A 60,948-nucleotide genomic window follows, 5' to 3' on the forward strand; every position below is an offset into this window, starting at 1 on the left:
TTTAAGAGATCCTGTTTCAAAAAGGAAACATGACTAAAAAGATGACGTCGAAATGTAGAATGCTAATTTGAAAAGATAGGACAAATTTATTTCGCAATCGTGGTATGAAGTGTAAATAAACCAAATGCGCTGGAAGGTCAGCCGGAGATCCGAAGAAAGATTAGAAGAAGATTAAGTAGATGTTTTCTCACGATAAAAAGTTTCGATAGAGAAATTGCGTGATTTGTTTTGAGGTGCGTTGCTGTAATCTGGGAGGTGTGTCTTTCGCCAACAGTATAGCTGAAAAGAGTCATAGCCGGATATTGTTTATTGAAATGTGGGTTTTTTTTCCTACGTGCTCAACAAATTTCAGCTGTTTATGGTATGGCCGATGCTAATCGAAAGGAAAACCCCATACGGTTATGACAGGTTTTCCATTCAATTAGCTCTACACGTTTTTTTTTATAAGAACAAACTATATAAGAACATAAGTCTTCGAGGCCCAAAAATCTAAGAAAATTCTAAGAACATACTAAGGCTTTGGAGACTTAAAAACATGCAATTTCTTAAGAAATTACATCAAAATGCTCAAAAAATGCTGAAAATAAGAACATTTTAAGAACATTTTTAGGCATCAAATCCAAAAAACTAAGAACATCCGAAGGCTTCGAAAATTTTTGACGTTCTTATAAAAAAAAAACGTGTAGCCTATATCAAACCTTTGAAAATGATCGTACCATATTTGCTATACATCTCCTATGTATCTATTAGATTACCATCTTATTAATTTTTGGAATTATTAATACAGCAAATATAAATCAAATTAGTTAGATTTGGTGATATGGTATGTACATGCTGTATCAAGACAGTAATAAAAAATAACCGCAATATTTGCTCCGGCCTAGGAGCCTTAAATTCTCTCTCGTCCGAAGACGACGACGGTCAAGACATTTTTTGTTTGTTTATTTAATCCGATGATCTATTCCGAATTAATAAAAACGGATTATCTGATTCCAATAATACTGTGATTTGATTGGCCGAAAGGGAATTCCGGCCAAAAGTATTTAAGAAAAAGATGGCTGCCGAAAGTGGACTAGCTGACTGTGACTGTGTCGTAAATCTCAGTGAAAAATTGATCATTTTCATATCATTATTCATGATGTTTTGGACTAGATTTATGAGAAATTTGATGCATACTGGCTCTCTAACATGTTGAAAGACTTTGGAGAAATTTTGGCCATGAATCGTCAGCTGATCGAGTGTTTAAATCTTGCATATGGTTAACAAAACCATAAAATTCTGTAGGTGTAACTTGACAATGAAACTTTCAAACACACATCCATTGGAATTTAAAAGAGAATACTAAAATTACAACATTACAGTGAAAATTTGAAAACGATCTGAGTAGTTTTTGTGGTGTTATGTTTATGGCTGAAAATGATCCTTTGTATTCATCATTGTTGACTCTGCCTGGCGACCGCTCCTTTTGATTCTTCAAACCCGACACATATTTTTTACAAACATATGACTATGAGAATTCAATAAAGGATACTAAAACACAATTCCAGTGTAAATTTGAACAAGAATTGAGAAATCTTCACAGTTTTATGGCTGAAAATGATCGTTTTTGGACTTTGCCGTATAATTTTTTCATCGCGGCTTGCGACCGTTCCTTTTGATTTTTCAAACCCGACACAGATTTTTTACAAACATATCACTATGAGAATTCAGTAAAGGATACTAAAACACAATTCCTGTGAAAATTTGAACAAGATTGGAGAAATTTTCACAGTGTTATTGCTTGCTGAAAATGATCGTTTTTGGACTTTGTCGTAATTTCATTGCGGCTGGCGACCGTTCCTTTTGATTTTTCAAACTCGACACAGATTTTTTACAAACATATCGTTATGAGAATTCAGTAAAGGATACTAAAACACAATTCCTGTGAAAATTTGAACAAGATTGGAGAAATTTTCACAGTGTTATGGCTGAAAATTATTGTTTTTGGACTTTCTCGTAATTTCATTGCGGCTGGCGACCGTTCCTTTTGATTTTTCAAACTCGACACAGATTTTTTACAAACATATCACTATGAGAATTCAGTAAAGGATACTAAAACACAATTCCTGTGAAAATTTGAACAAGATTGGAGAAATTTTCACAGTTTTATAACTGAAAATTATATTTTTTGGACTTTGTCGTAATTTCATTGGCTGGGGCGACCATCCCTTTTGAAGATTTTTCAAACCCGAAACAGGTTTTTTCCAAATATACCACTATTTATTACATACACACTATTGTACCATTTTATTTGGTTTATCCCTACTCTTTTCCAAGTATTATCCCAACAAAAAAAATAATGCTTAACTCAAAGCTGTGGCCTCTAATTTAGGCTATTTTTCTCCCCAAAATTTTATCCGGACAATCAAATCAACGGCGCATCATGGCTTCGCTATTGGCAAGTTTAGAAAAAAATTAATTTATAAGAACTTGGAAATATTCACTTCTAAATATTTATCTCCTTTAGCTCCAATTTGGAACTTTTTAGTCGAGGATGAGTCGGCGGGGGTGGGATTGGTTCTTTAGGCAAGAAAGTGCATGTGTAAGCACTTAGAAGAGCTAAACTTCCAGCTGGTTTATTTATTTGTTATGATTATTTCTCATACTCGCTCTGCAATAGAATTATTACTTTGCTTTCTGATCTGTTCTGATTAGTAGTTAGTGGGTAACATTCTAACAAAACTAACTCAACAAGCTCATCTTTCACATCTTTGAATCTCTTAAGCCGGAGCTTCCAGCGCAGCTGGTTTATTTATTTTCAAATGAGTATGAGTAATCATAAAGGTCATTTTTGTTGAATTTTATAACATGAACATTAAGCTTACGACTTTAAACTTACTTAAACTTCAGCGATCCTCAACCACTGATTGTCCTTAGGTTGTTCTTAATAGTTCCATTTATTCTGAGACGGAAAAATCGTCTGAGGCGAGTAGTTTGTAAAATGTGATCTTTGGAGGAGATTCTATTTATTGAAACATGAATGGAAAGTACACTCCTCCATAATGCTCATTTTCTAAATTGCTCATCTCAGACAAATTAATCGTCTCAGTATAAATAGAGCTAATCTTAAATTGTTCTCAACTTTGGGCATTTTGGAGACACGACTTGAATTTGTTTAACTGAAAAATCAAAGAACATCCCTTTCCCACCGAATAAAATTAAATATGAAATTTATACATTTTCACTAGCATTCTTATACGATTTAAAGTAAGCAATGCACCTATCAACTCTGAGCGGCCCGGTCGGCTATCCCGGGAAAGAATAACGGAAATTATTCCGGAGTCAGTCGAATCTTAGTCCGGGAAGTGACATCTTACCCCAATTTTTTTCTTTTACTGTATAAGAACATTTTCATAAAAGCATTGAGGCACAAAATCGCCAAAAAATAAGAACAATTTTAGAGCAAAGCTGAGCCTCAAATTACTCATTTTTAAGCAATTTAGGGGCCAAAGTAGTAAAAATTGGGTATAACGCCTAAAATACCTCAATTTCACCCTATAAATAAGAACAGGGTAGGAACAATTTGAGGCTCAAAATGCCCAAAATAACTATAAGCCTCAACAAAATTTTACTGTACCAAGTGTATTTTATCATAGGTATCGTGTTCAGACCAAGGTTTTAAAAGTAATTAAGTCTACATGTTTATTGGACCTACCCCGGTGGAGGTCCTATAAATTAACCGTTGTCCGCTCGTCTGTTCGTCTGTTCGTCCATACGTTCGTTATTAGCTTTCCTCATGATTGGCTCGTTAGTTTTTTCTGATTTTTTGCACAAAGATGCATAACTATAAACCCTCGAATGTGACGGAGCCCGATTTTCAAAAAAAAAATTGGGGGCAAATTTTTTGGACTTTGTGAAAAATTAGGTCGTTAATTTTTTCTGATTTTTTACGGGAAAGTAGGGTACCATCATAGGTAAAAGATGGCTCAAGCAGGTTTTTGCAAAAAAAATTTGTTGGCTCAAAAAACGCATGTTTATCTATAAGAATCACTATTAATAAGCATACATCAATGTTCTTAGTCAAGTTACTCAATTTTTTTATGAGATAGATGTTTTTTTTACTCATGAGGGCTTACTTTTAAAGAAGATGTGTGTTTAGACATGAAATTTTGGTTGCTTGGCTTGTTTTTATAGAAAAACTGGCCAAATTCGATATTTTTTTATAAAAGCACACTATCAATTACTTAGGTATTAGCTTTTTTCGAGATTGGCTCTTTGATTCTTTATGATTTTTTGCACAAAGATGCATAACTATAAACCCTCGAATGTGACGGAGCTCGATTTTTGGAGAAAAAAACTTTGGGGTAAATTTCAGCTTTTTTTCTGACTTTTTGCGTGAAAGTAGGTAAAAGATGGCTCAAGCAGATTTTTGTAAAAAAAGAATTTTTCAGCTCAAAAAACGCATATTTATCTTTAAGAATAACTATTAATAAGCATACATCAATGTTCTTAAAATTACTGAATTTTTTGATGAGATATGTTTTTTTGCTCTCGAAGTCTTGAATATAATATGAAAGAATATTTCAAGAGCATGAAATTTTGGTTTCTAAACGTGTTTTTTTATAAGAAACAAACGACTAATTTAAATAGATCGTCACTATTTGTGTTCTGAATGATTGTTTAATGGTAATGCTTATGTAGATATCAATTATAAATGTGTTAAATGCATAACCAGGTAGCTCCATAAAAGTATCCCTTTTATATTCCTTTTGTATTTAGCTGCACGCTCCTCATAAGTTAAACCAAAGTTTAAAATGGAATCACCCTCTGGTTTAAAAAAAGTTTTTACGATATTATCACAGTTTTCTGAATAGACGAAATCAGAATTCGCAAGTGAAAAGCATGCTCCTTTTGTAAATTATGAAAGGAGAACGTGAAATTTATGACTTAGCGACGCTCGGAGCGTCTCTAGCAATTTAGGCGGTTAATGGGCTTTTAATGAGAATATCATGGATCGAAGTATGGAGATTCCCACACTCCGCAAGAAAAAAATCGATTTATTAAATTCATTTTTTATGAATAGTGATAGAGAGAGAAGAAAGTTGTTTTAAGTGGAAGTTGAAAAAAGGAGTATCATGTCTAATGCAGAGTGGAGGCAGATGTATAAAGATACGGTGGATACCTATAAAAGTATGTATCGAATCGCCTTTCAACCACCGACATTCGAAGAGTGGTTGGTTAGTTTTAACCAGCCGCATATCAGACATCAAAGTCCAGCACAATTCTTCACTACATCACAAGATCAAATTCAATTGCCATCCTCCAGCTGAAATCTCTCATTTCAAAGCCAGGATTATCAATCTGATCAGCTGAACCAACATTTATCAACATCTATCAACCACGCTCTACGTCCATTGATCAAGCGCAAGATTTTTGTCGGCAAGGCCAAGAACTTGAAACTCTGAAATGTACACAAAAACAGCAAACGTCCGATCAGTCTCTAGAAGCAATGCTAATGTTTCAATTCTAGCAACCATTCTGCAGTTTGAAGATGTTGTGTATATACTATCAACTGTTTGCGATCTTCTCTATCAAAAACGAAGCCTCACTCAAACATTCAAAAGGGGATTTCCTCTCTTATGTAATCTATCTAAAAGATGAAATAGCAATTAAGTCGTTGCATTTTTTGATTCCCATTTTAACTTAGTACTACTTAAGCCTTAAAACTTTCATGTCTGAACACGACCATAGTTACCACTAATGACGTAATGATTATTCTCAGAAGTGAAATTAATGCTTGTATTGTTTTTGAAAAAAACATTACATAATGTTTGAATTTTTTTTTTGTTATTTCATTGTGTCATTGTTATCAAAGAACGAGTAGTTAATTCGTTTAAAACAGGCACTTCAATCAAACATATTTTTAAAGTCTTGCATGTACTTGAACAGTGAGGACCTCTGGGCTTATCAACTCAACTTTGCAGTAACATTAGATTTGATTTGATTCTTGTTTTGCCTTTCCTGTTCAATGAATAATAGAGGTTATGAATTGGATGAAGATTGGTCTTTGTGTTTTTTGTAAATTTTGGTTGTGGAACCGAGATTGAGATCTTTTGCAATTTGGAGTAAGTTTACAGACGCTATTTTGTTTTGGTTAAAATGTTATTCTCCGTTAACTTTTTTTTCCCTAAGATTTTAAAGAGGCTGATCGATGTTTTTGAGTCACCCGGGTGATTTGAATTTCAATCATATTAAAACAATTTAGAATATTGTCTGAGGTCATTGAGACTTTTTTTCTATGAGAGCCAGTTAAATTTTTCTGAGCCTCGGCTGTTGTTATTTTTTTGTCACTTTGCGCCTCGAATTGTTCTTACCCGTTTCTTAGTGAGTTCCACTTTGATTATTTTTGAAAAATAGAAAGCTTTCAAGTGCTTTGACGCAAATTTTATATTTTCGCTACAAGCGAAGAGCTTCAAAAATCAGGCCTGGCCATGAAGAAAAGCCTGCGTGTGCCATTATAGCACTTGCAAGCCTTAAATTTGGACTTTCAATACCTGTTGTTGCTTGATTTAGGCGTGCTATTTTAGCACTCGCAAATAATTTTACGTGTGTGCTAGCGTGTGCGCGTGCTATAGCACGCCATTCAAGGCCAGGCCTGAAAATCGAATGTTTAGAGCCCGCAAACCTGGACTCATAACATCCGAAAAAGTCGCAAAGTGGAATAGACGTTACTACGTGAAAAATCCGTGGCTAATTCATATTGTTTTCGGAATGTTTCGGAGCAAAATGACGGAGAAGTTTCTGTTCCGATGAAAATAGTAGAACGAAACCGTTTCCATCTGTTTTGCTTTGTAACGTCTTCTTTTTTTTACGTTTCAAATTTTGACGTTCACAACGGTTTAAATAGAGCCATTCTATTGGTTAAAAGTGACGTAAAAATTGAACTTAACCAATGAAACGGTTTCATTTCGTTTTCGATAGTCGACTATCTCTAATTCGATGGTCAAGGGACTTTTATTCGAATTACAGAGAGTGATTTATATGACTTGGCAACTGAGGGAACAACACTTGAGTTCGAATTATAGAAATATTCGAATAATAGAGGTTCCAATTAAAGAGTTCAATGTATCTTTCTTTTTTCAGGTCAAAATGTACGATAAACCGTTTGACCATCAAACGCTCAGACAATTGAGTAACGAATTTGCACAATGTGTTCAAGATGTAGAAGAAGCGCAGCCGACGGCCGAATGGACAGTTCATCCCGCTAATGTAAGTTATTAATTCATGAATTTTATTGCGTAATGTTTTCTACGGTTTTTGACAGTACAGTATGTGGCCCCCAAAACGGCGATCAAATTTGAAACTTCTCTCAAATCTAGAGGAAAAGAGATTTTACAAAAATTTTTGCTGTATGAAAACCTTTAACATCTCTACTTTATTTCCTGGAAGTTCTTTTTCAAAATTTTCAATTTTAACAATATTTTTCAATCGCTTAAAGATAGGTAGCTTTTTTCTAATGGCCCCCAAAACGGAGGTTTGAAATTTTAGCGATTTCTCGAGATATCTTTAAGATATGAATACAAAATTTTGACCATAGTTTTGAAATATGATTTAGAGGGTCTTGGCATGAATTTATTTGATAAAATTTTTTACAGCATACCCCTGGTTGTCAAAATGCAGGTTTGGGGCCCCCAAAACGGAGGTGTAGCTAAAATCAAATTATTAAGCCCGGTGGTAAAAGGGGGAAAAATTATGAACATATTTGTGTTTTCCCTTAAATTTACGACACGATGGATGTAAAATTTATGATTTTTATAAAATATTTCAAGATTTTCAATATTGCAAAGTCCAAACTGAAAATTTAGAAATTTTCAAAATGACAATTTTGATTTAACAACGTCTTAATCAAGTTTTTGAAAACAAATCTCTTTTGAAAATAGTTCCATTCATGTATGGAATAAGCTGTGAAAATTTTAGAAAAAAAATGAAACTGAAAATATTAAGCTTTAAAGATATTTTTCTCCTATATTTTGCAAAAAAATTACAGAATTTGCCGTTTTTGCTCATTCAGCGAAAATTTTTATATATAATGTTAATTTTTTGTTATAAATTATTAACTCAAGGTGATAGGAATAGAATTCCAAGATTTTTTGCTTTTTCTCATATTTAGAATTTTCGGTTTTGTCAATGCTGATTCTAGGGCTCCAAAATACTGATTGACCTTCAAGATGCTATATCTTTTACCCAGCCTCTAAAGGCACAGATGTATTTGCATTTTCTGAACGGCATTAGATGTAGAAATTTTCCTATACCCCGTTTTCATAACTTATTTTCAATATCCAAGGAGCTAGAGTGAGTTATATGCAATTTTTATCTAATTTTGGTGTTAAAATATTTCCTCTAGAGGCAAATATGTTATTTTGCATCCGTCTCAAACCAGCAAAAACAACCAAGTACAACCATCATTCTTTCAAAATAAACAAAAATCGTTTAATTCTGATAAATCTACAAGTCAGAGGTCGTGTTCAGACCTGAAAGTTTAAGTTTAAGGTTTAAGTAGTATTTTGTTGATATGGGAATTCAATTATAATCACTTTTCTTTTGTTATCATCGATTGGCGATCTCGAGGAATCTCCTTTCCTAGCTTGAAATCATGTCATCTTCTCTCTTGAGATAATTTGAAACAAAAAAGATTTCAGGGAATCCCTCTGCGAAACACTAATTCGTGTTCGTTGAAGCCATTACTGCTAGAGATGCTCCGAGCGTCTCTAAGTCATAAATTTCACGTTCTTTATTCTTCATTTACAAAAGGAGCATGCTTTTCACTTGCGAATTCTGATTTCGTCTATTCAGAAAACTGTAACGAAATCGTAAAAACTTTTTTTTAAACCAGAGGGTGATTCCTTTTTAAACTTTGGTTTAACTAATGAGAAGCGTGCCGTTAAATACAAAAGGAATATAAAAGAAACATGTAGACCTAATTGCTTTAAACCTTGGTCTGAACACGACCAGAATCTTCATTTTAATGAAAACCTCCGTTTTGGGGGCCGTCTCCGTTTTGGGGGCCATATACTGTAGTGACAAATTTTAAATCCTTTTGTGGTGACTAATAGACCTTTACATAAATTACGTCACGAACGCATCACTTTCCTCGTTTTAAAATTATTGCCATGGTCCCAGCGGGTTTTATTAAAACTACTTTCTATTTATAAAAAAATAATTTAATGTCTCAAGGGTCATAATCACCATGGAATTGTTTGAATAAGAGGAAAGTAATGTTCGTGACGTAATTTCTGAAAAGGTCTATTGAATCCCACACAGGAGATTATGGTCTAGCCCACAAGGCTTGTTTACTCCATCGACGTGGGCTATCAACCTCGATAGTAATTTTCTTCTCATAATCTTCTCAAAATTAATCCGATTAATATATATATAAAATTTTACTATTTCCTATTCCTAGAAAATAAGGACAGAGAGCCCTTTAAGAAGACTCTCTGTCTATCTTGCATTTTTCTTTGCAATAGCCAGTCCACAAAACTTTTCAATCGAACAATTCTCATTTTTAATTACTTGATCGAGTAAAGTCAAAGAAATTCTACCACGTTTGCAATTTTTATCATCATTAAACATTAACAATTTACTCAAGCGACCAGAAGGCATTCTCACAACATGAGCTGCGTAGTTTCGTTGTTGTTGTTTGATAAAAACATTAACATCTGAGGTACCACATATAGTGTGAAGCTGGTTGTTGCTAATGACGTATCGAAAACCATTATTGACCTCATCTACATAACGAAATCCACCTCTGACCATTCTCCTCAAAAACATTCTATAGGTGACATCGAGGCGGTCGTACTGGAGAGACGTTAAGTTCCAGTTCTAACATGAATACGTTAACCGGCTCCTGACGAAACTGTTGAGGAAGAAGATACGAACACGTAGGTTGATTTGGAAGTTTTGTAGCAGGTTAGACATTTGGGCGAATTTTACAATTGCAAGTGAATTCGTTGATTGAGTCTGCTTCCCCTGTGTTTGTGAAGTTGCTAAGGACAGCACCAAGCTATTTGAATTCTTGACATTTTGAGAGTTGCTTCACGAAAAGATACGATAGAATCGAGATATTGTTCTTGATTGATGGTCATTGTTTCGGTTTTCGAGACATTGATTGTCAAACCAAAGGCAGTGAAAGTTAAATCCAAAAGCTCTGTTGCAGCACTGATACCCTCGAGTGAAAGTAAAAAGAGGACGATGTCATCAGCATATCCACACCAATTGAGAGTCGCTTCTCCCCAAGTTCTTATACCACTGCTTCATCTCGAATCTTTCTGCACGAGAGTGTGCTTGTGGGTTAACTCGATATTTGTGTTTGAAGAACTTGATTCGGTTATCATCTTTACATTTTTCGATAAATACTCTCATAACGAAGTCTAGATATAAATTGAACAAAAAGGGACTTTCGGGTCCCCCTTGACGCACACCGGAAGTCGTTTTGAAGGATATCATAGCATCGTCGTAGGTGAGGGTGGTATTTTCGTACAAGGTTTGAAGAATTTCGAAAGTTCGAGGGATGGATCTATCAGGGAAGCGCAGTTTTATACTTTCAAAGAGCCAGCTTCGTGGTATGTGGTCGAAAGCTGCACTTAGATCAACAAATAGAAGAAATGTAGTATCATGAATTCAGGCATTTTAGAAGCACTCAACTCTCTAATACCCCCTAAATAAACACTTAAATAACAATTAACAATAACAAGGGGATAATCATTTTTACAGACACGTACAGTTATCGTCAAACGTTTAAGTTTTTAACCAATCAAAGAGATTTATTTAAATTGGATTGACGTAAAAAGGCACTTAGGAAGAAAATAATCCCTTCTAAGTGGATTTAGATCGAAACTCGATCTTAACGAGCTCCTCAAAAGCGGAAGAAAAATAAATACTCGAAAGTAAACGCTCCTCCAATTCGATAATTGTCAGCCTATTATATCAGATGGGACCTCAGTTTCGATTGTAACTTTCATAAAAATCTTATCAGAATATTGCCATGGGAAGATTGATGTCACTTGGAACCATTGTATTAAATTTTTCGAGGTTTTGACGTCATTCAATTATAAATCAAAAATGGTAAGGTGGTCTGATACAGGCTACTTTATCATTCCTTCTCTAACTTGACCTTTTTTATAAGAATACATTTCCTAAGAATCTTTTTGAGACGATAACACGTTTTTTTTTAATATTAAACTATATAAGAACATAAGGCTTCGATGCCCAAAATGTTAAGAACAAGTTAAGAACATGTTAAGGCTTCGCGGACTCTAAAACACACAATTTCTTAGGAAAATGGACATAAATACTCAAAAAACGGTGAAAATAAGAACATATTAAGAATATCTTTAGGCTTACAACTCAAAAAGTTAAGAACTCTGACCATAGTGAATTTTTCATAATTGTCGTGTATAAATTGTGTTTTTCTGACTGATGTAACCAACACCCGGGGGGGCACTCGATCTGAAAACGACCATACGTTCGGCCCAAAATTTGGCTTCTAAAATCGGACCCTTAGAGTGCAGTGAATTTCCATGAAAAATCATACCCTTACAGTGCACTTTTTCAAAATTTCTCGCCCGTAAGGACGAAAATTTTTGCAATTTTCCAAGAAAATGTGGAATTTTTCCTCCAAAATTGACCAATTTTATGCCAATTTTACCAAAAAATTGGCCTTTTATCACAATTTTCTACCCTTAAGGGCCGAACGTCTGGTAGGTCATTTACCTTGAGTGCTTGCAATTAAATTCTTAATTACTCTTACTTGAAGGCAATTCTTTGTTGAAAGTGTTAAAAAACCTAAAAGAACTGAAAAGAAAATTTTTATGTTCTAATACTAAAATCAATTTTTCGACTATGCTCAGAGCCCTTAAGAACATCTAAAGGCTTCAAAATTTATGTTCTTATAAAAAAACGTGTTTTGCCTTATATTGGGCTTTTCTAGAAAAAAAATTGTACCCCCTATGTTGAGGACCGCCCTGGATTTTTTCCCCAATTTTTCAGGACCTCCTTGGATTTTTTGTTCTTATTTTTTTTAAACACCCTGGGTTTTTGACCTCGTTTTACTGACCGCCCTGGAATTTTCATTTTCCAGACCAGCATGTGCGTCACTCCTCCTCAACACTGGGGGGTACTGACTATTCCTGGAATAGCCCATTAAAGCATACTTTTTTTTTGCTGTTTTACAGATGAAATTCCGGACAAAGGATGAAGGTCTAAATCACGGACATTTGAAAGGAGAGGGCAATGCTCAATACCCTCAATTTGCGGTACGTATTCCATTACAGTTTATTCTCTCTCTCTAATTCGATCTTTAAATAACCTAAAATTTTCTTCGAATTAGAGAGAGAGTTGACTGTAGTAAGATTTTGTACTGAATCCTTGTGACGAGATAGAACTTAGAATTTTTCAATCTTTAGGCTGATGTTGCTATTCATGACGTCTCCTGTATGTGTGCAAGTCTCATAACATTTATTAGTACATATTTTTTAGACTGTTGTAGTTTAGTTTGACAACCATCCCTATATTCAACTCATCAACGTTCATCTCGTTACTCACAAATTCTTAATAGAGAATTTTTTATCTGTCCATTGTAGTTCCTATGCCCGGGGGGGGGGGCACTCGATTTCTAAACGACGGCATGTGCCGCCAAAAAAATGACTTTCAAAATCGGACACTTTATACAGTGCAGCACTTGAGGAGTGAAAAGATACCCTTACAGTGCATTTTATCGAACGTTTCTGGCCCTTACAGTGTAGTTTGATATAATGTCCTATTTTGGTGAAAATGAACAAAATGCAAAACAATGGGCAAACCTACCCTTAAAGGCGGTACATACCGTGGGTCGGACCATATGAGTGCCCCCTCCCTGGGTGCCTATGTGGTTTCACTGTCTGCAATTTTAACCCCTACTTTCTGCTACTCAGTGTACTTGATCATCCATTTTATAGACATAAGGCTTCTTCAGGTAAAGGACTTTGTGGCTATTATCATACAAGATTCACCTTATTTGATAGCTACCGTATTAATTATATTAAACGCCCCTCTTCTTTTTTAAACGCCTCAGAGATTCCACTCGGCATGTTTTTCATGATTTTCATGATTATTGCAAATTTGGCAGGGGGTCACGCAGTTGGTACCAGACATCGTGACGGTTAGTACCGTGGTGGGTCATATTTCATTTTTGAAATTTGCAGTTAGTACTTTGTGGGTACTAACTGCTGTATAGGGTGGTGTAAAATAAATTTCAACTCAATCAAAGGGTACTTTTAGGGTACTAACTGCTATGAGGGGTGGTGTGCCATAAATTTCTAATCAATCAAATAGTACTTCTAGGGTACTAAATGCACAAAAAACTGGTCTTATCCATATTAATAGCCTTTTTCAATGTAGGAGCTTTAATTGTTTCACTTTCGAGACTTGAGAGACCAAAGCTTGAATCTAAATCCCATAAGGAATAGTTTTGAAATTGTGCGCCGCTACTAAATTACGTCATTATGATTTACGTTTTGTTAGCTGTGCTTGTCAGCCAGCTTTTTGTTTTTATTAATTTGCACAGCACTGAAATGTCTTCTTTAGCTTTGCTTCAAGTTGTGTGTCAAACAATGCAAAAGTGATGTTTTATTTCTGGGACTTTAAACCTAATATGTTGGGCAGACTTTACTTTATGTTGAGATTTGTAGCTTTGTACCATATAATGTTGGGCTTTGTATTTATTATAAATCAAATAGAGAAAAATCACCAAGGTTAGTCAGGGCCGGCGAAACCGGGGGGGGGGGGGCTAGGGGGGGCTGTAGCCCCCCCCCCACTTTTTTGCAAAAAAAAAAAGAGTGAGAGAGAGAAAGAGAGGGTGAGAAAAAAGACTTGGCTACGTTCAACAATGAAGCCAAAACGGTTTAACAATCTTTCTTTGCTCCATATCCATATAAAAATCTAAGGGTTAAACTTGATTTAGATGAGGTTGGTAGAGATTTGTGTGGACTCGAGAGCGTCATTTTAATTAATTTGGAAAATTTTAATTTTTATTACTTTATACTTACTGTTAAAGCTCTCAATCTACTTTTACTTATGAATTTTGAACATGTTAACGTCCGCTTTATTTACTTAAAGGGTTTCATTTTGTTATTATATAGTAGTATATTCTTTGGTGATTATCAGTATAAAAAAACGCCTAACTTTTTTGATTTTTTCATTCCAATAACTTCACAAAAATTAAATTTAGACCACTTCTAGGCCAATGTAGAGTACTATAATTTCAAAAATTTTCCGGCCCGTCGGCCCCAACCATGGTTGGGCCTCCTTAGTCACTATATCATTTAGCCCCCTCACTTTTAAAACCGATTCGCCGGCCCTGTTAGTGTCAACTCTAGGGCTGCCTAGGGTACTGACAGGTTTCAAATAGTGATTACCCCGAGTGCCGGTCAAAGAAGACCATTAAACCGGGCAGAATAGGGGGTGGTACCAACCTGTCAATAGTCAAATGCGCTTAGTACTTCAGGGTGCTAAATGCAAATAGGGGTGGTGTCAACCTGTCAATGGTCAAATACACTTAGTACTTTTGGGTACTAACTGCTAAGGAGTGGTGGGTATACTCTCAAATTTTCAATTTTGTAGTTAGTCATCATGATGTCGGGTACCAACTGCACGACCCCCCCCCCCCCCTTGAATTTTGCATTTTTCATAATTTTTGGCATGTTTTGGATCATTTCGGCATGTTTTTCAGAGAATATCAGGGAATTTAGTTTATTTTGTCTCTTCTCTATCCTGATATTCACATTATTCATTAAAGATAGCTCAAGATAGCACTTTCAGCACCCCAAAGTTCTAAAATTTTCCCCCTGCCCAACCATGGTGGGCAACGTTAAATATTATCCTAAGTTTTCAATAAATACCATTGACAGAAATGTTAAAGCAAGGATGTGTCAGGCATAATCATTTTACTCCGTTCAAACTCTACTTAAAAAAAACAAGTAGCCAATGGCAGTTTTATCAAGACCACATGTCACTGAACCACCTCATTATTTTTCCTGGGTTTAGACAGGTCCATGACCTCGTCAAAAGCGAGGTTAAGTATACCGGGATAATCGCGACGACCGACGAAAAATGTAACAGGCTAGTGAAAATACGAAAATTGATTGGTTGAAACTCACTAGCCTGTTACATTTTCGTCCGTTGTCGTGATTATACCGATTTACTTAACCTCACTAAAACACAGGGTTTTTTTAAAGCACTATTTTTAAAAATATCTCTTGCATAATAGCTTGTATTCTAGTGTCTGGATATAACTACATGATTTTTAAATATTTCTCCTTTGGGGCCAACCTTGGTATTTTCAGGAACAGGGCTCCCTAAAGCTAAAATTTGCCTTATGTACATTTTTCTGATTCTTAGTTATATTGCTCCTACATTTCAATCAGTTATTTTCTATATAGTTTTCCACCCTTGAAAAGACACTTTTTGTATCTTGAAAATCATAAACTTTCCCTATTGTCCAACCATGGTGGGCTACATTTTTAATTTCAGCCTTTAATTGATTAATAAATTCTAAGTAAAATGATTTCTACTTATGTTTGTGATATTGAGGTAATTGTTGACACTGTTGTATTAGTGTTGTATATTGTTGTATCGTACAAGCTGTACGAGCTATACAGTATATACCTAAATTAGTCAGAAAATTCAGGGAAACTAAGGTAAAATTGTGGATCGATTTTTCATCATGTCTACATCACTGTTTTTAGGTACGGGAAACACGGGGATTTCGTTGATTAATATCTCTACTTTTCAGTATCTTTTTCATGTTTTTCCATTTGAAATTGGCATTATTTAGCATTTTTATCTGCTATTTTTGGCATTTTTTCATGCATGTTTTTTCAAAAATGCCAGTGGAATATCTGCCTCTCCTCGCATAAACTTTTCCTGCTTTTTCCAACAGGTTACAAATCCGACACCAAACACGTTGTTTATGGCGTTCGTATGCATGTTAGTCACTGACAAAGACGGTCATTATATTCATCCGCATGCTGTGGTTGACAAGAAAACTAAAATGGAAGTAGGCGCCCGATGCTTTTGTGTTCCGCCTCATTCTACCACCACCGTAGAGTAAGTTTGAAAAACTGTTTTCTCCCAAGGTACATTTGGCTGTTTCATTTAATATCAAAGCAGGGGGTGTACGAATCTTTCCTAGCTAAAAAAATCTTGAAATTTTGTGGATAATCCTGGAAAATAGCAAAATTTTCGAAAAGCTCTCTGTTGTCCATCGAAAAATTGAAATCTAAACGAGCTAACCATAATGCTTAGTCATTCCTTGGAAGCAATTAGCAAAAAAAAACTATAATCAAGCTGCCTTGTAAAATGCAAAATAATCCCCCCTAGAATTTCTTCTTTTTGGACCACCTGGAAATGTTTACACACCCATGTACGAATAGAAAATGGAATGACCCATCGTCAACGCTTCGTTTCAATCTATCTTTTCTTCCGTACCTAATTCAGATGGTTTGAGCGATTCATTTTGTCTGTACATTTGTGAGTCTGCTACTCAAAGGGACCACAGAAGGAGTCTACAAGCTAAATATTTCAAACCATCTGATTATCTCTTTCAGGTAATCAAAAAAGTTTAGGGTTTTGATGGCTAAGCTGTGTAGAGATTAGTAAATATTTAGTAACATTCGCTTTTCATTATGACTAGAATATGAGATTTTGAGTTACTCTCCAGTCAAAATTCATATTTCAAAACTTCTAAAATAAGCTAAAGCATGTTGCTTTTCATGTGAACAGAAAATAACTTTTTTTTCCATCTTATTTTTCAGTATTAAAGATCTTGCAATTCGTCGAATTTTACAAAAATACTTTCGCTACTTTATCAAGAAACTCACGGACGAGAATGGCAACCTTTACACTGCAGAAGATATTCATCAAGTTTATGATTTCAAAAAATCGATCGAAAGTCAACTCGATTTAGACAATTTACCAAAGGAAGCTCACAAGGGATATAAACAAGGCAAAGAGAACAAAGGTGAGTGTCACCGCCGATTTGTGTAATTGAAATATCTGGGTGTTCCTAACAATTCTCTGGTATATATATGATTATCGTCCACCTCTAAGCAAAACGCACTGTCGATTATTTTTAGATATCCGATAGCAAGATATCTCTTCTGTAGCAGCGAGCATAAAGAAAATGTTTATTGATCAAATAATTATTTAAATGTCACAGATAAAAAAACAGATAAACAGAAAGAAATTCGAACGTTTTGTAATTAATTTTGATTTTTCTTGTCGAATATCTGCTTAATATTCCCCAAATAGTTCACTTCTTCATACCAGTATATGATTATTCGTCTATCTGCCCTTGTTTGGTAATGAGATGTTCCATTTAATATCCATTCACAGCTAGTGATTCTTTTAACCACATTGAGCTGGGGCCGTTTTTGTAAACTTAGATTGAATTTCTAATATGCCTGAAAGGGAACTTGCTCAGCAAAGCTGTACATTTGTGAATGTTGGGGGCATTGTGGTTGTTCAGAGGGCGAACTCTCGAAGACTCTTGTATATTTAGATGATAATTAGTTATTGTTGCTCATAAACAACAAAAAATATTAAGTTCTCATTTATTTTGGATTGAGTTTCAAAGACTCAATCTTGAGTATTTTGGCCGGTATACGGACACAAAAGTGCTTAGAAAACCCCTAACAATTTTTTTGGTTATCCCCTGGAAATATGGTAATCTTGCGAAAGGCCCCTCGAAAAGGGATAATTGTCCTTGGAAAAATTGTTTTATACCGTAAAGTGAGGATAGAACTATAATCTTTTGCCCCTTTGAAATTTGAAAATCGACTTTTATTCAGGGGTATTCCTTAGAAATTTAAATCAGGTCCCTTCTCAAAAACCTTTATGGAACCCTTTGATATAAAGGAACATATCATTTCACAGTTTAAAAAACTTTTGTTCTTCCTTTATAGCTATCCGAGAATTATGCGAACTTATCAGTTTAAAGGAAGTGTATTTGAAAATCGACATCTTTATTCTTCCTTCGTCACAAGAAGAAAAGAACCTTCTATCCTTCCCAAGACAAGATCAGTTGAAAATGCTGCACGAGAATTATAGAAAATTAGCAACGCTCGCTCCCAAGTGTATTCAGGAACCAGGAAATGGGAAACCAGCCGACGAAGAAACGCCCATAAACAGTGTGCCAAATCATATCACGTCCAATGACAGGAGCAATAACGCCCAGCCAAACTTGTTTCGACAAACTGGAGACGCAGACCAAAGCATTTCGTTAATCACTCCAGAAGTATCCCAAATGGTCGCGGTGGAAAATTCTGAAGCACCGAGAAATCCTCTCGGAGGCAACGGTGTTCAGGGGTTTGGCCAAAAGAATAACTATCCTAGTGCAAATGCTCTTTTCTCCCAAACATCTAACTTGATGGAAAAGCAAAGGAATGATCATACTTCACAATTCATGGTCAACTCTCACTGGAATACACCAATTGATGGTTATGCTTTCACACCATCTCAAACACAAATCCCAAACAATCCAACATATTTTCAGACATACCAGAAAACGGAACTCAACCGACAAAGCATAGCTTTACGAAACACTGAGTTTATGACTCAGACTCCAGCTATAACTGGATATGACCCAGACTCTGTCCACCCTATAACTAGTCCCATGACCGATTCGCTACAACCAGACCACAGACAAGTTGCGCATGCTCTATTGAATCAAGGCAACGATCAACTCTCAGGTCAAGTTTTATCCCAATGTAATGATACCAGCCATTACCAAGATAAAACTTTCACCTTTCCATCGCTGGTATACAACCAAAATAATGGTACTGCAAACTATAACCAATCAGCTCAACAAATGACAGCTTTCCTCCAGAACCAGGGGAATCAGAATGTAAATATTGGAAGCTTCTTTAACACTGGGAACAAGCCAGTTCAACAGAGCATTCATCTATGGAGCAGCAACAATCAACAAGCAAACCTTCAACACCAGAATACAGTCGCTGTAGATTGCCAACAAGATCAACACACTTACTGTCCATCCTCAGAGCTGAACACCTTTCCACGCTATGCTTTCCAAGAGTCTCCCAGCAATGGCCCCTGGATTTCACCTTGCATGGAAATCACGGCAACTGGGGACAGCGAATACATCAATAAACCAATTAATGAGCTTTCACAACAAACTGTACAAATGAACGGTGAGTGGATTTTACTAAATGAAGCGCGGATCCCTCCTATTTTCTTTATCAGTGTGAATAATAAGTCAACTTATTTTTCTTTTTGGTTTGACTCAAAATTTTAGAATTTGACACTTTTTTTCTTCACCCGACCGCTGTAGAAAACTCTGCTCAGTTGCGTTAGTTAAATCTAAATCTTCTCTCAAGCTCGAACCAAAGCTCTGCGGATTGTTACTAAGCTTAAATATTATACACGACTCCAGATTTACCAAATCCATTTTTCTATTCTTAGAACCATCAAAAGCTGTCGAAAATTCATCAAATTGTAAAAGCTTTGGACAAAGAACGTACAAAAATGCCTCAATAACCGCTGAGCACGAAGCTATATTCGAAGCGTTAGAGATACCTGTTACGAACTACTCAAAACCGCCCACCACACGCCAACGTCAACGCCATATTAGAAATCCTTACAGTCAAGCACTTAAGATAAAACGGAAAACTCCAACAAGCAACACTGAGGCTATCTATCATCTACAAGTCGAATTTCCCACACCATCTTATTCATCTACCTTGACCACGACACAGGTAGAAGGTCACACTTCCTGTCAACAAAATTTCGAAAATTTCCCTATAAACATACCCGGTGAAGCTGTTTCCACAGAGTTAGAAATACCGCCGGGTTTTGATTATCAAGACTATTTAAAAGATTGCGACAACTTTGAGTTACAATTACAATCACAATCGCCTACACCAATTGAATTATGATTTATGATGAATAATTTTTTACAATTTGATTTTTTTGATTTTCACTTTATTTAACGTTGGAAAATTATAAAAAATAGTAACTTAATACTAATACAATTTGACAAATAAGGACCGAAGTTTGCGACAACTTTGAGTTACAGTTACAATCGCCTACACCAATTGAATTATGATTAAATTATAACGAATTTCTATTTAAATTTTGATAAATATGGACCGTTTTATTTTAACATGATAAATGACATACACACCCCACTGAGCTTCATCAAAGATATCATTCATCTGCATTGTGTTGCCACGATGCAAACACAACGCCACACTTCCTACCAACATACTTCTGAAAATATTCCAAATAGCCATACAGTCGAAACAGTGTACGGAAAGATAGAAAGGTTCCTGGACTAATGTATTGAAGATTTGTCATAAAAATGCATATGTTATGAGTCATAATTGCACGCTGGAATTTTTTCATAAACAGTTTAGTGCACGGGTAAACACGAGCATTTATAAATGATGTAACGCTTGGTGTTTCAGCAAATCTACTTTACCACTTCAATGATTTTTATTTTACATTTAGATTTGTATTATTTTTAACACAGAAAAATAATGGATGGGGACACAGGCTTTGAAAAGTTGTTTATATTCCTATGCCCCCTCCCCCATCTTTCCTTCCGACCATTTGCGTTAGATTTTTCTTATCTATATTCTTAGGTTCCAAATAAATGGGGGGTTCGAATAAACGGGGGGGGTGGAAAGTTTTCGAGATTTTAATAAACGGGGGATGGAGGACCTAATTGCCGGGGGGATTGGAAATTGTACTTCTGATAAATATAGGCTAAAATCAGGCTATTTAGAGCAAAATAAGGGGCCTTCTCTTCGACAGCTGAAAATATTCTTAAAAATCAATAAACGGGGGGGGGGGTCCTAATAAGTTTCGGGAGGGTTGGAAGATTAATTTAATCGAAAAATTAACAAGCGGGGGGGCGTTTATTTGGAACCCCAAGAGTAACTATTCCTTCATACGTCTGACGACTTTTTCTGATACAGTCTTATTTACATAATTCGAACTTTCTACCTAGTGTTTCAAAAATATGTCAAAGTTTTGAGATTCTCGAAAAACAAGAAATGTTACCTTATCATAGTAGACCTTTCATAGATGACGTCACAAGCAACGCTTAGCTCGTTTTCGAAATATTGCTATGGTGATTAATTCCCCTACGAAGGCTACCCTTTACAAAAGTAACAATTGGATAATGTTTAAGAAAAAGCCTTTTGGTTGAAATAATGAAAATCGCCATAAAAAAGCGCCAAGGGCGTTTCGAAAAAAAACAGAATTAATAAGTTAGTTTCCTCCCGAACCCCAAATTTTAAATAAATTAGAATATATATAAACTGAAAAGTTAGAATAAAATAATATTTTTTTACGTTTAATATCATTGTGGAAATAGATTTTCTGTTTACTTTTTTTGTAGAATTCTTAAAAAGAAAAATTGTCTTGAAATCTTCTTGAAGAAATTACCTAGGATTATTTTTCGGAAAATATTACCTGGATTTCCTTTTGGAATAAAAAGTTCCTGAAAAATTTTGGATTTTGAATTTCTTTTTCTTGGGAAAATCTCTTGGAAAATTCATCGTGGACTTAATTAGGAAAAAATTTAAAATTTTTTTTGAAAATTTACCTGGAATTATTTTTGGAATTTTTTTGGAACTATTACTTGGAATTCTTTTTGGAATTAAAAAATCCTGAAAATTTTTGGATTTAGAAATTTATTTTTTCTTGGCAGTTTTTTTGCCTGCAATTAAGGTCATAATATATTGAGAATTTTGGTTATTTTAACGTTTTTCAAGATTTAAAGTTCTGGCGAGAAAGTCGATTTTTGGCTATCTTTTTCATTTAATCGAGTATTTCAATTTGGGAGGGGTTGGCAGACTTCCAGGCTATATTCTGAGTCTTATTGGACTATTTTTGAACTTTTGGATCCTCAAATCCTAAAGTCTTAAGTCTCATGTTAAAACTCAGAGTTAAAACTCTACCCTTCTAACCTACTTTAGAGCACTTACAAATCGATTGTGGTTCAAAGATTTCCCGGTGGATTTCCCTTTTTTCTCAAATATTATAACCTTGATTGTGGCATTTTCTGAAATTTTCATTTTTTGGAATTTTTTTAGAAAATTTACCTGGAATTCTTTTTTGGAATGTTTTTGGAACTATTATTTGGAATTCTTTTTGGAATTAAAAATTACTGAAAATTTTTGGATTTCGAAATTTATTTTTTCTTGGCAGTTTTTTTGCCTTGCATTTTCTGAAATTTTCATTTTTTGAATTTTTTTTAGAAAATTTACCTGGAATTCTTTTTGGATTTTTTTGGAACTATTACTTGGAATTCTTTTTGGAATAAAAAATTCCTAAAAAATTTTGGATATTGGAATTTATTTTGCCTGGCACTTTCTGAAATTTTAATTGTTTGGAAAACTTTCTGGAATTCTTTTAGGAATTCTTTTTGGAATTAAAAATCCCTGAAAAATTTTGGATTTCGGAATTTATTGTTTCTTGGCAGTTTTATTGCCTGGCATTTTCTAGTGAATAATCATTAGTAAATCATAGTTTTTTAGAAAAAGGGAAAATTTTTGACATTCGAATTGCAATGCAACTTATGTACACAAAGCGAATTTTTGAAGTATGAGGACTAAATTCATAAAAAAGCATAATCCTTCTTATATTTTTTTTTTGTATTCGAACTTATAATTAAAGAAAAAAGCGAAAAATAAAAGGGGGGACAAACGTGTCCCCCCGCCGAAGAGTGCAAAAAGTGGTAACAGTGAAATTAACGATTAATCGCACTCCTCTAAACCAATCAGATTCGAGTAATTTTGCACGGCTGACGATTAACCTCTTAAATAAATAAGAATTCGAAATTACTATTTGGCAATCGTTTTAATTTTTTTATTATTTTCAATTTTTTCTTGTATTGCAAAGAAGTAGCTGTCCCGCAGCACTAATCGGAATATTTGCAATTTTGGTGTTTATTTTGATTGTGTTAAATTGTTATAAGTAAGAACGATATATCTTCAATGAAAATATCGCCAAAGTCTTAGAGATGAATCTTTTACGAAGTAAACGAAGCATGAACTGCGCGTGGTACATTGAAAGAATTTACATTAGTAGTGCAAATTTTTTAATACTTAGAAGGATTGTATTTCATTTTGGCTAATTTCATTGTTAGAGTCTAGTAAAGTTATCTTAAAAACGCCCTACTCTTAGAAAAAACAGATATGACTGAAAATGTGGCACAAAAAGCCAACTATTCCACAATCAATTCGGTAAGATTCGGATCTTGTTTGAGGCATGTTTGAGGCATTTACGATAATACGTTAATTTCTCGTACTATTTTTTCAAAGTGTAGAAACATTTTAATTTTTCTCATGCTTTTAATTAAGGTGAGTTGCCGGAATGGTTGCGAATTTTAATATTTCCGGATATCATGATAAACCAACATCGAAAAAAAATTTCGGACATTAGAATCTTTCTTACTTATTAATAAATATTTCAATTGGTGCAATCAAGTATGGGATTGGGGACACTTTCAAAAACTGAGTTCGCTATCCATGAGACTAGCAAATCTATAGATTTCGTCTACAAAATTACTTTACGTACCAATCCCCTTTTAAATGATTTTAAATGAAAGTATCCAGAGACATTTTCAAATGAAAGTATCCAGAGACATTTTCCAGTTTAAATCTGAAACACTATATAAACTAATACTTCTGCATCAAAGGCAAGAGCACATGGTAGGGTTCTTTAAATACCAAAACATTGCAATTTGGCATTATGAAAAACAAAGAAGAAAACAAAGGAAATAATAATTTTTGTAAAGAAACGAAAATTACAAAAATTAAAAAAATTACAAAAGATCAATTCAAATTTAGTAGTTTTAAAATTGGGATAAATTGAGCATTCAAATCCTTTTTTTACTTGGGTCCTTTTTAGTGTAACTTTTTTTCGTCGCCGGTGAGAAGGATCGGAATTAAATACGATGTCTTAGACCTTTGGATGTTAATTTCTTGGGATGTAATCGCAGCTGACAGTCTTTCCAATACTTTTCATGATAGCTATGCCGGAATTGAATTTCACGATTTTATGCCGGAAACACAACAGACTTAAATAAGAGAAAACCAAACAAAAAGACTCTATGAACGTTCAACAGATTAACTTTACCCCCAGCTCAGGTAGATTCGGGGTAAGAATACACGCTTTTTTAACATGTTAAGAACATTTCTAGGCTTAAAAAGAAAACAGTTAAGAACATCCGAATAATTCAAAAAATTTGGATGTTTTTATAAAAAAGAATAACAATAAAAATTGATAAATATTTGACAATAAAATTTCAAAAGATTACATCAGCCCAGTGTAGGGTCCATTTTGCGAACTTTCCCAACGGAGAAAGTTCTAAGCTTCAGCTTCAGGAGTATTATTTTCCAAGCTTACATTTCTCATTTTGGCCAAAATATTTTCCCAATCTCTTTTATTGACTGCCTCGTATCGATGGTTGGAAAGATAAATTTTTTTGACATATTCAGCATAGTTGATTGACCCATCTCCATCTATATCTGACTGTTGAATGACTTTATTAATCTCACTGTCGGTCAGTTCATCTCCAAGTTGTGTCATTATGCGTCGTAACTCTTGTGACGGGATGAAGCCAGTTTCATCAGGATCAAAAACACGAAAGCATTCCATTATTTCATCCTAAAGTGATTTAAAAATAAAGCTTCAAATATCTTTTCAACGAGCACACGTGTTTCTTTCTTTCATAAGAACAAATCATATAAGAACATAAGGCTTCGATGGTCAAAATGTTAAGAACAAGTTAAGAACACTTTAAGGCTTTGAGGACAGCCAATTTCTTAGGAAAATGGACAAAAATACATAAAAAATGGGGAAAATAAGAACATGTTAAGAACATTTTTAGGCTTAAAACTCAAAAAGAATGTTCTTTAAAAAAACGTGTACAACAATTAAATTCAGACTCATTTCTGAGAATTAACTTGAAAAGGACCATGACTGGTTTGGGAGGGCAATTAATTCTCACTTGATTGTTAAATCTAGGTTGGTGATACTTTGGTGAGCATTTATCAAGATTTTTAGATACCGGAAATCCCTAACTCTGTGCTACAGTGTGTCAGAATAAAACATTTGGAGAAATAGTACCAAGTCCCAAAAATAGATCAAAGAAAAGTTTAGAAATGCCAAATATAACAACAAGAAAGTGCTGTTATAATGAAAGGAGTTTAGAAAAAAAACTATCTACCCTTAGTGTGAGGAGAGTCGATCAAGACCATTCTCTTGAGGTTTGTTTTGATTGAAACAATTACCGGCACTGAACTGCTATTTATTCGTGTCAACATTTCGGAAAGATGGCATATTATTATCATTACAACCGGGGCTTGGGAAAGACAGATTAGCTATATCTAATGTTTTATATAGATAACTGTGGTTGATAGGTGAGTAAAACTTTTACCTCAGTATCTTCCACATTGAGCACTCCATACAAAACGAAGTTGACAAATTCTTTCAAATCCAAAGCTCCATCGCCATCTTGGTCAGCAGTTTCGATCAAATTCTCACAATGATCGTCTGACATCGGAAAACCCATCTGCTCGAAAATCTAAGTAGAGTGAGAATTTTTTGTATACAGTCGACGCTTTCTAATTCGATCTTCAAGGGGAATTGGATTTTCATCGAATAAGGGGGCGTCCTTTATGAGAGTTTCTTGCTGACAGGAACTTTAAATCTCATCGAAAAAGGAGCCTAACGAATAGTAGAACGTCGAATTAGAGAGCACCAACTGTAGTTTGGATTGTAAGATCTTTTAGTACAAAAATATAGATAGGTAGTCTGATACAAACAGTTTTTTTAATAGCTCTGAGGATGCCCCCAAGCGGTTTTCGTGATTACGTGATTTGGAAATTTTTTTCTTCGTGATTACGTGATGAGAGATTAAAACTTTTTGAAAGATTTTTGAGCCGTTATACGTGATTTGGACTTTTTCAAAGGAATGCATGATTGTCCATTCTTTGTCCTGATTTGCGTAATCCTGATTAAAGACACAAAAGTGTGTGATATCGTGATCACTACCGCTGGGGGGCCTCTCAGAGTAATTAGGTATGATTCTTTTAATAGCTCTCTTTGATGAACTTTTAAAGCACCTTGCACAAGCAGAAAAACCTAACCCCCCTCCTCCAAAGACCTAAAGGCCATCGACTGTCAAAGGAAAGTTATACTGTTAGTATCTCAAATAATTATATCTAAGCCAAAATTTGGTGAAAGAACACTGGCTTTTTTGAAATTCAACTTATTTAGCATATAGATGATGATATTTTATACTCCAGGTTTTCATGACTTGATTCCAATCTTCAATGAAAAAAAAAATAAACGTGTAAATACAAAACACTTAAGCTTACCACTCTCAGTTGAGAAGCTTGGACTGAATTTCCTCTCCCTTCACCGTAGAGTTGAAAAATATCTCGTATTCCGCTCTCCGTCATCTGATTGCGCTCGCTCACCACTTTGGCGGGCCGCTTGATCAACACTGGAAAATAAAAAGTACGGAAATGCGTTTAACAGCAACCATTCCATTCGCTTCAAATGCACACTTTTTTTACTACCACGAGGAAACCGTGTCGGCGTATTTAGAATAGTTTCGTAGAGAGTGGTTTCCAAATGCCAGCAAAGAAGAGTTAATAAAGTTGACGCTCTCTGATTCGATTTACAAGAAAAATCGGATTTTCACCGAGAAATGTTAGAGTATCGTTTATGGGAGTTTCTTGTTGACGGTGACTTTCAATATTATCGAATAATGAAGTATGCCGAATAGTAAAACGTCGAATCAAAGAAAGAGCGTCGACTGTAACAATTTCTAACGTGGAAAATGAGCTATTCCATTAAATTTCCATACAGGGGGGGGGGTGAACGAACCTTTTTACGTCAAAAAATATTTCTTTTAAATGTGTGGATAAAATAACTCTTTCAAATAACCCCGTGGAAAATTTCTTTTCACACCTTAAAGTGACGGTGGGCGAACTAAAATCAATCTTTTAGACCCCCTGGAAATATTCTACCATCCCCTGTATGTATATAAAATGGATTTGCCCAATGCAGTTGAACCTGTTACTAGAGATGAATGAAATAATCTTTTGTTCGTAAAAATTGATTTTGTAGAGCAGAGAGCGATTGGATTTGATCAAGTACCTACCTTATATTGGAATGAGAAAGCATAATGTTATGAAACTCTTCAGTGAAAGTGATTGCTTTTCCATTATTAAAACTTAAATATTTGGATCTCTACTCTATGGTAGAGCGTCTAGATCAGAAGATACTCTACCGTAGAGTAGAGAGAAAATTTATCAATAAATAAAGTTTTGTTGTTTCTTGCCTGTGACCCATGCAAATATTTAAGTTTTAATACTTAAAGTCCTTCAGAAAAAGATATAACCCGATTTTTCTTTAAAAATAAAATTCGAAATGAAAAAAATCAAAAATCAAAAATTAAATTCTTATCTTACCATCTCGTTCCGCCATTTTCTTTACACTCTCTTTCAAATAATACTCGACATTTTCAACTTTGTGTCGTCGCGTAAAAAATCCGTCCGAAAGAAATTCCATAGCAATCAAAAAGAATGAAAAAATGACAAAAATTATGTCAAAATGATATAAATAATGTCAAAAATATAATCAAACTATTTCTGAAAAAAATGAATCCTTTAAATCATGAATCAGACAATTTGAAAAAATATTCGGAAAAAAAATCCCAAATTATTTTCGATTCCTTCACAGTATCATTTTTTGAAAACATGCCAAACAAATTTTTGAAATTAAGATAAAATCTTTGATTAAAATTTCATAAGGTTCAATCAATATAAATTTGTGATATTTAAAAAAAATATTTTTCTCGCAAAAAAAGTTTTGGAGCAGTTTGGAGTAAACAATTTTCAGATTAAAGTTTGAAACTTTGAAGGTAGCACTATTATTAATTAAGAAAATCTATAATATTTTTTACCGTATAAAAATTCTAATAACAAATTTATATTTACATTCATTCTTATAATTCTAAAGACTTACTTAAAAATTGACGTAAATAATATACTTTTTGACAGAAAATTTCAAAATGTAGCTTTTTGGGCATCATTTATTCATTTATTGGTCAAACTGGTTTTAAAATCTTTCAAGGGCGGCCTGCAACACATCCTCACACTTATTTCTAGTATATGAACGCCAAAAAACTATTAAAAAGCGACAAAAAGCGACAAAAAGAACGACAAACCCAAACTATCAAAGAACGAAACGAAATATCTCGCCGTCCCAAACCCCGACCTTGGTGACTACCAGCAGTGGCATTGTGGGAAAACTTTTCTGGAGGGGCCAAAGTCAATTTTTTTTAAATTTCCTGGTAAATTCAAACCCAGCCTCCTCACTCTTTAATTTTGAGGGTTGTCAAGTGTATACACGTTTTTTATAAGAACAAATTACATAAGAACATAAGTCTTCACTGGACAAAATGTTAAGAACAAAATTAAAAACACTTTAAGGCTTTGTGGACTCAAAACACCCTATTTCTTAGGAAAATGGTAAAAAATATTCACTAAATGGTCAAAATAAGAACATGTTTAGAACGTTTTAGTCTTCAAACTCAAAAAGCTACGAACATCCGAAAGCTTAAAAAACTTAGATGTTCTTATAAAAAAATGTAACACTCTAACATCCTAGGATTCTTAAAGTGTCAGCATCAATAGGATTGGAAATGCTCTAGACTTCTAATAGACGATATCGGCTTTCCGAATTCTCCCCGAATGATTACCCATGATGCATTGCGCTAAAAAATTCACGGACAATATTGACTTACTGAATTTTTTTGCGCAATGCATCATGGTTAATCATTCGGGGAGAATTTCGTTAAGCCGATATCGTCTATTGGCATGCAAGTTATTTCTTGTGTAACCCGTCAGGTACAAAATACTCACCAAGTAAGTGAGGTAGGGTTGTTTTAAGACCTTCAAAACATTGATGACACATGAATAATTGACCAACATATAATGTCCATTTCTGGTTGCTTCACAAAAAAAACTCACTCACACATAGAATGGGGACAAGCTGGAGTTTTTACAAGCTCTTATTTGATTTGGTTGGTCATTAAGATGTAATAAAAGAATCTTATTACTTTTTCTAAAGAAAGCGTCATCTCTATCACTTTAAATGACCAATTAGTGAATTATCTTGTAAAAACTCCAAGGCATCTCATAGAATGGAGCCAAATAATTAATTTCAAGTGAATGATTTGAGAAATTTCAATGTAGCTCGAGTCCTTCAAAGCAACGATTTTATAACCAATCTGCTGACCAGGGGGGGTTTCAGGGGGTACCCGATTCCGTAATTCCACCAATTTTTTCTCCAATTTCCGTCACACCGTCTTAAATTGAACCAAAATTCCGTCACCGAAAATTCCTTTGAAATTCAATATTTTTGTCGAAAATTCCGCAAATTTTGAAAATCTTTTACCAATTCCGAAATTCCGCAAATTTTTTTGCTAAATTCCGTTTTTCCGCACTAAAATTGTCTAATTTTCCGTCTCCGTCAGAGAACCCAATTTCCGTAATTCCGTCTAAATTTTCGCCAAATTCCGCCACTCCGTCCGAAAAAAGGGCCGATTCCGCTCCTCCGCCACCCCTGACCAGACACGAAGCAAGTATTTTTGCTGCGAAATTTGCCTTCATCATCATTGGCCTGAAATCATCTTTGTCACCATATTCTGCATTTGAATTCGGTTTTTCAGTGGATCTATAAGTCATCCCGACGTGTCAAATGTTTATGAAAGCCTTTCATCCATAGACCTTTTACTAGGAGCTAGTTCATCTAATGTTTCCAGCCCACCCAAATAGAGACTTATACGCATGCGTAATTTATCGTTCGTTTAAACCACATGCAGTTAATTCCCGTAACAAAGAGGAACGGCAAAACATGTCGTTCTTTGATAGTTAGGGTTAGGGTTTGTCGTTCTTTTTAGATGGTCTTGACAGGCTCGGATACAGAGGGAGGCTATAACCAATGGAGGAGAGTGCACTTTATCATCGTATTACCTTATATGGAAACTCATTACTCTCCATTACTAAGATAGCCTACCTCCTGTATCCAACTTTAGATAAACAGACTCCTAAGAACGATGTGATGTTGAATAATGAAAAATTCCAGCGTCATAACAATGATAAAAGAAAGTATAATTAGTCAACGCGTGTACTAATAAATGTTTTCTTATACCTATCGTTGTTTTAATGAGTAGAGTTTTTATTAAAATGATGCGTCCTGCAAAAGGTCTATCGATTTATACTCACATACATTTGGTACCATCCACCATCCACCATCCACCATCCACCATTGGTAAAATCGAGTTCAGCCCTCTTTGCCCAGCTGGCACACAACGTTGTTTCAACGTTAATCTAACGTTAAATGGACGTTGTGAACGTTAGATAAACGTTGAAACAACGTTGTGTGCCAGCTGGGTGGCGATAAAGTGATAAGTGCATTATACACTAATTTAATTTATAGCACTCCAAGCAAATCTACAAATACGTCACTAAGTCACTTGAACTAGTATTGTTGATATTTTGACGTCTTTGTCGGTAAAAGTAGACGGCAGCGATGATACTGACGACGGCAATAAGAGTGACGGCGATAAGAACAGCTAAGATGGAAAGAAATTCTGTACTTGAAGTGAATGAGTTGTGTTGTTGTTGTGTATTGTATTTTGTGTTGTGATGTGTACCTGAAAAGAGACGTGTTTTAGAGGTGTTTGGTATTTGGTATGTGTTCTTGATATTCAAGACGTAATCTTTTATACGAAAACACCCGAAAAAGACCGGGCGTTTGCCACCCATTTTGAATTTTAAACAATGAAACTGGTGGCAAATGCCCGGTGATTTTCCTGTGTTTCCGTAAAAAACATTACGTCATGAGTGTCAAGAATTGCATTGTAGTGGCTTTAGTTTCAGGTTATTTCAATTGCATTCTTACGCTAGGGGAAGAGGGTCCTAGAACAGCATGCATTAGATTCTTTACATTGAGTCTTTCCAGCAGAGAATTTTACCCATTGAGCACCAAGCAGAAGGCTAGAGGTGAATCTTCAACCTTTCTGATGAAGTAAGAAAAAGTGAGGCCTAAAAAGTTTGCGCCGCAGCTCAGATGACTGACTGAGTTTAGCACTTTCTTTGTTTGCGCGTTTTACATTTTTTAAATTCTCACGGTAAATTTTGCTTTCCATACAGTCTTTGTATGAAGACCATGCTAGCCATGCAAATTATGTAAGAAGTGGCTTTAAATCCTACAGAGGAGGTTCGACTCTAGCCTGAGGCTTACCTTATTGATTTTACATCGTGTTTAGAATGCTGCCCGGGGAGAGGAATTCATGAAAAATCCACAGAAATCTCTTAAAAAGTCAAATAAAGATAGAAAGATGAGTTTCTAAGAAATAAGGGGTAAGGTCTTACAATTCATGGGGTTCGACTTTTAAGAATAGTCTCCTAGAGAAGATTTTGCGTGGACTCTTAAAATCTATTTAAAGTTCTATTAAATCGAGGAATTTGAAATTAATAGAATCAAGATATCAAGGAGAACAAGAAAGTCGCATTACCTGCTAATTCGACGCTATTGAGAAAATTATCATCTCCATGGTTGAATTCAATAAACCCACTGGTGACTGTATAAATTTCATTCGGTGCTTTTTCCTTGTGGTCCAATCTACGTCGATTCTTTCGATCTGTTTGCGCAGGTTCACAACCAAATTCACAGACAGGATGTTTTGAATCAGCCTTACAAATTGTACTAGTGCAATGCATGTAAATACCTGATAATAGAACAGCAAAAATTATCTCCAGGGGAATGAGACGGGTTCCTGGAGGTCAAAACTCTTGCAACGTTACAAATCATTTTGGGCTCAAGCAATGCGTATAACTAAAGTAAGATAAGATTCAGCCTAGGCAGATGTTTTTTGATTTATGAATTTTGCGTATTTCGCAAAAATCCTCAAATTTGCGCTATTTTGATGACGTCATGAAAATTGAAATTTCAATAACTTTTGATAGAATCACCAAAAAGATATGGAAAAAAGATTTTTTAAATCATGACGTCAGCATTTTTTAAGGATTTCAGTTTTTCGGCCGAAAAGTGACGTCCGTAAATTTGATAAAAAAATTTAAAAGTTCTGGAGATCCTGACAAATTTGACAGTTTTAAAGATCCGCGAATGCAGAACTTTCATTTTTTATGAAAATGAGGAAATGTGCGAGAAAGTTTTCGTTGTAATTCACAAAAGTAAACCCACTAAATGTTTTTTTAAAGAATATACTTCACGAGAATAATTCATAATAAAATTAATCAAAAAGATAAGAATATGCTGAGAATATCTCCATCATTGAATTTGGCAACAGAAACTAGAGCAATCTTAACTGTAAATTACCAACTGTTCCCGTTATGCTTCAGGTAGGTATTGCATTCAAAATCACAAAATCACACTTACATAAGAATACTGGAAAAATACTTCACTGTATAGGATGATTTTCCCCAGAAATTTAAGAATATCCATAATGAAATGGAAAAACATAAAATCGTGTTAAGTTAAATTTTGATCAACCTAATATAAAATACATATAAAATGTAACAGAAGATTGGAAAAATAAAATTGCAAAAAGACAAAATTTATTGATCGAAATCGCAAAAAATGACAAAAAATGCATCACACATACACACACACAAAGACAATCTTCGCGTATCTTCAACCATTTGATAAACATTTAATAATTTCCCTTGAGGAATTACGGATGACATTAAAACGTAATTTGAAAATACAATAAAATCGTGAACGTGTGAACACGGATGCTTAGCTTGAGATAACTAATACAAAGAACTTCAAGGGAGTTAAACAAAGGATGTAACAAGGTAATTAAATGACACAAAATCCTATTGAAGTGATGAATAATTAAATTCAGGCTAAACCAAACACCTCGAGATCTTCTTAGTACAAAGTTCAAACTTTAAGGCATTTGAAATGCAGCAGCACACTCTCTGAAATGGTCCAAAAATCACAAAAATCACAAAAAAACTCCTATAAGGATCACAATTTCCAAATATTTTGACACAAATACTCTATATTTCTTTTGAAAGAATCCCTCGAAGAATCTAAAAAACACAAAATTTATCTCGATTCTTAGCCTCCCCCCCAAAAAAACTTTTCAAGGGTAAGCTTTTCCTTATTTTGTCATTTAAAGACTCTTTTATGTGCTGTTTTTTAGAGTCAAGTCTTTTTTTGTGTGTGTATTTTTTAGGCATTCTAGATATACCAAAAATTCCTCCAGGCCCCTTTATATAAAAATGCTTTCTACGACACTGCTTAAATCCACAATGTGCAAGAGATGAATTTCAGAGGTACTCTTAGGTGCCAAATAAACGGGCCCCCCCCGCTTGTTAATTTTTTCCAAACCCCCCCCCCCCCCGGACGTTATTAGGACCCCCCCGTTTATTAATTTTTGAAAAAATTCCCAGCTCCCAAAAGGAAAGTTTCTTGTTTTACTCTAAAAAACCTAAATTTAGTCCATTTTGACCCATTTTAGGGTCCATTTTCCAACCCCCCCCCCGGTAATTAGGTCACCCCCGTTTATTTGATTTGAAAATTTTTTCCAACCCCCCGTTTATTCGAACCCCCCCCCGTTTATTTGGCACCTAAGAATACTCTATTGAAACTGTTTACTGATTACCTTTGTTTTTCTTGAGGAAGTCAAAAACCTTTGTTTGAAATTGCATCGTGTGTGATGTTTTCCGGACAACGTTGAAAGTATCATCTGTCGGACACCTAAGGAGAAAGAAATTATAAACGAAATTCCGGGTAAAACTACAACTCTGGCTCGCGTTAACTAGGGAGTACTTTTTAAACAATTGCACAATAGATTATGATTATGTTATGTCTCTGTTTTAGCTTACAATTTTATAATTCTACGCCATTTTGGGTGTTTCCAATGAAGGCAGAATATTATATCAGAGTAATAACTCAACACGGTGTATTCCGCCTTAAAAAAACGCCCTTTGGAAGGTCTGATTCGGACGCTAGATTCAGACAGTATTTGCGAGTTTATATGTTTTGATTTGTCTACATCCTGATTGACTGAGTAGAACGGTAAGATGCACTCGATCTTAAGGGCTACATACACTACACAATATATTGCCAGGCAATATATTGATCAGGTATCCGCAAATTACTGGAAAGCGATAAAATAATTATCTCCGTGCAAGAAACTCTGTAACAAATGTCAAAAAAGTGAAAAGTAATAATTATGACGTAATGCGTTGCGGAGCGCTAATAGCCTGTAGAAAAGAGCAGTGGCGCGAAGAAGGCTAAAGTAAATTCGTTTGTCGTCGTGATTTATCTATATCGATACATCACCTCACTCCTCACTAATGACACCCCTTAGATAAAAACCTAACTTTCAGATCTTTCTTTTTATTCACATCCGATGATCTTCTATAAGGCGCAAATCAGACTGTAATGTTATAGTCTGGAGATCCATACTCTCTATTCAAACTTACACAAGCAAAATTCCCATCAGAAGCTACTCAGTGAGAGTATGGTATTTATGACCCAGTTTAAATTTGTTTACATTTGGTTTGAATTTCGTACCAAAAAATTCGTTGATAAGGTTAGCCAATCAGATTCGCCACTTCCATTCAAAACAATAATATCACGTAATTTCAACAATCGTCTAACAGCCAATAGAATTCTGCGACCAGATTTGGCACCTACAAAAATACCCGGCAACTCTATTTCTATATTATTATTAGTTTGAGCTAAATGCTGTACTTCGAAACCACACGAACAGAGTAGACGGGTCTCCCAGCTAGTAATGTTATTGATTTTTTAAAGAAATATAATTTTAAATTGATACCTGGGCCTACATCTATGAATGGAACACTCTGTCACCACAATTTACTGATATTCAGGAAGGAAAAAAATTACCACTTTTCCAATCTTTCACACTTTTACAACTTTCCTAACCAAAACTTTGTAAATGTTTATAAAAATGGGTTGCAACATGGTAGCACGAAATAGAAAATAATTAAATGTGACCTTGGAAAATCGTAATTTATGCCCGCTATAATTTATTCTTTCGTGCAATCGAAAGTGAAAGTTCTTTATTCGATTGCTATTGGAGGATGATATGCATAATTTTCAGTCGAGTCTGGAATAATTATGACACCATAGATCCCATTTTCCCACCAAAATACCAAAACTTTGCAAATCCAAATGATTGCTGTTCTTTGCTGAGAAAGTTTGGAAAAGTCCTATTTTTCACATCTTCGCAACTTTCAAGGATGCTTTTTTGAGATGGAAAAAATGGGAAGGTATTTTACAATTTTTACAAACTCTCCAACTTTTTCTGGCCAAAACTTTGAGTTCCCAGCGGGAGAACTGGGAGAATTAGGAGAATTATGTACCAAAACTTTCTCCTGCTCATTGACTTACCGATCTTTGAAGATGGAATATCTAAAATCATCCTCAGGATCTTCAGTAATTGTTGCGTAACATTGTTGTGGAGATAACGCTAACTCTTTACTTGTGGTGTTCATTGAAAGTTCCACGTATAACAGGTCCTGCATGTTGACGACAATGGGGAATTCCCTTGTGATGTATTTGTTGTTGAACAGTGACGTTTTGAATAAAGACATCGATAGTTCCATTTTTCCATACTCAGCTAAGGGATAAAATTATAAAATTATATAGCCAAGATATTAGACCTGGCATCGTGTGGGTAAAAAGGTTTTAGTCAAAACGCCTCCATTTTTACACCCCTTTAAGGGCTCTGACCATAGTCCAAAAATTGATTTTGGTATTTGAACATAAAAGTTATATTTCAGGTTCCTTAACACTTTTAACAAAGAATTGCCTTTATAAATTGCTTTTTAATCGAATCCCTTAAGAGTAATTAAGAATTTAATTGCAAAAATGACGTTATGAACTTTAAAAAGATGTTAATAATATGTTGCATCACCCTCTTTTACAAAAAGTGCTTAGTTTTAATGGGTAATTAACTTTTTTGTTTCAAAATTTCTTTACACTGTCCGCAAAGAATTGAACTATTTTAAATTTTGCGGAAAATTTTTCTAAAACGATGTGTCAAAAGTTATGACTGTTCTTTTAAGCAAAATCCAGATGAAAAATTGATGAAAAACCACTATTTTGAAGATTTCGAGACAAAGAAGCATTTACAAAACTTTTCCGCAAAAATTTTTATTGTTCGGTAAAAGATACACCATCTACTGCGAAAATTTTTTCAAAATGTTTTTTCTTCACCGAAACTAAGCTCTTTAAAGTTGAAATACTCTTCCTCGCAAAAAGTCTTCATTTTCTTCTTCGTCAAATTTTTTCAATGCAATTTTTGAATTTTCAGATTCAGGAATAGTTTGTCTAACAGAAAATGTATAACATGCCATAGTTTTGTTGGTTACACCAGTCAGAAAACACATTTTAAACACGGCAATTATGAAAAATTCACTATGGTCAGAGCCCTTAAGTAGACTGGTGATGATATTTTAGTCAGTTGGGATAACGTGAAAAAAAATAACATCCCCGTCTCATAGCCCCGGTGTTACTTCTTTCCTCAGTGGGGATAAAAATTTCCATCGAAATCCCAATGGGGTTAGAAATTCTATTGTTCCAAGGATAAAAAATCCAGTGGGGATGGTTTTGGAGAGCAATTTTTAAACATGTAATTTCGAGTGGGGATGAAATCAAAGTCAATTTCTCAGTGGGACTGAAATTCAAGGGTATTTTTCCACCGGGGACGAAATTTTTCGTGCTAAATTTTCCAGTAGGGCTGGTGTCCCAGCGGGTCTGTGACATAGGGATGTATTATACATTATACAGATTCGGATAGAAAACATCTTGCTTTTACTAATAGGCGAGTATTTAAAATTCTATCAATTCTAGCAATTTCTTAGTGTAGTGATGAGTGTAAGTGTATTTTCAACGAGGGCAAGTTGCAAATTATTTTGTCGGGTCTGTGGGACGGGGATGGGCTTTCTTCGTTTGGGCCCTTCGGGAAAAAAACTTGGTTGATTACATCAGATTATTAAAATTGAATGCCAAGAGCTTTTAAAAAACGAATATTTGGTAAAAACCGACCCCCAGCACCAGAATTGATTCCACCCCCAGCACATGTATTTTCAAAGAATTATACAGCTATCTTACTTTTAGTAATCTGGACTACTGACGAATGTTTAGGTTTGAATTTCCCATCCAGTGAACTTTGATATTGACGTTCAACTTTACATTTGACGAAGATTTCTTGACTTGGTTCGCCGTCACCGTTTGAGCGAATGACGTTATCGACAATTTCCATATCATCCCAATGAAATATCTGATTCTTATAGATAATATGTTTGCCTGGAAATGAAAATGGAATGAATGGCAATAGGGCTTTTTATAAATTACTCATCGACCTCTAACGGTTAGAAGTTGATGATTGTATCTAAACATTGCATTAAAAACCTCATTCAATGTCCATCCTAAATCGGGATGAAAAAGACGGCGCGCCAACTTGGGCAGATTTTATTAAGGAGCAATAGCCTTCGGAGTGAATGTGTGCCATGCACAGAGTGTCTTGCACGAAGATAATTATTTTTGTGCTTGCTTGGTCACGGGTAAAGAAAACAATTAAAGGGCTACTTAGACTACACAATATATTGACGAACAAAATTTGACAATATAGTCTTCAGACCGTAATGTACGGAGTAAATAACAGGTGCTCTATCATAAAAAGGAATTTTCTTTCTTTAAAAATCCCCCTATATTGTTGGAATATTGCAAATCGAGCTGACAATATATTGCGGATACCTTATCAATATATTGCTGGCACTTAGTAATATATCGTCAATATATTGGCAATATACTGCCTGGCAATATATTGTGTAGTGTATGTAGCCCTAAAGATTGATGTGTAGAAGTTTAATTTACTGACCTGTTTGATGGACTATTGCACCACATCTTCCATACTCCGTTTCCAAGATCATCTCTTGCTGGTTAAGCACTGAAAATTGGCAACTCGTGTCGCTTAAGGTGATATTCTTAGTATGCTGTCTCAAACTGTTCTCATCATTTTGTGTTCTTAATATTATTCTCATCATTCCATTATCGCAGCTTAATGTTTTGAGTTCTAAGCGTTCGTTTTTAATGGCGGTTTCTTCAGTACTGCTTACTGTGTTTTGGGCTTTAGTGAAATTTTCAGATTTAGGCTGTATTGTTGGTAGGTTTGGAGGTGTGAAGTATTTTTCTTCTTTTTCGCCTCGTGTGATATTTTTGAATAGAGGTGTCTCAGGTCTTTCAGACTTGGGCCCGCCGGTTGTTGCTAGGTTGAAGATTGTCAATACATTGCCTTCCGTTGTAGCTTTAGTAACGTTCAGAAAGACTTTGGTACTTGACTTCTGAGTTTTTGTGGCAACTGTGGTGTTGGGATTCAATGTAATGGTTTTATTGTCGAACACGAGGGAATGGTTGGTAGGGGAATATATGGATTGTACGGGTGTGACACTCACTGTTGAATTAATTTTATCATTTGGATGAATATCATTGTCAGATGAGGTTTTATTAACATTGATGATCACTGTAGGTCTTGGAGTAATTGGTCCTTTAGTATCTCTCGCTGCATTCGAGCTTTCCGAGTCATTGTTTTTAAGAATAATGTTGAAATTATTTCTAGCCTCTGACGTCGGTTTAAAAGTGTCATTCTGCATCTTATTCATACTCGAGGTGAAGTTTCCGGCGTATTTAGAGGTTGACAAAGTCTCAGTGGTGCGCAACCCGACAGATGTATCACTTGTGGAGGCTGGTAATGAAGTATTTTCAACGTTCACCACTGGACTTGATAATGGCGACGTAGTGCGTTCTGATAGTGGTTCTTGGGTAGCTGAAACCTTTTGTGAGCTGGTTGTTTCAGTTGCAGGTCTCGTCTCAGTTGTTTCGTATTCAGGCTCAGTGATGTAGAAGCTTTTTGAGGATGGTTTGGATGTTGTAGTAATCGGATCTGGTGATTCTAATGTTGCATTGTTGAGCAAGTCAGTTTCATTACTTAATCCAACAGACGGTGTCGAAGTTGGACGCTTGGTCGTTGACTCCTCTTGGCGTTTTGTCTCGAATGTTGCAGGTTCCAACGTGGAAGTTGTAGGCTTTTCAGTGTCTTTTTGTTCGAATTCATCCGATGGTGTAGTGACTATGTTAGTTGGTTTGGTTGAGGTGTTTAATGTTACCAATGTTGAGTTTTTCGTGTCTATGTCTTGAGATTGCGTTGTTGTACTGACTTCATCTGAGGTAATTAGAATTTGAGTTGGATTGTTTCGAGTATTAGAAGTTGACAATGGTTCAGAAGTTGAGGTAGATTCGTTTCTTTTATTAGTTGGTAATTCGGTGGCTTTATCAGCTTCTTCAGTCGGAACACCTTCATTGTCTTCAGTTGTTGAGTATTGAGGTGGCGGAGATGGTTCTGTCTCCGTGTCGTGGGTTGTGCAGTCGTCGAGGTTTGATGCTGTGCTTGTTGTGTCTTTAGTAGATGTCGCAGGAGGTGTTATTTCTCTTGTGATCGTTGACTTTGTTGACGTTGAAGATGTAGCCAAAATTGTAGTGGTCGTCGTAGAGTCTTCTATAGATGTGGAGAGGATTGAGTTTCCTCCTACGATTGGTAATTCAGTTGTAGATGACAAGGTGGCAGTAGATTTGTCTTCCGGAGATATGATTTCCGACGGCTTAGTTGGTAAAACGGTCGTTGATTCTGTGGTAGAAGACAGAGCAGATTTCGCGATATCAGTAGTTGTCGTAGGATCTGTTATAGGTGTGGGGGATTCTTCTTCGGTTATTGACGATATTGTTGTATCAACTACTCCTTTCGGAGATGTGGTATTTGGAGATTCAGTTACCATTGCTGTCCGCGTAGTCAATGCAGAATCGCCATTGGATTCAACTTCTATCGCTGTTGTTTTAGTAGATGTGATTGTAGTTGATTTCTGTGTAGTTGATTCATCTTTCTTACTCGTGGATGAGATCGTATCAGTTGGAAGTTCCGTTGGAATAAAAGTCGTAGTTTCTACCAAGGCTTCTGTTTTTTCATCTACAGGTGTAGTTGTTGATTGTACAGAGAAGACATTGTTGCCAGTTTTCGAAGAGGTTGTATAATCTTCTTTTGTCAAAACATTTGACAATAAATCTACTGTTGATATTGTCGGTAAATTCAAAGAAGATTTCGCAGACGTTGCATCTTTTACTCGAAGTGTGGGTGTGGTATTGTCTGTCTTAGGTGAAATAGTAGAAGAAGCTACTAAAGCCTGCGATGAATTCTCCATTGTTGTTTTTCTTACGGACTTTGACGGTGATTTATTTTTCACGAGTAATTTGGTAACTAAAGGTTTCGTCGTAACTTTGTTAGTATTTGGTGTTGTTTCTGGTGACCCTTCTGTTGAGGTTTGTCGAGGTATTTCTGCAGATGTCTTTCTGGTTGTTCTACCTTGTTTCGTAGATGGCTTTGTAGATTGGCTTGGTGATCTGCTAGTCATTATTGATCGGTAAAGGTCCGTAGAGGTTTCTACTGATACCATCGCAGTTGGAAATTTGGCATCTTGTGTAGTTTCTCTTTTGAGAATAGCAGGTAAGTTGGTGGTCATTGTTACTATGGTTGCTTTAGTCTTTTGAACTGTAGCAGGTGTTGGTGTCGTTTCTGTTGTCAGTGTGTTGCCTGCTTCTCTTGAAGTAATCTTGACAACAACTGGAGATGGTGTTGTAACTGTTGTGGATGTTGAAGGTGAAGGTGATGTTGTGGCTGATTGTGAGGCTGTTGTTGTTGTTGCTGCTAGAGTTTCTTTTGTCGACTTTGATGTTGTTGATGTCAAAGCAGATGTCGTGAATACAGGCTTTAGAGTTGAAATTATATTGCTTGGCATGGTAGTTTTTGTAGTAGCTATAGTGACTGTTGTCGATGCTTTCGAAGATGTCGTTACTTCAGGTGCCATCGTATTAATCAATGCTCGTGTCTTTTCTATCAGAGTCGTCGATGGTGAAGGCAACGCCATTGTTGGTGTACGTGATGTTGTTGTCGGCCTGGTAGATGTTGTCAATAAAGGTGTTGTCTTCGTTAATGTCGTTGTGGTTGTTGTCGTCGTCGCTGTTGATGTTGTTGTTGGATTCGTTGATGTAGAGGTTGAAGTAGTAGTTGTAGTAGTCTTTGGCGAGGTTATTGTCGATTTTACTAGAGTTTTGAACGGGGTTGATGTCGTTGTTTTCTTCTTCTTCTTTTTGTTTTTCTTATTCTTATTTTTACGTTTCTTGTTCTTTCGTTTGCCGCCTTTGTTCTTTCGATTCTTTTTCTTGCGGTCTTTCTTCTTCTTTTTTTTCTCTTTGGAACCTGAGAAGATATAAATACAAAGACTCAATTGACAGAAATCCCATGAAATTCGGGTGCTCTTGGTGCTCAAATTATAGCGACCGATGGCCAAGTAATCAGAGCGTTAGCATCTGAAACCGGAGTTTCCCAGCTCGAATCCTCGCTCCTTTCAATGTTTCGTTTAGTTCATAGAAAGCCAAACCAGCTGGCTGTAGACCCAATAAAAACAATCAAAAGACTGTCTAAGAGTACTATAAATTACTGGGCTATCCAAGTTTTTAGGTGCCCAGCATTCAATTTAGGGGAAAGCGGGTTTTAACCTCAACATTTTCGGACGAGTAAGGACAGTTAAACCGAACTAAAGATGTCGGTATTTCAAAGGGAAACTAATGTTCCTCTCTAAAGTCTACTAAGGCTAAAGCAAAAAATATTTTTAAATTCAGTGGGGTCTATCTAACAAATCCTGCATTACTAAAAATAGACAAAAAGAACGACAAATTTCGTAAAGAACGACAAAAAAAACTTGTATTTAATTTTTAAAAATCAATATTTTGCCGTCCGCAACCCCGACCGAAAGTGACTGTACCACCACGCAAAGAGGTTGAACTATCTACAATTGATGTAAAACGTAATGTTACCTGAAACTTTTGATATCGGTTTGTAAGCAGTCACAGCTGACGTTGTAGGTGCAGCTGCTTCAAATAAACAACTTTTCCAAGTTAAACTACGTTCTCGGCCCCTCATTTGCGACTTGCAGATACAGCGACGCGTACGTTCCTCGTACGAGGCCCCATTGACGTTGGGGTTGGTAGCGATACTCATTTGATGACAATTGTCAGCGCAATGTGCTTGGCTTTGTTTTTGTCCAATGTAATATTGTGAACCACCGTAACCAAAGCCAGCTTCATAGTTACATTGGTAATCTAAAGGAATAGGTAGACGGTGTTATCGTCCGTTTCAGTGATAGTAAAGGCGGGAAAATATGGCGGTATGGTGGCGTTCTGGCGGTATACGGGAAAAAATCGGCGGGAGAGTTTCAAAGTCTCTTTTCGGCAAAAAGCCAGTTTGCAAATTTTCTTCGGCTTTGTGCTTTTTTCTTGATAGTGATTCGTCTGAGACTATAACATAGTCTAAAGAATAGGATGAAATATTCAGAATAGAATAAGAAAAAGCACATTCAAGGGCTTTGGTTTGCATTTTTTATAGGCTGACGAGTAGAAAATTCTGTATTCTAGACTTAGCGATTTCTTAGCGAGCCCAGTGTATTGATTAAAGTGAAGATGTACTTGAGACGGCGATCCGAAATTTTAGACCGGCGAATTGGAATTTCTTTTCGTCCTTTGTATGGAGGGAAGATTAATTAATACGAAATACGATGGATTTTCGTGGCTCAGAAAGACCTAACCATAGCCTAAAACAGGAACTCAAAGTTGTCAGAGATATCGACCAGAATAAAGGTATCGCAGGGCCGGCAAATCAATTTTGAAAGTGGAGGGGCCAAATAGTAAGTGTCTAAGGAGGCGCCACCATGGTTGGCGCCGACAGGCCTTTCTTAGCAAAAAAGTGGGGGGGGGGCCATGGGCCCCCCGGCCCCCCCAGTTTCGCCGGCCCTGTATCGGATTTATCGAAATTAGTTATACTCACTTCTAAACATTTCAGTACCAGGAGAGGTTTGTGTAGTTTGTGAATTCTTATTGACCAGAAAGCAACTTTTCCAGGTTGGATTTCGGCGACGACCTTGCATTGTTCCTATGCAATAACATACCCGATACCTGTATAATAAAATTAAAAGCTTATAATTATTTGATATCAATCAATTGTTGTAATACGGTGACTAATAAACATTACTGTTTTAAATCTTTTCTAGTCTACCATGCGAGACGACTGATTCAGACAAAGTAAGCAAGAAGTGATGGAAGGGATAAATTGCAGACAAACTCATATTATGCCGTAACAATTATCATATAAAACCTATATTACTGTATTACACCAACGACTTACAAATGAAAATATATTCGTAAGTCGTTGATTACACGGATTATAAACGACTCCAGTTTAACTCTTTTCAAACCCAAAAACCTGTAAGAAAGAGCCTTTTCACTAAGACAATCTAACTTTAGCCTACATTGTAGGGCTTTAGGAAGCATTCTTCATCCCCTCCGGCAACCTAGGCTAGGTTACTATTCTCCCATGGAAAAGTATTCCCTAATCTAATGAACCAACCTAGCAGAATGGATAACGCCATTGATATCCGATCTCCTTTTCTTCATCTCAATACAACGTGTCGAGCATTCCAGCGGTGAATGAATCTTCCCCACCCGATATTCCCGTTTACCGATCCCGTTGCCCGGTTTGTACTGGCACACCAAGTCTAGAGAGAAAAAAAAAGGTCCTTCTTCAGTAATACGGAAAACTGAAATTTAGGGACTTTTTCAAAGCAACAGTGCATCATCTTCAAATGCTAAAGCAAAATAGGTCATCTTTGAGTTCGTTGGGAAGCTCTTCTCACTTTTTTGCTTTAGATCCTCAATTGGGATTACCGTGAGCCAAAAATCGTTTATAAATGAAGGAAATTTAGCTTGGCAGTATTGAAAGAGTTGATAGGAATCAAGGAAATAAGATATGATAGATCCTCCTACTTTTTCAAAGGAGTTAGAGCCTTCGTTTTCGATTTAGGTGAAACCGTTAGCTAAACTATTTCCTCAGAAATTGGGTGTTTTAGAGCCCATAAAACCAACTTGCTCTTAATATTTAGGCCAACGAAAACTTATGATCTTGCAAAGGTTACTCTTATAAAAAATGTATACTATGAAATTTCCCATAGAAAAAGTAAACTGTAATTCACTAGTAGGGTCAATTTTTCACCCAAATTTACTCAAAAATTTGCCTGAATTTTCTTCCCCTGGACTGTAAGGCTCCAATTATGAAACCCTAACGTTTATCTGTGTATGCGGTAGTTTCCAGATCGAGCCCCCCCCCCCGCGAGTCACTGAGACAGTGTTTGACTCAAGAGAATGGAACTTGCTGTCCCAGCTGGCACACAACGTTGTTTCAATGTTGTTCTAACGTTATATGAACGTTGTGAACGTTAGAAAAACGTCGAAACAACGCTGTGTGCCAGCTGGGGTAGTTACCTTCTGCGTGAGCTGTGGATAAGAAGAAAATAATCACCAATAACCAGCCAAACATATTGCACAACGTAATATAGATCCGTATTGTTGGAATGAGAATTTCAAGTAGTGTGTAGTGTGCTACCTTCTTTCAGATGTCATTATGCAATTACTTTCCAATAACTACTGAAACTGAATTTTTCTTTAAAATCGTAGAAGAACTTTTTAACTTTATTCGAGAAAGTTCGAGAAGGGTCAAATAAAAGTTCGTTCGGAAAGTTCGACTAAGAGTCTGGTTTGATAAAAGGCATAGAAAATCGATAATGACTCTCTCCCGCGTCTGGTTGTAGTAACCTGACATTATTTGAAGTATTAACTAACTCAAAACTCATAAAATGAAATCACTGAAAGTGTCATTCCTTTAGGGTGAGCAAACAAAGTCAAATGAGTACAATGAATCATGAAAATCATAAGTGAGAGATATGACCCCGTCAAAAAAGCCTATTCGCCGACCCCGAGCCCCTATTACTATAATGTGCTCATAAAACTCGGACCATTATAACTTGGCCATACGGTTTGTCTCTAGTCTGAATCGCAGACCTCTATAGATTTAATTCAGGCAAGAAACTCTTTTTGCTAGAGAAGCCTATCTAGTCCACTGACCTTTATATATCCCTGGACCAAGTTACTCAATGCCAGCAAAGCAAAATATTATGATCAGAGTTTTTTTGAAATTGGTACTCGCGGAGTCGCGGAGAGAGCGCTAGATCTAGATTTGCTTGTACACTAATGATGTAGCGCCGTTTGTCGTTAGGCAAAGTTTCAAACACTAAAACTTCGATCAAAGATGGCGGATATAGCTTGGTCCATGGATATATAAAGGTCAGTGATCTAGTCCCTATCAGCTAACATTATCTTCTACCGATAGTCAACCCTCAACAACTACTATTATGTTTTATGTTTTATGACAAGAAAGTCTCTACTCAACTCCCATTGACAAAATTTACGGAATTCTCACAGAAGTTGTCACTTTATCCATTTTTGTAAGTTCTTTGTTAAGACTCATTTAGGGAAACCTCTAACACTCCATTAAGCACGAAGAAAATTTCTCACCAGGGTGGCTTAAGAGGGTTTGGTTGGTAGAGTGAAATGTAACCTTATATTGTGTAGACTTAGCGAAATATATGCATCCGTTGATGGCTAATTTAGATGTAGCCTGCACCAGACAAACACGGACTTTTCAAAAGTGGCCTTGTCGTATAATCATCGTCTAAGCTCAAGACTAGACCATATAATAGTGAATAAAACTTTAATACAATAATGACCGGTTAGTGAGGGCTGTACTGAGAAATATTGCCCGAGGTCAAGTAACGACCGAGCTTGTGAGGTTGTTGCGTCGACCGAGGGCAATATTTTCAGTACAGTCCGAAAAAACCGGTCATTATTGTATTTGTTAACAGTTTCCTTCAGTTTCGATTGATTTTTAGCACCTTAACCAGGAACCTTGGGCCGTGTAGCCCGCTTTGAAAAAGTAACCGGTTAACAATACATAGTAATGACGTCACAGCGAATATCAACAAAATATTAATGATGGACACCAAATAAAGCTCCCAGCGTATTATGGCAGGGTATTATCTGGTGCTATAAGTACGTATTAAAAAGCCAAAAATATGCAGGAAACGAGGAAACAAATTCTTAAATGTTTATTACACTTTCGACTAATCCTACTGTAGTCCGGTTCTGACAGAGTTTTAGCTCCTAATCTATCTTCAATAAAACAGTGATGTAACAAAAACATTCTAAACACATGTCACAAGAAATATGAAGCCAAAATAATCTATCCATCAAAGAAAAAGGGATATAAAACTTTATAATATAACTTCTAATTTAGCCGATTCACGGATAAAAATATTTTTTTAACTACCGGATCAAATTTTGAAAGAAATATCATCTTTTGATAACCATGGTACGGATCATTGAAAAATATCAAACCGACTAATCGAAAGAACCCTCTTAAGAATAATGGTTAAACTATGTGGCTTGTGAAAGCTCCTCGAAACTTTAAAAGGAAACTATCAGGTCTCCTTTGGACCATCGGATTTAATTTGGACATGCCTTTTGTATTAAAATTGAATGTGCCATTTTCGATCCAGACTAGTTATTCAAGTTTAATAAAGTATAAGTTTTTCCATCCAAGTATTCTCTTACTCCGTATTACGGTCAACTCTTCTTGCTAATTCGAACTCAAACGGAGAGGATTTGCTCGAATTATAGAAAGATTCGAATAGTAAAAAGTATTTTACGAGAGTTTCCCCTTGAAGGGACTTGCGAGTTAGTTCGACAATTTATATAGAAAGATATGACTAGAATAGAATACGATACTATACTCCAGTTAAAATGTTGTCATACACCAAAGATTTCAGCATCGAGACTGTTCTAGCTCCCCAGGATCCCCTTTAACACTTTAAATATAAAGATTTTTGAGCATAGAATAATTTTCAGAACAATTGTCGAATTACTGGGCGATCCTCTTCTTTTATATGGTGAAATATTTCGATGGATTCAACTTCTTAAAAGCTCAGTTTCTGTAATAAACCACGTGACAAACATCATTATATTCACCATAAAAACTCCATGAAGCTATGAATCTACATCTACTCATAAAGAAAGTCGTGGAGTAAAAAGATTTCTAAAGCAAATGACCAGACTACATCGAGACGTGAGAACATTAAAAATCACCTAACAATACGGTGTAAAATCATGATTGATAGAAAGGTTAATATCGACTTATTGGTTTCAAATGAACTTTAGCAGGAAAAGGCGATCTTGTACTGAAATTATAAAATTATACTTCTGACTAACACGGCCAAACGTTAGGAGCCTATAGGAAGTATAGAATACCGTCACTGGCTGTATATCTATTTAAGAGAGAAACAGTAGCAGTCTCAACGACTCGAATACTCACGGAGAGAACGCAAAATTGTTCGAGTTAAGGAGTAAGGAGACATTCGAGTTGTAGAGGTTCGAATGTAAGGAGACTCCACTATATTTTAAAAATTTCGAGAAAAAAAACTCCAAAGTTTCATCAAATTGGAACAATAATCGCTTAAGCTTTACACACTATACCATTTAAACCCCTTCACAAACAGCCTTACAGCATAAGATATATACATGATATACCTTTCTCAGGGACCCACTTAATTTGAAGAGTCTCTTTTCTTTAAAAAGACATTGTTTGACGTGAACAGTATGTTGCGGTTAGAAAATCAATAGTAACAACCTCACAACCAATTTACAATACACCTTTTCGACCGTAGCCGCCAATTGTTGCGCGGGCATTTTTTGTGTCCGTTTTACCACCCTTAAACCGTCCTAATCTTTTTTTCGCACCCAAAGACAATAAAAAAAAGTGTAAAAAAAGGATTGGATCGAGTTTAGGGTGATTAATTAAATAATAAAGTGGCACGCGCCTGACCACGCGACTACGGTCGAAAAGGTGTATATTTGGCTACACGCACCCTGAATAAGTACCCAATAAAACAATCCCAAGTTTAAGTAATCAGAAATTCAAAATAATAAACCTAAATCAAAATTGGATTTTCATCCACTAGAAAACATTTTCTTCGCATGCTCAATTTGTAAAGCTCTTTAAAATCTTTAATAAAAATTTCCAATAGCAAGTTATCTTTCCAACGAGGAAGTTTATATTAAATTCTTTCAGTGTTACAAACAGTATAATTTTAGCTCCTTTAGTACTAGGGCGAAGATAAATCATATGACAAAAAACATCATGGGATATTGGTTATTGTAGAAATATTACGTTCTGAATCATGCTGTGATTACTTTAGCACGTTGGTTTTGAATCATCGAACATTCGCAACCACAAAACACAAAATAACATGAAAATACAGTAGATATTAGTTTGGAAATGTCCAAAACACTCCTCTTTTTATAAGCATACAGAAAAATCAGGTTGAGGCTTAATATGCTTAGCAAAATCTCATTTTCAGCCTTAATTTATGCTTATTTATGTGCTTAGACCTCGTTTTGTTGATTTTCTTTGGTTTCAAGAAAATTTTGTATTTTCAAGTCTGCACGTTGATTCGGTTCAAAGAATGAAAGTTTTTTTTGAAATTTAGCGCCAAGAAAGAAAGCCAAGATAGCCCAAGAAAGCCCAAGTAAGCTCAAACAGCTTTAAAAGCAACCCTAAAAAGGTCAGCGTTTTAGAAAAGCTGCACAATTTTTTTGTATTTCAGCTTGGAGGTATGCTTATTTTTTGCCAAATTTGCCAAGTATGCCAAGTATGCTTATAAACGTTATGCTTATAAAAAATAAGAGTGTACTTCAGAAACAAAAAGTTCTGTGACAATCATAGACAGTGGAAAGATTTGAACTCCTATAACCGTTCTATAACTTATATACTTCCATGGTAGGGAACTCCTGCCGTAAAAAAACCTTGTGAGGTAAAAAGGGTGATGCTTGAAAAAGCAAATTATTCCACCACCAGGTACTCCAGGTCGGATCACAAATAATCAGTCTCAACAAGTACCAGGGCCCGTTGTTCGAACCTTAGCGACACAACTCGTCGGTCGGCTAACAAGGATATTACATCCTCCCCCGGAAGCATTACTGAGTTTATGTATGTGTGTTTTTCTGCGACGGATGCAGTAAGGGTCTAATTTGTTTAAATCCTGACTGACTGAGGACGACAGTAAATTAATTAGCGATTTTACCGTCCTCTATTTCGCGGGTTAGAACTGCGGGTTATTCCAAATCGCTTCAGTCACCATCCTCAAAAGTGCAAATACATAAACTCACTATTCCCTAAGTGTCTCTCACTATACTTTAACAAAATTCATTTAATTTCAAAATGAAAAGCTATCACACAAAGATATTACATAAAGAGAATCCTTTTAAGATGCTCTTTTTCACAATATCACGGAATCTGCTTTTAACTCGAAATATTTTTTGAAACATCAATCAGTGAAACATGACAATCTATTTCACCAGTTCAGTTTCACGTCAACCCTACCTCCAGAAACATACAATCATCAATCTATAAACCAAACAGCGTATTTATGAGTGTATAAAACACCCCCTTCTCCCAGACCCACTGAGACCCCTTCACACTGAAAAAATTCACCAAAATATCGTCCCCGTTAGAAAATTATCCTTTGATTTTTATCCTCAATGAAAATAATCAAATTAAACAGTCCTCACTGCAAAATATTTACTATTTTCCCGATTCCCACTGAATTTTTTTGACTTGAAAACAAAAGAAATAAAGTCCCCAGCCATAAAATCCGTTATTTTTATCCCAATTGACTGAAAAAGTCCTACCGGGTCTGCGAGAAGGGGGTGTCATAAAACGTCAAAAAACTTTGACGCAGCGAATTTGCCTAAGAAAAAGCCTATAAAAACCAAAGCAAAAGACCTGGTTGTTATCTTGATTAGGCTCAATAACTAGAACGATTACCGGCGAATCGAATAATGTCAATTCCAACCTATCAAAAGCAATATTATTGAAAATTCCAATTCTTAATCTATAACCCAAACAGCATACCAAACAACAGTTGGCGAACTTAAGCGAACAAATAGACAAAACGAAAGATGCCACTATTTTTTCTACAAAATGATGCATATCCCCTCCTCACCATGTTTACAAATGCAAATACGTACAACAAAATACAGTCAAAAAATATCAAATAACCTCTTATGTCAAAACTATAGATGGTTAACCGATGACTCAAAAACATTATTTTTGAAACTAGATCAAAACACTTTCTTCGAAAACTTTCAACAATCTTATCACAATTTTAAACTCAAACATCACAATAACCAAATTCTCAAAAAGTCCTCGAGAATTGTCAAAAGATTGAAAAATCGATTCTCAGTTCAGTTCTGAGCCGAAAATCCAAAAATCTGTTAAAGACAATAGCTGATTGAAACAATGTCTAAATGTTCTAAAGTTTTGTTTATTGGAATGACGTAAGCACTATTTGTAGGTCAAACTCCTCTTACAGAAAATTTGAATGCGTGAAGATTCTTATTGCGAAGCGAATGTACATGAGCGAAGCATTTTTGCTATCGTGTGTGCGTACCTTTAACTATTCATTCCTTTCAACTCTCTATAAGGCAGGAGATGGGAAAAACGTTTCGAATCTCCGAGTTGCGCAATACCAAAATATAAAGGAGATAAAATACAAAGGATATTCAACGCAATGGTAACTCAAATTACCTCCGTCATACCAAATTTGGCGTATACGTCAGAATGATACGAAGAACGAGTCAACCCTCCGTGACCCCTGACGTCAATATTAAGGAGATAACAAACGTGAAGAACATCCCGGGAAATGATGAAACAAATTACCTCCGTTATAGTAAATTGTTATATTTGAATTTATTGCAAAGCGAAAGTGATGCCATTATGCTCCCTATCCTGTTTGACGTCACGGCGATAGAGATATCTTGACACTGATTGGTTCTACAGATTCGTTGTCATGGTTTCAGTTTATCATCAAAATGGTTATTCTCTTTTTTTCTCTCCGAATTTGGCTGAATCACAATTCTGAGAAACTGCTTTGGCTGTTTTTTTGAATTTTTATTGAGTCATTACTTTCTGTTATCATCATTACAATTTACTATAATTTGTCCTGTTTTTCTTGGCTTCGATCCTTGATTGACATCGTTCTTTTTTGGTCATGGGTTTGGTTTCGACTTTCATTTCAATCAAATCGACAGCAAAGAAAGAAGGCACTGGCCTGTTATTGTTCATTCAGTCATTGTTTGGTTGGTCTTCAGATCAGGGAAGTCAATTTTAAAATTTATTGTGCTACAAATTACTTCTCGTTTTTTACATTTGGTCTTCGAGTATATTCTCCTTGCTTGCCTTTCTGTTTAAAAGATACTGTATTATTGAAGCAACTTTTGACTTTGTTTGCCATTCAACCAAATTAATTATTTTTTGCTAGCCGTGTTTTACTGTACTGCAAAATTGATTATTTTAATAATATGTCAGCTTCTCCAGACAGAATTTGTTTTTTTCGAAAAGAAAACTTTAACAATGTAGTCACTAAAAACTAATTAGCATGCTTTTATTCAACGCACAACGGAACGAAGATATCCAAATCAAAACAACATTTTGCACGCGAGGAATTTTTTACCGTGAACCGAAAATAATAAAAAGAACCCGGTTTCCTTTTGAATTTAATGTGACCGCCATACTGGCCATCACGACGTGTGGCCTCTTAGCGCCTAGAGCGTGTGTTTTCGATAAATAAGGAAGGGGAAACGCCCAAATTATTTTTATCATGTTGACTTGAAGTGTAATAAAGTTGTAAAATCTTAATGATGGACACGAGAAAAATATGAGGAAGTTTTTTTTTTTAAATTGAATGAAAGGATTGCAATGTTTATTGAACTTCTCGTTTGATGGATGAACTTGTTTGATAAGAATGATATACCAAGAATTTCATGCAAGGTCTGTTTTGATTATTTTACAGATCCGGTGTCGACTTTAGAAGATGCATGTCGATATTAGACGATTCTACGGTAGATCATCTAATCCTTCCAGCTCATCCAAATAGAGACTTATACAAATGCATAATTGTGCGTTCTTTTAAACCACATGTAGTAGTTAATTCCTATGACAAACAATGATGAATGAATCTGTAGGGGTGGTACAGTCACTTTCGGTCGGGGTTGTGGGACGACAAAATATTTTGTTTTTTGATAGTTAGGGTTTGTCGTTTTTTTTTGTTGCTTTTAAATAGTTATTTGTTGTTCTTTCAGGTTCTTTTTAGATAGTCTGGAAACGTTAGATTAAAACAGGCTCTTTTCTCATTTTTGTTTGCATACTTTTCAAATGTGGAAAACTTGTCGTGAACTTGGTACCGTGAAGTCCGGTAACTTGCATCAGTGGAGGGAAACTTACATAGCCATCAAATGACTGACCAATCAAAGCAGCAAAATTTCAAAACAAATGAACTCCACCATTTTTGTTTTGATTTAACTTTGTATATTAATGACCAGACAGGTCATTCATTTGAGGGCTATGCATGTTTGGCTCTACTGATGCAAGTTACCTGATCTCACGGTATATCATTGCGTTTTAAATGTGGAAAGCTTTTTTTGTCAATTTGGAAATGTTTTGTCTCATATGGAAAACTTTTGTTGTCGCCTTGAAGTTTTCTTCCGAATACGTTTTTCTTCCCTGGGTATTCTTTCAGATTACAAAAATGTTTTCCAAAAGATTTTTTTCCCTCCTTGCAAATTGTTGGAAATTATATCCTTATTTAACATTATTAGCAGATTAGTTATATGCAAAATGGCTCTTTTTTAAAATTATGAAATTTTCCTTGGTTCATTTTATGATATCCTCCTTTTTGTAAAGGTGAAGCGTGACGCTACAGATCAAATCTGTGTTTTGACTGGACTCACCAGCCTTTATGATTATAAGGGTACAGTTTGTTTTTCTTTTCTAAATTCAAAATGCCCTGAGTTTGTTAATGTTTTCATCTTACTTCTTATATTGTTGTTTCTTTAAACTTTTTGCTATTTATTTTAGAAAATGAAAAATAGAACGGTTGAAGCTTCATTTTTCATCAATGAGAGATAATACTACACTGACTACATATGTCATTTTTATAGAGAGGGACTATAAAAAATTTGCAAATGATGAGACTAGAGCGAATGTAGGAAAACTGCAAAAATGTTGTTGAATATACAGTGTTTGTGTGTCTAAAATGTTTTGCTTGCAACTTGCGAATTGAGGGAGGCTCTGGATCGCTTCGCAACTTTTATACATATACGGCTTGTAAAAAAAAGATAAGCAAATTTTCGTCTCGATTAATCTAGTTTGAATATTATGAAAATAAATAGATTGTTTTGGTTCCGCGAGAACATGTTTTTGCGAAGCGAATATACATGAGCGAAGCAGTTTTGCTATCGTGTATATGTACCTTTAAATCTCACCTACGCTGGGGAGCGCAAATGAAAAAATACTATATATATTCAATCTTTCAAACGCAGAAATGATTGAGAAAGCCGTCCGCCCTTCCTTAGATCAAACCTAGGATCGCGGCGGAGAGACCTGGAATTACGGATGGTTAAATTCGTTTTTTTCAAAAAGTGTCGCCTCGTGCGTTTAGATATACCAATTCTTTAAAGCTACGGAGATAATACACGTGGTTACCGGTACTAGATAAGCCTTGTTTTTATCTCCTTAAGGTTTAAATTAGGAAATCTAAAGAAGAGATCGGAAAATCAGCGCGGGCTGGAAGCGTTCAAGGAGCGTTCAAATGGCGCTCATTTTTCAAGAAGTCATTGCATTGACTCGAGCAAAGACTTTCGAAGGGCTTTCGAACTTTTCCAAATTCGAATGTTGACTAAAAACAACAAAGAAACATTTATTGTTGTTTTGAAAAGAGAAATTGGTGTTTTGAAAAGAGATGGTGCTTGATGAAAAGAAACGAAGAAAGCAGCTGAACTTGCGGAATGAGAAGAAAGAAGATGGAATTTTTATTCTTTCATTGACAGGCAAGGCTTAACAGAGTTGTTGCTTCATTGCAAGAAGAGGATCTAAGCTGAAGAAATGAACTGTATACGTATGGTGGGAAAGCCATTCCTTTTGGTTTAGATTGAATCTTGGTAGTATGTTGAAGTGAGCATCACTGGACTTGTTGTATGTTTTGAATTGATGGGAACAAAAATATTTTGCGCTTTTGGATATGGCTAACCTGGAAGAATTTATTCCTCCCCTTATCCAGTGGAAGGAGAAATGTTTATTTGTCGTTGTTTATGAAATTCTGGCTTGACCGACCCTCGATGATGTGGGATCTTTGGTTGTTTGTTTTTTATGAATACGCATCGATGCACGATGGTCAGAGATATAGAACATTGACATGTGACTGTATTATTATAAAGGATTTTATTGTTGGTAATGGTAATTAATGGTAATGACTTGTAAAATGTCGAAATAAAACGACAAAACATGACATTATGTTTATTGATGCATTTTAACTGTTTTAAATTCCTGTGCTACAGCCGAGAAAATTTTTTTTTACTTTTTATGTGAAGAGTTTGCTCCTGTTTGTCAACAACTCGAGTAAGAGGGTAAAAGACTGCCAAGTACTTGCCTCCAGCAAACTTAAGATAAGAGTTTCCCAACTTTGAAAAAAATCACAGCCAGTAAAATTTAGAGGTTTTACTTAGTAGAACCGTTGAAGAATACTTTCTATATCTCAGTTTTTTTTATCTGGTTTTTCTTTATTTTTATCTCAGGATTTTACAGCGCTTATAGTTTAGATATAATTTTAGAACTTTGTTAAATTTTTCAGAATTTACGATGCAATGATACAATATTCCTAATTAATATAATGGTTATTGAATTTTGAAACTACATTAAGTCAACTTATTTCTATTAAATTCTAGTCTTGAAATCCTCTGTATTTCACATCCCTGTCTCCATAAACCGAGTGATGTTTAAAGTTTGCTTAACTTTTTTTTGATTCTCTGGGCTCTTTGCAAGGAAGACCTTTTAAAGAGGCTAGAGAGGTATTTTCCCTCCCGGGACGAAATTTTTGCCAAGTGTTTTCCAGCGGGTCTATGACACAGGGGTCTTTATGTTTTAGGAAAAAAGTTTTCGAATGTTATTTTTATTCGAAGGTTCGAAATTTAAAATTAGAAAGATTCGAAATTTCGATTTTGAACGCAAGGAGTTCGAAACCGGAAGTAAAACGATTCTAAAACAAAAACTAAGAAATAAAAATACTCAAGGCTCAGGGCGGACAAATGATTATTGAACTTTTCACAACGATTCATGAAAGAAATCATATAATTTTCCTAAAATCCGTAGAAGTAAACGTCGTAAGTTTGTACACCTGAAGTGTTTGAGTGTAAAGAGGCTCGGGTCTTCCTGAACCTGAGAACCTGAGAAGTTGTCGGGGTTTCGCGGGGTTTACATTTACGAATTGATTATGAATCTATTTTAACTTGCAATTTCTAGTGTGTGACCCTATAAATATTTTGCTTGCAACTTGCGAATCGAGTGACTTGCCTGGATCGCTTCGCAATTCTTATACATATACACTAGTTAAAAACATATCTTTTAAGCCTCCTTTGCGTCTCTCATGGTAGTAACTATGACGTAATCCTTCGAAAAGAAACATCTCGGATAAACCTTTTTAAACTCTCAAAGAAAGTATGGGTCACACGCCGATCATATCTTAAACAATAATTTAGGTATTCCTGAAATATACCGTCATTTCTCTAATTTAATGCAACCAATCAAATAATTATTTTGAGGTACCGCACTAATAATGGGAGGAAATAAATTACTTTGAACCTTTGACTTTCCTATCGCACTAAAAATTTGAGGCAAATGTTAGTTTATCCGCACAAAATTGGAGGAAAAGTAACGAGGAAGAATTTTTTTTACATTCCAATTTTTCTTCAACCTTCAAATATTTCCATCTCTTCCAAGGGTTTTTTCGTTCAATTTCATTTGAAAGTGAACTTCTCGGTTTTAAAGACATATTTAGATTTTTAGATCGTGAAAAAGAAATCCTTAAGCAGATTTTTTAAAAGCCACACAATAATTAGAGGAAAATATGACCTTTATCGTATTAAACTAAAGGAAAATCAGAAATAGGTAAAAAAGTGCACGCACTAATATCTAGAGGAAATAAATTGGTCCAAATTTGTCATAACAATTTATCCGCATGAATTAGAGGACGCCCACTCAAACATTTAATCAACTTTCAGATATTCTCAGCTCCTCGGCCTCAGCCATTTCTTACGGAATTTTTTGGGTTGTTACTTACTTCTATCAATCTGACAACTCGGACCTACAATCATGGACGAAAATGGTGAGACAAAAGTAGAATATATAAGCTTCACCCCCTTCCCCCAGTGGCAATGTTGAAGGGCATTGGAAAGGCGGGTGGGCCGTTCGCACTTAACATTGCCACTGTCGGAAGGGGGGGCATTTCCATTGCTTTCCCAGCATTTTCCAGTGTTCTTTTCAAACATTAAAGTCCATGTCCGTTCGGGGGAGGTAAAAGGTTTGCTGGATGGCACCTTCTGCTTTTTGAAAATCAAAATAAACACGGATACAAAATGATGAGTGTGAGAACATTGCAGCTATGCAGGAGCGCAGTGTTCTTCGAGTGTGTAGAATGAGATTAGTGCCAGCAAACGCCATATCAATTTTACGATGGCACTTCTAGTTTTCACGCACTTTCAGTTCTTATAAAATTTGTGAACTAGAACTGTCTAGGGTCAATGGCTCAGAAGGCTCAAGTGACACTGTGCACTTTTTACTTTTTGTCACGGCGGGAAATTTCCAAGCGAGCGGCCCGCGCAAAGAATTTTTTTTGGTCTTTAAAATGAATGTCGAGTTACGCAAAATGAGGTAAAATTTCCGAGTTAATAAGTGCTGGTCAGCAAAATTTCTTTATATTTTTATTCCTTCAAATTGCTTCTGGCGAGCATTCACGCGCCAAAAGAATGTTATTACATATAAGTCACAGACCAGATTTACAACTCGTCAAACCACAAATGATTTTGCTATTATCATCAACTCATTTTTTACAACTCGGTATCTATTTTGCTGACCAGAACGGCAATCTTTCGAGGAGGACTTTTGCGTCTCCAAAATATTTTTAGAAGTGGGCAGTGTCGTTACAAAAAGACTCGGAAGTGCGCAGTCTCTCGTAAGCCTTCTGGACCATGACCCTAAACAGTTCTAGTTCACAAATTTTATACGAACTAAAAGTGCGTGACGAGCCATAGGGGCCATCGTACAATTTGGTATATCATTCACACGTTAACCCGGGCGAAGGTACATTCATTTGTTGACTGGAGCATAGTTACCATCGTAAAATATGGTGGGTTTTAGGAGATAAACTTGGACAAACTGTGAAAAATACTCGCGAAATCTAATCCTCGCGGAAATTAATCTCCTTAAGTTAACAAGAGTTTGTGACGGTTGTAGAAGAGCAGAATCGGCTCTTTTTTTGAACGGATTGGCCGAAATTTTGGACAGGATTTTGAGTTTGAAAATTACTGCAGAAAAAGGTAATGTACCTAAAAGTCTTTCGGAATTGATAGAAAATATTCAAAATCCCGGAATTTTCGGTCGGCTGCCTCTTTTTTAGACGAAATTGAGGAAAAAATTGGGAATCGCGTACACCCTGAAACCCACCCTCCCCAGGAATTAGATATTTTAGAGCTTCATCAGAAAATGGACGATTGTAGTCACGATATTTAAACAAGTACAAAAAATCTTCACTTTTCAAAAATCTTTTATCCTTTAGATTCTTCTCCTTGGAAATATCTTTCCATGTATAGCTTTCTAATATAGCATAAATGGATGCTCAAAAAATTCTAAACAAGCCGGAACGCTGAGTGGACCTACCTGATGATTTAAGCAGAGGAATGTAAAGAGATGGAAAAACAGCTTTTCTGATTACTCAAAGTTCAACGATCACTTCTATTGAAAATTCTATTGTAAAAACGTTGATTAGGTCATTAAATGAAAGTCCAGAAAAGACGGCTCGCCATACAAATCGTACGGTTTCTACATGATTTGACGATAAAAATGAAAATTTGTTTTTCCGTTTTTGCCGATTACTAGTTCAATTTTTAAGAATAAGGAGCAATATTTTTACCAATGTATAACAAAAGAAATTCTTAACGCAATGATATCAAATTGGTTCTTGTAAAACTATCAGAAGTAAAATCAAGATGAAGTTATAATTTTCTCGAGCTCTAGTTTTCCATATTATGTTGCGGTCATGATGCGGTTATATCAGTAGAATCGCTAGGAAATTCTGAGCAAGAAGATATAGGTACCTTTTCGTATAGGAGAGGTGTACCCAAAATATAAGCCCTAAAAGTTTGCGCATAATCAGGCTTGAAACAAAAGAATTTTGTCACAACACGCTAATTATGCAGATTTTTTATAGCGACAACAAAAGAAACCTATTTACTCGACATAAACTCCCTTAAGGGCAAGAGACCTGGTATATGACGAGCCGTTTTTCCATTGTTTTCAAGAAGCTATTTTTCCATCTCTTTACATTCCTCTGGAATAACTAACCTAAGAATCTCCTCAAGATACCGGAAAAATCGTTCGAGTTTATGGACATAATTGAGTTGAGGAGGTTCGAGTTATGGAAAGCGATAATGGAAAATATCGTGAAAAAGAAAGGACGAGCAAACAGTTTCCTAGTGATCTTCGGCTGTTCCAGCGATTTCTGAGGAATTCTGGATACTAGAATAATTAATTCAGTTGAAAATCAAAAACGCTAAATATCATTATCATTGTTAACCCCTTAACAACAACACATACTTGGGCTCCACTTCACAAAAATTTGCTCAATATTCCAGCGCAATAAAGTTACAAAGATTCGGACGGTGCTACGCAAAGATGCTGCGATAACGTCAAGCTGGCAAATCAACACAAAGTTCTGACCCCTCATAAAAAGCCGGAAAGAAAAAATTATTTATTACGGGGCCAGCCTTGCTATCGTTCCTCAAAATATTCGGAGGTGTGCATTTTCCGGGGTACTTTTAAAATTACCTCAAGTGACCAAAATAGACTTTTGACAGGGATTTAATTTGAAATTGAAGAATCATGAAACCAACACCTAAGTGATAATTTTCACAAAATTGTCTTATTGCTACATTTTGGCGAACGACATTTGCCGAATTCAATTTCCGCTAAAATTAATCCACTTGAGGTACTGTATAGAGTTGAGCAATCTTTTGTAATGTTGAGAGTAAGTACGGTTTGACGAATAAATTCCATAAAAAACAGTAAAAATGGCAATTTTCAGTCGCAAAAGAATCTTTTAGAAAATCGGCTCCGTCACATTTCAAGTATTGCTATTTTGCATCAGTGTGTAAAATTTCATGAAAAAATATAAAGCACAACTCGAGAAATTCACGGCAAATCGTTTTTCCAGCGATTCTCGGCTGTCCCAGCGACTTTTAGTAAGTTCCGACTTCAAAAATTTTATTGGACAATTGAATCGTGCTTGAGGGTGGGCATTGTTACCAATAATGTTGTTGTGTGAAAAAAGCAAAGAAATATAAGGAAAAAATCCAATGAAAATCTGCAAAAACGACGATTTCCAGCATTTTCGGCTGGAAAAAAGCTTTTCTCAAAAATCCGTCTGCTAATTATAATTAATACGCATCTTTGTGCAAAAAATGGAAAAAAACTAATGATGAAATCTCGAAAATCGGACATATTTTGGGCATTACCATATTTGTACCTTTGAGCCAAAAATCAGAAAAAACTAATGAGCTCGAGAAAAGCTGGTAACAGACGGACGGGACGGACAAAGGTTAATCTATAGGACCTCCAGGTAGGTCCAATGACTTTCAAGCCCAAAAGTTATGACTCGAGACTCCTGGATGGAAAATGAAGCCACTTAATTCCCATCCAGAACGCCCGCGCGTGGTTTTTACACAAACTCCGGATTGAAAGTAAAATCTATTGCTAGATTTCAAAAAATGCGGTCCTCAAAAACAGAGGCGCTAGATACAATCCGTTGTTATTATTGCGGTGTGTTCAGGATGGAAAATACTTTAGGCGTACAAACTTTTTTCGCGAAAGTAAATGTCTTTGAAAATTCTTAACAGGGCAATTCGCGAAAGTTTATGCTCGCAAAATATTCTCAAAAAAATTGAAAATCTATAAAACCTCGAAATCGTAATAAATATCAAATTTTCGGCTTGTTATGATCCTTAAATCATAAATGCCTTTTTAAAGTCGAAGAGCAACCGTCTTTAGCTGATTTAAGGAATATTTATCACTTTGAAGGCAATTTCTATTCGAAAATTCTCATTTTTATCCAACGATTCGCGAAAGTTTATGTTCGTGAAAAACATTTTTCCTAAAATTCGCGAAAGTAAATGTCACAAATTTCGCAATTTTTCGACCTCGCGAAAGTTTGTACGCCTAAAGTAAGTAGCTTCAATTTTTCTTACATTCCGGGCTTTTAACTCAATGGGTAGTTTCAGAAACTAAAGTATCCCCCTCTTTCTAAAACAGACGTTAGGAGCAAAGCGGGGTAAGTCTAGCTTGTTTTTTCAAGACACTGAAAAATTGAACTTTTTAAATCAAAAATTCGAAATTTTGTTTTGGACCTTCGAAGAGTCGCAAAAATCACAAAATCTAATTTCAGTCCCCCTAAGGCTTGTAAAACAGCCGAAAGTTCCAATAAGGGTCACGAAATCTCGAAAAATCAGTTTTTTCCTCTATTTTTGCGGCACGTATCCGTCAGCTCGCAACCCTAGTACCCCCGGATAGTCTGTGAAATGATTGATTCAAGAATCGTTGGTGATTCATTCAAAATTTTTACAGCGAAGGGGGAAGGACTCTTGTCATGTCACTTACAGTATTCTTTAATG

At 35.6% G+C, this 60,948-nt stretch overlaps 3 protein-coding genes across 5 annotated transcripts; 1 reads left to right on the forward strand and 2 right to left on the reverse strand.

Annotated features, from left to right (window-relative positions):
- Positions 1-5,883: 5,883 nt before the first annotated feature.
- LOC136802512 (uncharacterized) lies at positions 5,884-20,585 on the forward strand. The gene is made up of 7 exons (XM_067059251.1): positions 5,884-6,104; positions 7,123-7,248; positions 12,210-12,290; positions 15,953-16,119; positions 16,827-17,032; positions 17,976-19,220; positions 19,492-20,585. Exons 2-7 carry the CDS (start codon positions 7,129-7,131, stop codon positions 19,962-19,964), a joined length of 2,292 nt encoding a protein of 763 aa, XP_066915352.1. The 5' UTR covers positions 5,884-6,104; positions 7,123-7,128; the 3' UTR covers positions 19,965-20,585.
- Positions 20,586-23,806: 3,221 nt separating this feature from the next.
- LOC136802518 (uncharacterized) lies at positions 23,807-27,707 on the reverse strand. The gene is made up of 4 exons (XM_067059256.1): positions 27,525-27,707; positions 26,424-26,551; positions 25,481-25,627; positions 23,807-24,708 (listed from the first exon to the last, which is right to left on the reverse strand). Exons 1-4 carry the CDS (start codon positions 27,622-27,624, stop codon positions 24,409-24,411), a joined length of 675 nt encoding a protein of 224 aa, XP_066915357.1. The 5' UTR covers positions 27,625-27,707; the 3' UTR covers positions 23,807-24,408.
- A 2,418-nt stretch (positions 27,708-30,125) lies between these two features.
- On the reverse strand, positions 30,126-44,816 carry LOC136802501 (uncharacterized). Of its 3 annotated transcripts, XM_067059232.1 has the most exons (11): positions 44,551-44,815; positions 43,640-43,787; positions 43,061-43,188; positions 42,055-42,339; positions 38,012-41,437; positions 37,243-37,437; positions 35,518-35,746; positions 33,758-33,852; positions 31,640-31,852; positions 30,528-30,775; positions 30,126-30,411 (listed from the first exon to the last, which is right to left on the reverse strand). In XM_067059232.1, exons 1-10 carry the CDS (start codon positions 44,603-44,605, stop codon positions 30,573-30,575), a joined length of 4,977 nt encoding a protein of 1,658 aa, XP_066915333.1. In that variant the 5' UTR covers positions 44,606-44,815; the 3' UTR covers positions 30,126-30,411; positions 30,528-30,572. The 3 variants fall into 3 exon arrangements, with proteins under 3 accessions (XP_066915333.1, XP_066915334.1, XP_066915332.1); XM_067059233.1 differs by having other exon boundaries at positions 30,126-30,694; positions 44,551-44,816; XM_067059231.1 differs by having other exon boundaries at positions 30,126-30,775.
- Positions 44,817-60,948: the final 16,132 nt, after the last annotated feature.

This window comes from Clytia hemisphaerica, unplaced genomic scaffold, assembly GCF_902728285.1.
Source record: "Clytia hemisphaerica strain Z4C2 unplaced genomic scaffold, Clytia hemisphaerica genome assembly, whole genome shotgun sequence".
NCBI classification, from domain to species: Eukaryota; Metazoa; Cnidaria; class Hydrozoa; order Leptothecata; family Clytiidae; genus Clytia; species Clytia hemisphaerica.

What these genes read in the sequence shown, in the direction of transcription:
- LOC136802518 (XM_067059256.1), bottom strand. Translation starts at nt 27,624, where the DNA reads ATGGAATTTCTTTCGGACGGATTTTTTACGCGACGACACAAAGTTGAA. An exon ending in AAGCTTCTCAACTGAGAGTG is followed by an intron (nt 25,628 to 26,423) that starts GTAAGCTTAAGT and finishes CACTCTACTTAG; the next exon opens with ATTTTCGAGCAGATGGGTTT. An exon ending in TCAATGTGGAAGATACTGAG is followed by an intron (nt 24,709 to 25,480) that starts GTAAAAGTTTTA and finishes AAATCACTTTAG; the next exon opens with GATGAAATAATGGAATGCTT.
- LOC136802512 (XM_067059251.1), top strand. Translation starts at nt 7,129, where the DNA reads ATGTACGATAAACCGTTTGACCATCAAACGCTCAGACAATTGAGTAAC. An exon ending in CATTCTACCACCACCGTAGA is followed by an intron (nt 16,120 to 16,826) that starts GTAAGTTTGAAA and finishes CTTATTTTTCAG; the next exon opens with TATTAAAGATCTTGCAATTC. An exon ending in ACAAACTGTACAAATGAACG is followed by an intron (nt 19,221 to 19,491) that starts GTGAGTGGATTT and finishes TTCTATTCTTAG; the next exon opens with AACCATCAAAAGCTGTCGAA.
- LOC136802501 (XM_067059232.1), bottom strand. Translation starts at nt 44,605, where the DNA reads ATGTTTGGCTGGTTATTGGTGATTATTTTCTTCTTATCCACAGCTCAC. An exon ending in GGCGTTATCCATTCTGCTAG is followed by an intron (nt 43,189 to 43,639) that starts GTTGGTTCATTA and finishes TTTATTATACAG; the next exon opens with GTATCGGGTATGTTATTGCA. An exon ending in TATTCCATCTTCAAAGATCG is followed by an intron (nt 33,853 to 35,517) that starts GTAAGTCAATGA and finishes CTTTCTCCTTAG; the next exon opens with GTGTCCGACAGATGATACTT.